Genomic DNA, 72089 nt, shown 5'->3' with positions numbered 1-72089 from the left:
TTTTTTTTCCACCCGGATCCGCGGATCCTCCGTGGATTTTGCCGATTTAAAAAAATAAATTATAATAATTTTGGGCCCTGGGGGTCCTTGTTTTTAGGGCTCAGGGAGGGGTATTGGGTCAGTACATTTTTAAGGGGACTGAGTTGTAGGGCTCAGGGTAGGGGACAGGATAGAGGCAGTTTTTAGATCGAGGGGGCAATTGGGCTGGGGTAAGGGGGAGGTAGGGATTTTAGGGTTAGGGTGTTTTTAGGGCTTAGGGCAGAGGGGCAGGAGTGCGATCTTTACCACATATGCCCATTTACCAAACATGCGTGGTAAAGGTGCAGTTGGGGTTTAGACCACGTGGCTAAGCTATGCGTTGTTGAGGCATGAGTTTTTCCATCACAGAACCACATTCAGAGAATTCTTCTTTCTTCTTTCAGAGGCCTAACGCGTTCCGGACTTCCCCAGTCCTTGCTCAAAAGCCAAGTGCATGATAGTTCAGCAGATTTATATTTTTTTGATTGATTGCAGGCAACTGTTCAGCAAGTTCTACCCTGAAGTGTGCCTCTTAAAGTGAGTATCACAACAAGTGCATGTAAGTATAAGTAGTCCTGCACATTTAATTTTATCCCAAGTGGTTTTGCTGTAGTGCGGTCACCAGGCTTTGTTTATTATCTGTTCTCAGTTATGCCAGCTCCCAGGAGCATAGTTTTCATAATGGAGGGGGAGCTTACTATTGCTCCGGGGACCACCACTTCCCCCGGGTTTATATCTTTATAAATTTGGGGCCTCTTGGACCACCACCTACCTGGGGCTTTCTGCACAAAGAAAGTTGTGGGGTGCACGGACCCCCTCCTGCAGCCCCGGGGGCTCCGTGGCTTCAATTAAAAAAAATTAGGGGGGCATGCCCCCATGCTCTACATCCCTGGGGCAAATACAATTAAAGCAGGGTCCCCCCTCATGGATCCATAGATGGCCTTGGGGACCACCAGCCCCAGGACCGGCACCTGCAATGTCCCAGGGTGCCCACACATGGGACACTGCAGTTTGCTATGGCTTGGCAGGAGCCATAACAAGCTCTGCTCCGCTTCACGCAAGCAAGAGCAGAACAATACTCTTGCGTGCAAAAAGCGGAGTATAATTGCTTTTGGACAGAGGGAGCTGCATGTTAGCAGCTTTCTCTGTCCAAAAGCAATGCCGGCTCCCGCAGGATGTGGGAAGCTGGCAGGGGCCATGGGGGCCTTCAGGCTCCCCTCACAGTCTCCAATGTTTAAAAAGTGGGTACCCTGGGTGGGACAAGGGCATCCAGTAGAGAGTCCAGGCCCCCCTCCCTTTTTAAAAAATAATAAAAAGGGGGGCAGCCCCAGGGAATTGGGTTCCAGAGGCCAAAATTAGCCAGGGAGGGGGTTGCTTGTCCCCCTTCCCAATATATTATAACAAAACAAAAAAAGTAAAGTCCGGGCCTCAGGGGATGGGGTCTCCAGGGCAGAAAATGGCCCAGGGAAGGGGGGCCATGCAGTCCCCCTCCCTTAAAAAAAGAAAGAACAGAAACCTATGACAAGTTGCTGGAGGCCACCCTCCCTTTACCTCCACTCTGCAAACTCACCTCCTTAATCACTGCCTTTGGGCATTAAGTCCCCTTGGATGCTGAGGGTCCTTGAGGTTCAGCAACCCCTTCTGTTACCTCCAGTAAGTCCCAAATGGCGGGATTGATAAGAGGATTTGGAGGCCACACCTCCATTCTCCACCACTCTATAAACGCGCCTCCTGGCGGGCTGCTGGTTGGGGAATTAATTCTACCTTACTCCTGATGGCCTTCGGACTAAAGTAGACTTCTTCCTGCAACCAGTAGTGCTCCAAGAGGTACGTTTGCAGAGTGGTAGAGAAATATGTCAGGTCATAAGCAGTGCATTGTGGGGGTGTAAGTTATAGTTAGCTTAGGTAACTGTAACTGCCAAATTTCACTGGATTTGTACTAGTGAAATCTGAGCCTAACTGTTACATGCCTAGAAACGTTGATTTTCCAGTGAGTTACTAAGGTTTTTTAAATTCTATTTGCTCTCTATAATGATCCTGAAACCTTTGGTTTTTAATTGAATTTAATTGAGTGGTGGAGAAAGGGTGCGGAACCTCCGACTAGCTCTCATGAATCCTGCTGTTTCAGACTTACTAGATGTAACAGGAGGGATTTGGGCCCCTAAAAACCCTCAACATCCAAGAGAACTACATCTCCCAACCAATAGTGTGCGAGGAAGCACATTTTCAGAGTGGTGGAGTAAGGGGGAGTGGCCACTGGAAAACTTTCAGCAATTCTGCTTTGTGGAACTTACTGGAGGTAGTAGGAGGGCTTGTTGGCCCTTAAGAACACACTAAATCCAAGGGGACTTCATCTCCGAGCCAGCAGTGCTGCCAGGAGGTGCATTCCCAGAGTGGTGGAGAAAGGGGAGTGGCCACCGAAGACCTCTCAGCAATTCAGCTTTGTGGGACTTTCTGGAGGCAACAAGAGGGCTTGTTGGCCCTTAAGGACACACTAGATCCAAAAGGACTTCAGCTCCCAACCAGCAGTGCTCCAGGAGGCACATTTTCAGAGTGGTGGAGAAAGGGTGAGTGGCCACCGAAGACCTCTCAGCAATTTTGCTCTGTGGGACTTACTGGAGGTAACAGAAGGGCTTGTTGGTCCCCAAGTACCCTCAGCATCCATGGGGACTTCATTTACCAACCAGCCGTGAGCCAGGAGGTGCATTTGCAGAGTGGTAGAGAAAGGGGGCATAACCTCCAAAGTCCCCTCAGCAATCATGCTCCATGGGACTTACTGGGGGTAACAGGAAGGCTTGTGGTAGAGAAAGAGGGCATGGCCTCTGGCAACTTGCCGGTCTTTTTATTGGGGAGAAGAGCCATGTGGCCACCCTCCCTGGGCTGATTTAGGCCCCCAGGGACACTTGTGGCCCAGCCTATTTAAAATAAAAATGCAACTTTAAAGGAGGGGTCCAATTTCAGCCCCGGGGACCCCATCCCCCAGGGTCCGGCCTGACTTGTGGGTACCCTGGTCCCACCCAGGGTACCCTCTCTGTTTGGGATCGCAAGAGGAGCTTCCAGGCCTGTGCTGTCCCTGCTGGCTCCCCGCCTCCTGCAGGAGCCGCCATTGCTTTGACACAGAGGAAGCAGCTAACATGCAGCTCCCTCTCCATCAAAGCAATTGAGCTCTGCTTTCAGTAAGCAAGAGCATCAATGCACTTGCTTGCTGAAAGCGAGCACAGTTTATTATGGCCTGGTGGGAGCAGTAACACTCCCTCCAAGTCATAGCAAACATCAATGTTCCGGGGTGGGTACCCCGGGAGATAGCAGGTGCCATCCCTGGGTGGGAGGTGATCTGCAGGGTCTTCTATGGGGTGAAATACGACCCCCTCCATTGGACAACACAGCCCTGGGTGCCCGGGGCTGCAGGGGTGCCTCACTGACCCCCGGTAATAACTTATTTTTAGCCCCAGGATGATTGATCCCTGGGACTGTGGGGGGGGGGGCAAGCTTCTCCTAGCATTGGTGTTGTATTTTGCCTCGGGGTTGCTCATTCCCCCCCACATAAGCTTCACATATTGCCCTGGGGAGGTATCACTCCACTCTATTTCTCGGCCCTGCTTGACAGATCACCCTGAAATTTTCAAAAAAGAAGCTGGAGTGAGAGTCAAACTAGTTTTGACATTCGCGAGAGGATTGGTCAAATGACGCCAAACTTTAACAAATAAAATCACACAAACAATTAAATCATCGATATAAAAGGCATACTACTTTAATCAACTAAATACTTCAAAAATGACAAAAGCTGGAAGACAAGGAAATTCTTTTGGACTAACTGACCATACCCTCAAAGAAGAAATAATTACATCTAACCAAGTAAGTAAAACTTATATTTAAACTAAACTTAATTGCATATAAACTTAAAAATGTAAAGTAGCAAATAATTAATAAAACACTCACCAACTTCTATCTCCTTACATCTACTTCCTAAAAAAACCACTATGGGCCTTATTATGACTTTAGCGATGTATCAGGCTAAACCGCCAAAGCCACAATTCGACTGCCCACCGGACTCCAACAGATCGGACGGTCCTGCGGCAACTGGCCTATGGCAGGGCAGTGCTACGGCTCATAAATGAGCCTTAGCAAGGCACCGCTACGGGAACGCCATTGCACATTTTTGCAGAGCATGGACTGCCAAGTCCATGCCCTGCAGTAACAGAGGGTGCATGCAGACAGGGGGCGCCCCATGTGCCTCCCTGCATGCATCCCCTGGGGCAAAGGCACCTTTGTTTCTTCACCCCCACATTTTTCATGGTGGGCTCAATGCCATGAAAACTGTAGTGGTGAGGAAACTCCTAATATGCTTGGCAGTGACTAAGGCACCACCAGCATATTAGCGGCCGAATACCACTGCAAGACCACAGAGGATTGTGGATACCTGGTGACAGCAGCTGGTCGATGGCGGTCAGACCTCCCAACTTATTATAGACACATGTATTACATCCACAACAAAGAAGGTGCATCAACAGGAAATGTAAATTGGAAATGTGCCAATGTTGTCATTCATCTAAGAGAACACAACCACACCCAAATGTGAAAGGAATAGAAGTAAGGGAGGTATTGAAGGATATAAGAGAGTTGTTAAAAATTGTGTTCCTGGTTGACTGGGGTGGAAGCAGAGTCATGATAAGTCACATAAACACCCTAAATTGACCTGTGCTCACCATCTGGTAGATTAGTACAGAGCAGTTTGATTTAACTTAAGAAGCATTGTACAAAGTATTTGTTCAACACTGCAACCAGTAAAACTGTGAAAACATCACTCAAAAGATTCCCCCACTTAAGAAAAATAAAGCTTAATTTAATGAACAAAACAAGACCCAAAACAACAAAAATCCAATACCTACAACCATAATTATGATTTTTTAAATAATAAACTGAAATATAGTGCCTAAAAGTATAAAACGCCAACCAGGAAATCTGGTCTCGCTAGACCGGGCCAAATCCTAAAGTTCAAGCTGACCGCAATGGAGCTCAGGTCAGATACAGTCCAAGATAAGTCCTGCTGAAGTGTTACCTTCTTAACAATTGTCCCAAGAGTCCTGTTCATGCAGCAGATACTCTACAGGAGGAGGGAGAACGTCACTAGTGGTGGTGAGCGGGGTGCGAAGCGCAGGCTGGGCATTGTGGGGGATGGGCTGCAACTTTGCAGTTGCAATTCATGCTGGTGAACGCTGCTTACTGTGCCAAAGAGTCAAACTTGTGGTGGCTCACGCAGACTTTTCAGGCAAGCAGCGCAGTTCTGGTGCAAAAGGGCCCATTCACAAAAAGCCCAAAAGCTTGATTTTAAGAGCTGCAGATCCACTTATGGGCTCAGGGACATGAGAGGCACCTCTTGGGGGTCAGGAACTTGTTGAAAATGGGTCCAAGAGATGTGGGGAGAGTGTTACATGCCTGAGGCTCAGATCATTAGTCCAACAGACTAGATCTTTGAGTCATTTGGGGTTCCAGGTTTCAAGATGGGTTCAAGGTCTAGTTCTCCCTCTCTAGGCAAGAGTGACATTCCTTCTGCAGAACAGCAGCCCTTCTCCTTGGCAGAGTATCCACAGGTCCAGAAGTGTACTGAATGGGTGGTGTCTTAAGTCCAGTTCTTGTGCCCATTGGTGCCTTTGTAGTGTGAGATACTTCAAAGATGGGCTGTTAAAGTACACAGAAGTCCTCCTTTTTTGCCCTGGCTCCAGACTTACTACAGGGGGGTATGCAGCCCTTGTTGTGTAAACAGGACACCGCCTATTCAGATGTAAGTGAGGCTGTGCCCAGCTCCTCCCTCCCATCCTGCCAGGATGGCCCATCAGTTCACATCTAAGTTCCCATTATATGTGGCTGTCTAGGGGGACTACACAAAGCCCATTTGCCACCCATCTCAGACAAGAGACAAGAGAGCAGAAACAGGCAGCAGGCGCTAAATTGCTAAAGTAAGAAAATGCCAACTTTCTAAAAGTAAAAACAACAGTTGATGGACCAAATGCAGAACAATGTCATACATTCACCCCAGTACATAGATCTGGGCCTAAATCACCATGCCATTCCAGTTTGCAAAAGAATGATGGATTTAACCCAGATCTCTTGACAGGGGGTGAATGTTTTGATTTGTTCTGCATTCCGTCCATCAATTGTGTGTCTTTAACTTTCTAAAAATGGCATTCTCGGAATTGCAATTTAAAATCTACCTTCACCATAAGTTGTGATTTTAAATTGCGATACCAGAGACACCAAACGTGGGGGTCAAATCAATTCCCACTTATAAAATGTAATACGGTAATCCCAATGTTATCCTATGGGAGAGATAGGCCTTGCAGTAGTGAAATGCGAAGTTAAGAGTTTTTCACTACTAGCATATGTAAAACTTAAATATTTATGTCCTACTTTTTAAATATACTGCACCCTGCCTTAAGGCCTACCTTACTGTAGACATATGTTTTAAAAAGGAAGGTTCGGGCCTGGCAAGAGGTTTAACTTACCAGATAATCATGGCAGTTTAAAAGTGCAAACACAGGCTATGCAATGGCAGGCCTGAGACATGTTTGAAAAGCTACTTAATTGGGTGGCAAAATCAGTGCAGCAGGCCCACTAGTAGCATTTAATTTACAGGCGCTGAGCACATGTTGTTCACATTACTAGGGACTTATAAGTAAATTAAATATGCCAATTGAGTTTATGCCAATCAAATCAGGTTTAGGGAGAGAGCACATGCACTTTAGCACTGATTAGCAGTGGTAAAGTGCTCAGTCTCAAAGCTAACAAAAAGGAATTCAGCTAAAAAGGGAGGAGGAAGGCAAACCTTTGGGGGGTGACCCTGCTGAAAGGGCAATTTCTAACAAAAGGCAAGGGCTAGCTCCCAGGAAACAACAACCAAAATCCTAAAAGTTAAACTTAACAAAGTCACCGAACACATCACAGGCCAACTACTATCTATACCTAATTTAAAATGTTTAATTGAATGAACTAAAAAAGCCATCAGCTATACACATACTGCCCTCCATAAGTACCAAGACACCAAAATATCTGACTTTTTAACAATGTTACGTAATGGGGAACATTTCCATTCATATAACAACGTAAAAATGAAACATTAATCTGAACATTCTCTACAGCAGCTACCTTGCTAAAAATAAAACACTGTCAAATCTTGATGATGTATGGGACCTTCAAAATGTGTTCAATCTGATAAAAGCAATATTAGTATTTTGATATACACCATACAAGGCGAATATAAAAATACAAAAATCGCTTTTATATATACCCTACTACCATATAAACAAGGCTTCAGTTAATATGAACTTTTAAACCACGTTAAACATAAACCAATGAACTACTACCCATAAAAAATAATCATAGACTTAGAACAAGCCTTTATTCAAACCACTTAAAAAATGTGTCCATACACAGCCAAAAAAGACTGTTACTATAATGTCATTCAAAGCATATGGAGACACCTCCGACAATCTCCAATAAGGGCCCAATTACAAGTTTCGGCGATGCTGGAGTGGACAGTACCCCACCAACGTGCCCACGCACCGCCGATACTAGCCGCTGCCCGCCTGCCAGATAACAACTTAAAACAGGTCTGGTGGCTGGTCAGCATGGTGGTCCTGCGGCAGTGCCTCTTTCAAAGGTGGTGTTCCTTTGAAAAAGGCATTGCAATGGGATCGCACAACAAGGTTCCTGCACAGCATAGATTCGGAAGTCCATGTTGTGTAGGAACTGGTGTGCATCCACACAGGGGGGTCACATGTTATGCCCCCCTGTGTGCATCCACATGTGGAGGAAGCACAGGGGGTCCCGTGGGGCCCCCTGTGCCTCCTCACCACCCCTGTGTACATGGAGGAGGAACCTGCATGATACCACCGGCGGAGAGAAAACTCGTAATATGCTTGTTGGGACCACAGCAGTCCCGCCAAGCATGTTGCAGCCTCTGACCACTGCAACACCAACAGGGATTGGCAGTTCCTTGACAGTGGTGGCAGTCTGACCACCCAACTCATAATAGATCAGTCGGTCTGCCACTGCGCCGGTGGCTGGACCTTCACCACCATGTCCCAGCAACTCATAATCAGGCCCTAAGTGTACAATATTCTACAAACTGCCAATTTGCCTTTGACATACATTTTTTTATATTACTAGCATATGTCCCTGTCACAGAGGTAGTTAACCACTAACATGTGCTAATAGAAGCCCTTTCAACCTACAAAATGAAGACAAAATCCCCCTAATGGATTATTTCGAAGACAATTGGGTTGGCAGACTGCAGCACTTTGGACACAGTTGCAAACACAATTTCCAAATACCAATGTGGAATGTGTATGTCAGCACCTTGGCACATGAAGCCAAAACAAACAACTCAGTGGAAAGATGGCATACTGCCTTTCAATTCACAGTAGGCAGAACCAACCCTACTCTGTATAAATTGATAGAAGCATTAAAAAAAATAGCAAAGCTACCAGCATCTATGAATGTAGCAAACTGTTATCCAAATTCTACCTAAAAAATTCAAACAAACCAAAATAATGTTTGACATGTTACAATTTACAGTCATACTCTTCATAAACAAAACAAGACTAGATTACTTGGAATTCATAGCCAAAAATATATTATAAAATAAATAGTAACCTACCAAAGTGCTGGAAAACTGTCACAAAATCTAGACCAACCTGACAAATCATTTTTATATAAATAATATACATACAACCAGTCTAAAAATTAAATAAAACTCAAATATCAAGTAATACTTAGATAATAAAATATTATCCAAACTATTTACACACATAGGGCCCGATTACGATGTCGGACGGACTGGAGTCTGTCCGACATAGTTTGGGAACTGGAACCGAACGACCTCCTGTCGTCGGTTCCAGCCCAGCAAGTAGGGTGCAACCGAACCCTGTCCAGTCGCAATCCTATACTTTACAATGGGAGGATGCATTCCAAATGGAATGCATGCTCTCATTAAAAAGAGCAGTGGTGCAGTTCATCCCTACACCCCATGACAGGCACGACATGACAAGGTGTCTGCCACCGGGTGCAAGGATCAATAGGGGGCTGCCATTTGGTGGCCTTGCACCCATGGGGGCCTTGCTGGGGGCCCTCAAAGTCAGATTCCCAAAGTATTTCTGTGTCAGAAAGGCCAGCACAGACAGGCTGCGGGAATCTGCCATCGTAATCCCTCGGCTGGAACGAGCCGGCTGAGGGATTACTGAAGGCTTTCTGAATGGCAGACTGGCTCTCTGAGCTCATCAGAAGCCATTCAGAAATCCGATTCAGATTCCCTTCCAACCGTCCCCATCAAAATGGGTCAGTCGGAAAGAAATCCGAATGGCTGATTACGATGCGGTCTGAATGGCTCTGACCGATACTCGGAGCCGTTTCAGCCTGCATCATAATCGGGCTCATAATGTGACCTGCACCAACCAAAAACCTCAAAGAACAAACGCAATCCATCACATGAAATAAATAAAACATATAAACCACACAATTCCGAATAAAAATCACATATTTACATGAACAATAAAATATAAAGTTTTCCACTAAAATGAAATGAAATAATAATACTTAGGGGTCTATTGCCACCGTAACGGAATGTGGGACCGTCCGCCAGGGGTGCAGGGGTCCCGCACCTGCAATTAGGATGCCACCATGGCAGTGGCATCCCCTATTCGCAGCATTGTGGTGGGCGGTGCTCACAGCACAGCCCGCCAAAATGCTAGGAATGCACGTTGTGCATTGGCATGCACAAGGTGACAGGCACCGCGCGGTGCCTGACACCTTGTCCATGCCAATGCAGGTGGGTACCATAGGTACCCCCCATGTGCACCCCCCAACCTCCTGGGGACCCGCAATGGGCCCCTAACACAGAAGACCGCATGCCTTTCCATGGCAGCATCGCCGGCATGAAAAGCCAATTGCCGCCATCATCATAATATGGATGGAGGTGTCTTGCAGAAACTGCCACCATATCATACCTGTTTTCCGCTCGGTCGACTGCCACGGGTGCAGGGATGAACACAGACTCCCATTCTTCTATCAGAGCTTGTGTTACGGCCAGTTTACAGCTGTAACAGGAGCTCCCATTGAGAAATGGAAGTATGCAACCGCACCATGGGCCTCATTAAGATGTCGGTCAGAAAGGCTCTGAATGGCATTTGGAATTTCCTAATCTGTGTCGGAACCCATGTTTCCAACCGACTCGGAAACCTTTCCGACCGACCTATTACGATAGATGGTAACCGTTCGGTCTTTCCAACTGGCATTTGGGGACTCCGAGTCGGTCGGAGCCGAATCATACAGGTTCATGGACAGCGTTTCTGACCGGCGTATTACAATGTCAGATTCTGACAGCATTTCTGAATCGGTCTGTCTGTCACAAAAAAGCTGTTGAAAACTGACTTTGGGGGACCGTAGCAGGCACCCCTTCACTCGGAGGGCTCTGGTTGGGGCCCTTGGGGGCACCCTTGGGACCCCTCTGTACAACCATACACAGTGTGGCAAGTACCACGGGGTGCCAGCCACAGGGTGCAAGGTTTTCTTCAACCATCCCTTTTTTCAATGAGAGCCTGTGTTGTCGGTCAGAACACAGGCTCTCATTGAAGTCAATAGGAGTCCGACCGAACAGTGTTCGGAACCATTGTAATCGGTAATCGGTTGGTCGGACTCCCCGAACCCAAGTCAGACGGAAACCATTCCGTCATCTTAATGAGGCCCCATGTGTGGACGCATTGTGATTAGGCGGTCGGGTCCTCCGACCGGAGACTGGAGATCCGTCGGTCCTGTTTCCGACCGACATCGAAATAAGCTCCTTAATCATCAATTTTTAAGTAACGTAACACAATTTCACATAACTTAACATTCATTAATAAAACAGAGCACAAAAACCCCAAACAAGAGACTAGGAAAAAACACTACTATTAATACAACTAATCTAAACCTCCCCTCAATAACCCCCTACCCTCAAAACCCTTTAAAAACCATTAAAAAAGAACTAACCTGTTCTGACAAACAGCATATCCTTACCAGGAGCTGGATCTGGAAACAATAGACTAAAAATAACACAAATAGATTACAAAAAAAACAGTAGCAGTGAAAAAACAAATGGCTGCTAAATTAAACTACAGCAAAGATTATCTTCCCATAGAAATGTATAGGAGATATATTAAGAATGTGGAATAAATGTATAAAAAAATTTAAAACATTCTTGAAAACAGAAAAATCAGAAAATATTGTAGAAAATGTTAAAGAATTATAGAGTATAGATTAAATAATAGTATAAAGTATTTACAATGACATAATATATATGCTGAAAAAAGTTAAAATGAAGCTGAACATATGCATATAAAACAATTAGGAAATGTTAAAAATGCAAAAAAATGGAAAGAAGTGGAAACTGTACAAAATACAATGTTATTTGAAAATGATTACCATTCTTTATTTATTAATTACATATCTTTTTATTTATTTATCTATATATATAAATGCTTATTTTGAAGTTGAAATATATATGTTTAAAAACGTAAAAATATACATTAAATACACTTTGAAAGCATACTTAACATGAGAAAAATGGAGTACATGTCTTTATTCTATAAAAATATGTAATTAATAATATTACTTATTACAAACATACCACTATTTTTTTTTAGTATATTTCTAAGCACCAGCAGTACTAATTAAATAACACAAGCTATTTCTACAACATACATACAACAAAGCATTTCAGGGAAAAATGATAAAATTAAATTGTTGGACACTAAACGGATGACATTTACTATTCCCACTCCAACATATACCAATTTGGGGAAGGGGTTGGACACTAAAAGGGTGTCATTTACTATTTCCACTCCAATCTAACTTATTTAGGGGAAGGTGTTAGGCAGTAAAGGTGTAATATATACTGTTCCCACTCCAATCTATACCAATTTGGGGAAGGTGTTGGACTCTAAAGAGCTGAAATTTACTATTCCCACTCCAATCTCACCCTACTGGCGGAAGGTGTTGGACGATCTCACTAGGATGGCCTCCAGACGGGTTCCAGGATGAGCAAATCTGATTCAGTGCCTATATTTCAGATCAAACTGTCCCCCATTGCGAACGACCAAGTACGATGCGAAGATCTCGTCAGCGTCGACTGAATCGTTTCTGACCCTGATCCTGTCAGTTCGACTCGTTCGCAGCCAAATTGTGTCACGCAATGGAGCCAGCTCCAGAATGAGCGAGTACGTTGCACGATTTGGACAGCCATAACGACTCGGTCTCAGCGAGACGAAACGGCTGTGGGAATCAGACTTCAGGGGGCTGTAGTGGTCCCCCCTTCTCCTGGGGCCCTCCGAATCTGTCCCATTGGGGTACCCATTGGCCCCCCCTTTCCATGCAGGCACTGTGTGGCGGGCAACATGGGGTAGCCGCCACAGGGTGTATGCTTTTCTCTACCCAACCCTTTTTGCTATGGGAGCCTTTGTGCACATTCAATATACAGGTTCCCAAAGAGCTCAATGGGAGGCTAAGCGAACGGAGTCCTTCACCATACGGTGCATCATACTAGGTCGCTCGGACTCACAGAGCACAATTCACTAGGAAAGACCTCCAGATCCGAGTCGTAAGGAGCGGTTTCATAGCGAGATCGTACTCTGGTCCTAAAGGGTGACATTCACTATCTCAACTCTAAACTAAGTCAATTTGAAGAAGGTGCTGGAGACAAAAGGGGTGAAAGTTACTATTTCCACTGCAATCTAAAACATTTTATACAAGATGCTACAAACTAAGCATTTCATATAGGGTGCTACAAGCTAAACATTTTATATACGCAATCAATACTTCATACTCCCCACAATGTTTATCTATGAAATACACTAAATTGTAATTGAAAAACATACTAACCAAAACTACAAACATATATATTCAGATTTAAACATTAACATATGAAGGAATGTTTTTACCACTATTAATAATTAATAAACATTTAAAAATATTTACTACCTTCCATTAACTTTAAACCATAAAAAACTAAAAATATAATCCAAAATTTACAATCATAAAATAAAAAATATATGAAACCGGTTTTTAAATGTGGAAATTTTTCAATATATTTTTACAAGGAAATAATCATTTAAAAAATGTGCTAAATGTAAAACTTTTATTCAAGAAAATGTCCAATTATTTTACTTTATTAAATTAAATGTTCATATATTTCTAATCTTCAAATTTATTTTGTACTTTAAATATTCATTGTAATATCTTATTTTTTTTAAATGTAATACAATTTTTTTATATTTTAATTCAATATAAATTATAATTTGCTACAATGATTAATGCAAAAAAATTAATATAAACATTTTCCAACATATATTTTTATATCATTAAAACAATTAACATAACATTTACATTAAAATATACACTTTTTAAAAATCTCCCCACCCTTATCCCCTACAAACCCGACATCCCACTGCAAAAAAAAATAAAAATACATAATTTGTATACATTAATACAACTAAAAGTGAAAATGTCCACCATGTCATAATTAAGACATTATGATAATAAAACACATATAAAAAATAATAAACATATAGAATGAAACACACTACAATAAATTACATACTAATTAACACTTACCAGCGATATTACACACAACAGTATTTTACAAATAGATATTTTTTACAATATTAAAAACAACAGTTAAAAAGATATTTTACCTTTGATATTCCTGCCGATGATATTATTGAACTTATATGCAAACAATGTCCACTGTGGGACTCGTTTCAAAACCATGAGCCACCCTCTACCTTCGTTTGTAAAAGCTCACACTGAATGGATTCACTCTTAAATTCCAAGTGGTATCTACACACTTTGGGTTTCTAATGTAAAAGGGAATTAAACTAATTTGTTTAAAACAAATATATGAGGACAATGGTTTCTGCGGTTATTTTTCTGTATTATTTGTCTGAACATATTTCTTTTCATATGCAGGTGACAGTATAATTAATAACATAAGTGCAGGCGACTCATTGCTCTAGTGTGAACAACATATACAATATATATATATATACACAAATGGCACAAAATAAAATGTTCACTGGTTCTGTGTACGGATGATAAAGAAATGTGGGTATCACATCACAGCATGTCAGCTAATCAATAGTCAGAGCAACCAAGAGAAATAAATGTCGACGTTTCGACCCCTGTTGAGTTTCGGGGTCTCATCAGGACAATTGTCATTTGACTCAGTCCCTGCAAAAATTGGGAGTAAGAAACCAAGCCCATAGTCAATATATTTCCACGAAATTCTTAGGGTGTTTCATTATGAGAAGTGGCCTCACTCTACTCCAACTTACCAAAATTGAGTGGCCACAAGCAAAAGTCCAATCCCAAGTCGTGATTCCAAACTCATCAACCAAAACTGGCAAAGAACAATCTGCCTATACGTGTATTCTGCAAAAGTCAAGCATACGATGCGTAAATCCTCAAACAAGTAACGTAATGTTCGCTGATCTAACTCTTGGCAAGCACGCTAACTGGTGGTGATATTCTTGACACAATATTTGAATCTTGATTTTTTTTCTGATATTTTGTCCAAACTCCAATTTTGGGGCCAACCAATACTGCAAAGTCTCACAGATGGCAAGGAAAGTGTCACTAATGGAGCTATATGATACAGCAAGCAGGACCTGTGGTGGTGTTATGATATGAATTTGAGTGAGGCAATTCTTGCCTTGGAAAAGACAATCCAGGACCTGAACAGCTCTGTCTTCCTTCCACTGACAAATGAAGTTATCATATGGAAAGGCAGCTTCAGACATTGTGCATAGACTGATATTTTTTTCAGATAATGTCATAAATGCAGATAATCTCCCAAAATGTAAAAGCGACAAATGTAGCATTTAAAGGTTTCATAGTCTACAATCTTTGAGGATGCAGGGACTTAATTTATACCTGGGTAGTCACATGTTGCTTTACAAATCGATTTCTTAATACCCAGATACAGCATACTTGATACTCAAAACATCTAAATCAGTACTTTGGATATTCATCATCAGTAAGTATGCTTAGCAAGTTTTTGTTACCATGTAGTTATTTATCCAAGAATGACTGTTGTGAGCCATTGTATAATATGATTAGTACTGGTAATAGGAGCTGAGCTTCTCCACAGCTTATTCAAGGTCTAATGCTATAGCGCGTGTTGGATATATGTAGATATTTCAGATGACGGTAATCCATCTGAGATAGTCTGTGAAGAAACATGTCGCTAATATATTGGAAAGAACCTCCATAACTTCAATGGCAGTCCAAGTGCAGAAGTATAAACTTACAAGCTGGTCAGATCACTATGAGAGGGGAATTCACAGTAAAGAGGATGTCTCTGCAAATGTGGGTAGACACCACTTCAACTGGTTAGATCTTCCTCAGCCCACCGGCACTGGGGAACTACTGGACAGGCAACCAGAAAACATTATGCTATCTCTGACACCGGTTATTACACGCATGCAGACGGACTCAGGCAGTTCTGCATCCACCCGTAGCAGACGCACACGTTTCCCGATGTGAGGCCTCTTCTGGCAGAAACACGGATTGTCATGTACTGCAGTGCTGTACTCCCATTACTTCGCAAATAGAGGGCGGAACGACAGAGCCTTTCGCCCGAGGCCTCCTCACATTTTCTGAACCATTGTGTTCTGAGTGAATAGTCAACTCTTCACATGCTGTAATCTATGCAGCTGCCAGTGTCACTGCCCCCCCTTCCCCTCCTTGGGTGCCCAGCTGGGTCCCATGTGAGTAAACACCTTTCCCCTTTCACCTTATCACTTCCCGGAGGTGCATTTTTTGTTTCACACTGACCGGTCTATCCTCCCCTTCAGATGTCCCTCCATTTATAGGTCCTGAAGAGACATTAGGGGTTGAAACGCCGTCAACACAAGCAAAGAGAACCATTTTCACCAGCTCCTAATATTTAATAAGTATGCTGTTGTAATCTTTTTATTTTCCCTACATGGTCGACTTTGCATATTTTGGAAACTGATTGTATATGTCACTACTGTTTTTTAGGTTTCATGTTCACTGGGGACACTTAATCACTGTTCTTTTTAATAGCTTGTAAAAGTGTATTCATACCTATATAAATATTTATTATTGTACATTAAGCTGTGTATGGTCATTTCTCCTTTAGACACCGTTGCAACCCATAGACATAGCGATTGCGCATATTAGTAGTACATCCTTTGTCAATATTTTTCTTACAGGAACCACTGTTTCTAGTTATAAATTACCTACCCTGGTTCCTAGTGAGTAGGGCCTCCCCTGTTTTTAGTTTTCGACTACTCCGACACCGGTGCATGGTTTTGCATGAGGTTTGTAGTCTGTTGTGTTGCAGATAGTATAAAGGAACTGAGACACCATACCACCTCGGTACCATGAGCCTGAGTACAACTAACTATAGTGTCTCACTTTCCCTCATATTCATAACCAGAGGAAAAAGTGAATTGACACCCCAGAACACAACACTCGCAACCGTCTCACAGATCACGGTGACAGGACACTCCCTTTTGCTAAAACACTCGTACTAATCCACAATAGCATATGAAAGAGACACAAAGGAAGTTGGAAATGCTTATTTAAACTATCATGCTCTAGAATGTTGTATATATGCCACAATCAGAAAACAACTGCCTAGCAAAAATACCATCAACATTGTCAATAAACCGTATATTAAGAAAAGCACTGTCATATTATAAGACAGAATAGCCTAACCCCTGTCCCCTTCTACAGAAGCAACCTGATAATACAGCAAAGATCTCTGGGTTTAGCATCGGACCCCATACCTTAGCATAAAACAAATGGACATTCTACATCTGAGATACAGCTGTGATCTTCTGTCAGGAAATAATTTGTCTCTGTCTGTTACATTACTGTGCATACCTATATGACAAGGTTCACATGTTTATAAACAACTGCTGCATTAATGTGTTGTGTCTAGGTGAGAGTGCCTGACCAGGACAAAATAACAAGTGACAATGTTGTTTGACCTTGTCTGCTGTTCAGACCAAATCCCAGGAAAGAACACAACAAGAAAGCAACTGCAGGTTCTGTGTAAATATGTTTCTGCAGTAATGTCTGCAAAGCTAATGTAGCCTGTTTCATGCACAGTTAGACTAAAATGGGGAAAACTGCAATAGGCCCTGTATAGAACACATGACAGTTTCTCCTGGTTGTGTGCTCCAGTAACCAGGAGAGTTGGTGTGTGATTCCTTACCTCTACATTTTGGGAATCTTTTTGAAGCTTTATTAAACCTTCACTCCCACAGCAGGGCTCAGAGACATGCCCTCCTGTCTCTTAAGCTCTACAAGAATACTCCTGTCACCAGGGTCTCTCAGCAGCAGCACCCTCAGGCTTTCAATACAGACCACACTGACTGCTAGCACTCATCTGCTCCCAAGGCCCCCTGGCCACTCGCAGTGCAAAGCACCTATGCGTCTTGCAGTAGTCTGGGGTGTCCCTGCTATGGCACCTTTAGCCAGTAATAATTCACAGGTGTTCCAGTGGAACTCTCATCTCCAGGGTCCCCAGAAATTCTACCCGCTACTGTCCCCTCTGAGGGGTCGGGAGTGCAGTGCTCTAGGAGCCACAGGTCCAATAGAGTCCTAGTGAACACATAGGTCCATCCTTCCTTATCTTCTGTAGTTTTCAGTGTGTTTCAGAGTTTTCCCTTTCAAAGGGGATTACAATTGTAGGCAGAGAGCTCTAGAAGGTGCTCATCATCCCTCCACCCCACATACATCCTGTGTTCATACGTTTGGGAATTCAAGCTTTTGTCAGTCACAGCTCTTCCAGAGCTATAACCTCCCCCCAACAGATACAGCAGTTTAGGCCCTTCAATTCAAAACTTCAGAAGGAAGCCCCTCCTGTGAGTGATGCCAGTAGTTTGGCTGCCTCACTCTACTTCTTGGAGAAATGACATGCACAAGCTTGCTAGTAAATGCTGATAATTAGCTTATGCAGGTTTTTCCCCACTATCTTTCCCTCTTGAGAGCAGGCTAATTCTTTCCATTTTGGCCTATTTTCTTGGGGACGCTTTGATCCAAGTTCTGACATTAGAGTAATACCTTGTTCCAGTATGGTACTTCAAAGCATGGGTCTCAATTAGTGGTGGCTCAGTAAATACTGCAACCACCAAAGTCCATGAATGAGTGAATATATGGCCACATTAATATTATATTAGCACAGAATGAAACCTTAACCTTTTCCCAGTGTTGAACCAATTCGAAGTTAATATGTTGGCTCAGTTTGCACCAACATTGTGAATACATAAAACCACCACAGACTCACACTATATTAAAAATAAATGATATCTCTTTTTGGAAAACCAGTTGAAATTCAAGTCCCGCAGAGGAAATAACAAATTAATTAAAGGTCCCATCTGAGACAGTCTACCCCTGTGTAGATACCTGGTTGAGTCATACAGTAGTTCAACTCACTCAGCCTACACATGGGTACATACAGATGTACACCCATGATCATGTGTATCTAGCATAGAGATTGGGGTCCAAAATCAAAAAAATCACCTCCACATACCAGCTGTCGAGAAGAACTTGGGTCTGATTACGAGTCTGGTGGTCCATGGGCCTCCAGACTCACGGTGGCGTTGGTCCGACACCCGGATTACAACTCTCTGTGGCCCACCGGCTGCACCGAGCAACGGCAGTTCCATAATGGTGGCGGGGCTGGGGGCAATGCAATATGCACAGAGGTACTAGTGCAGTGCAGCCGAGCATATTACAAATTCCTCCAAGGCCAGCTTTTTCATGTGGCTGAGCCTGCCATGAAGAGGCTAGCGGTGGGGGAACAAAGGAGGCCCAACTGGGCCCCCAGCCCTGGGGATGCTTTCAGGGGGCACAACCTGCGCCTCCCTGTCTGCTTGCATCCCTAGTTCCACCACGGCATGGACCTCACAGCCCATGCCGTGCTGGAACATTTTTGCTATTCCCATTGTGGTGCGTCTTTTCAGGGCACTGCCGTGGGAAAGGCAAAAAGACTGTTGCCTGCATGAGTTGAACTCGTAATGAGATGGGCGGTCTTTGCGCAGCTTTGGTGGCGCTGTGCTGGCAGAGAGCCAGCGCAGCATCACCAAAGTCGTAATCGGGCCCTATGTCTATTGGCTCCTGTGGCACCTGAGAGTTGTTTGGAACTTAATGGCACATTGAACTTTCCTTGACACATCTTTGATATTTTTGGAAGTCTGAAATCCTTATATGTTGTTGGAAATCTGATGTTCAAGTTGAACTAATTGAATGAAATTAGAAAACGAATAGACACTAGGTTGCATGTAATGCTCCTCTGTAGTTCAGATGCTTGATGCATCTGCTTTCTTGCAATGTAATCAACAAATTGTAAGAGGGTGGTGCTTACTTGTGCTTCTGATTCCAAAGCACATATCAGAATAATTTGGGGTTGGACAATAATTAAGAAGAGTACAAGACTTCATTTGTAAAGATTCTATGAAAGAACTGAAACAGGACGTCTCTCATTACCCTTGATGTAGTCTTTCATGGAATTCCAGTTACCCATGCATTATAGTAACTTAAGTGATTTTCAAAATTATTGATTTTTCAATGTATTGATTTGCAAGATTTAGTCCGAGCATCAATTGCTTTGCATTTTGTAAGTAATTCATCTTCTAGATCACCAGTGATCTCTGGCATCTCCGTCATCTATCCGAGAACTTGCCCAGATTACCATTCAGACTTAGAGGAAGTATTGCTGTGTCTTTAGTTGTATCAATAATCATTTTACTGCAAAGAAGCACCGAATTCCCAGAATGCTTCTAGGTCATATATGCTATTAGGAGAGGGAGCAGCACATTGAGGTGGGTCACTGAGGAGTGAGGAATACTAACGGCTAGGCCAGGTCCTTATCCCTGTCCCTCTATGCAACGCTTTGCAGGGGCAGGGCTGAGGATTACCATTAGATTTGCCTCTTATCAGATGATGAGTGATGGTAAATACCCTTGGGAGACTGGGCATAAGCCCTAAAACTGTTTTTTGAATACACTTCCAGATACTTGTGTATAGCAGCAGTCAGAATACTGCTTGGTAAAAAGAGCCAGATTACCAGCAGTGGAGAATTACTGTATTGAAAACTATTGCCATAAATGGAGGCAATGGGTTTATGCTGCAAGTTATTTGTTTTGTACTGGATTTAGGTGTGTTTAAGGACATTGGGGAGGCTCCCTTGTTCCTCTACATAATTATGTCCAAACCTTTAGGGACAATCAAATGCAGAAAGGGAGCTAGTGTTAATTGGATGCCTAAGATATCAGCCGAACTTCCTAATGCGGCTCCAGTGGAAGCTGAGGTCGCCCCCCACGCCACCACAGAGCCGCCAGCTGCCTCGTTGCTCCTGCCGCCACCGTCTCCTGCTCCCTCGTTCCCGCCGCTGCGACCCTGTGGCCCCGCCCCCCTGACACCCATTGCCCTCCCTGCTCCCGCCTCCCAGCTGCTCCTCCCTCCCTTTCTACCTCTTAAGGGGGCTGTGCAGTGACGCAGGAGTGACCTCTGACCCTGCTCGCAGGCAGGTCACCCCCCACGCCACCACACAGCCGCCAGCTGCCTCGTTGCTCCTGTCGCCACCATCTCCCACTCCCTCGTTCCCGCCGCTGCGTCCCTACGGCCCCGCCCACCTGACACCCATTGGCCACCCGCTCCCGCCTCCCAGCTGCTCCTCCCTCCCTTACTAGCTCTTATGGAGGCTGCACAGCGGCTGCGCCACTGGCGCGCCGAAGGTGCGCCAAAGGCAAGCCCGTCTGCGCCCATCCGCACCTGGACCGCGCCCAGCGCCAGAACCCCTGGACCCTGTGTACGCCACACCACCAGACTCCGCTACGACGCCAGCACCCTCCACGCACTCAACGCCGGCCGAAACCACACCTGCTTCCAAGCCACACCGAAAAGGACTCACGGACCTTTCACCTGCCACACCTACAGCCTCACTTGCGACAGAACCACCAAACCTCCAAGGACCGGACCCAAACACCTCCGCCGCATACTCCTCAACACCCGCTCCACACGCAAACACGCCGTCGAGCTTTGGGATCTGCTCGACACCTCTGCCCCAGACGTGGCCTTCCTGACCGACACCTGGTGGAACGACTCCTCGGCGCCCGACAGCCATCCCGGTCGGCTACAAGATCACCCGCAGGGATCGTGCCAACGGAATCGGAGGAGGAATACAAATCCACCCTCAAGGTCGCCATCCACGCAGATGACACCCTTAACACCGCCGAACACCTGCACTTCCGGATCCACACCGACCCCACCACCACCCTCAGAGGAACACTCATCTACAGACCACCCAGACCCCGAGCACAATTCAGCGACTCCATCGCCGACCTCGCCTGCACGCACGCACTCGCCTCCACAGACTACATCCTCCTCGGGGACCTGAATTTCCACCTCGAGAACAACAATGACGCCAACACCGCCACCCTGATCGACAACCTCGCCAACCTCGGCCTCAGACAACTCGTCACAGCACCCATCCATGCCGCTGGCAACACACTGGACCCCATCTTCTCCACAGGCACCCACGTTGCCTTCAACCACACCACCGAACTCCACAGGACCGACCACCGCTGCATCCACTTCAACAAGCCAACCATGCACCACCGCACCCAACAGCTGCCTTGCCGCTGTTGGAGCAAAGTCACCGAAGACCAACTGATCACCACCCTCGCCCAGAATCCACCCACCGACCCCACCAACCCAGACGCCGCAGCCCGCAACCTCAGACAGTGGATCGACGACTGCGCCAACACCCTCGCCCCGCTCAAGAAACCCTCCAACAACCATGCCAACAAGTGAGCCACCCGGTTCTCCGACGAGCTGCAGACCTCCAAACACGCCTGCCGGAAACTGGAGAAGATATGGCTCCACGCAAACCGTGCAGCCCACAAGGATGCCAACCGCAGACATCACCACCTCATCAGATTAGCCAAGAGAGCCTCCTTCAAAGACCGCCTGGATAACAATGCACACAACAGCAAAGAGCTCTTCAGCATTGTAAAGGAACTCTCCAACCCCAGCGCCAACGCCAATGACATACCGCCCTCACAAGAACTGTGCAACTCACTGGCCATCTTCTTCCACCACAAGATCGCTGACATCCATGACAGTCTCAACACCATGACCACCCCGACTACGCCAGATCCCTCCTCCCCTGTGGACACCACCAGCGCCAACTGCCTGACCTCCTGGTCCAACGTCAACGACGACGAAACACGCAAGGTCATGAACTACATCCACTCAGGATCTCCGTCAGACCCGTGCCCACACCACGTATTCAACAAAGCAGACCCTGCCATTGCACCCCAACTATGGAGGTCATCAACATCTCCTTCGAAACAGCGACTTTCCCGGAAAGCTGGAAAAACGCCGAAATCAGCGCCCTCCTCAAGAAGCCCAAGACGGACCCCAAGGACCTCAAGTACTTCTGGCCAATCTCCCTGCTACCGTTCCTGGCAAAGGTCATCGAGAAAAGCGTCAACATGCAACTGGCCCGCCACCTGGAAGACAACAACTTCTTGGACCCGTCCCAGTCCGGGTTCAGACGAAACCACAGCACTGAGACAGCCCTCATCGCCGCCACAGACGACATCAGGCGCCAACTAGACAATGGCGAAACATCAGCCCTCATCCTCCTGGACCTGTCAGCCGCCTTCGACACGGTCTGCCATCGCACTCTAAAGACACGCCTCCTAGAAGCCGGAATCCAAGAGAAGGCCCTTGACTGGACCACGTCCTTCTCCGGCAGAACCCAGAGCAACCGCCTCCCGCCCTTCCGATCCGAGGCCACCGACATCATCTGCGGCGTCCCCCAGGGCTCATCCCTCAGCCCGATGCTGTTCAACATCTACATGGACCCCTCGCACAAGTCGCCCACCAACACGACCTCAACATCATCTCCTACGCCGATGACACCCAGCTCATCCTCTCCCTCACCAAAGACCCGCACACCACCAAAACCAACCTCCACAAGGGAATGAAGGCCATCACCGACTGGATGCAGAACAGCCACCTGAAGCTAAACTCGTACAAGATGGAGGTACTCATCCTTGGGCCCACCCCCTCAGCCTGGGACGCCTCGTGGTGGCCGGCCATACTGGGAGCAGCACCGACACCCACCGACCATGCACGCAACCTAGGATTCATCCTCGACTCCTCCCTCTCCATGTCTAAACAGGTCAACGCCGTCTCCTCCTCCTGCTACAATATCCTCCGCATGCTCCGCCGGATCTACAAGTGGATCCTGACCGAAACAAGAAGAACGGTGACACAGGCCCTCGTCAGCAGCAGACTGGACTACGGCAACGCACTCTATGCAGGAATGCCAGCCAAACACCTACGATGACTACAACGCATCCAAAACGCCTCTGCCCGACTGATCGCTAACGTCCCCCGCTGCAGCCACATCACCCCCCACCTGAGAAACCTACACTGGCTACCCGTCAACAAGAGGATCACCTTCAAGCTCCTCACCCCTGCACACAAAGCACTCCGCAACACCGGACCAGCCTACCTGAACAGCAAACTCAACTTCTACACCCCGACTCGCCAGCTCCGCTCCGCCAGCCTCGCCCTCACCAATGTGCCCCGCATCCAACGAACAACCTCCGGTGGCAGATCCTTCTCCTACCTCGCTGCCAAGACCTGGAACACCCTCCCTACCCACCTATGACAGACCCAAGACCTGCTCGCCTTCAGAAGACTCCTCAAGACCTGGCTCTTCGAGCAGTAACGGCTCCCCCTCCCCTCAGCGCCTTGAGACCTTCACGGGTGAGTAGCGCACTATACAAGTACTCTGATTGATTGATTGATTGATTGATTGATTGAATTCAGAGGCTTCAGTGCATTCATTGAGGGCATTCTCTAGGCTACTCATCCAGTACCATATGTGGTTCACCGTCTTTGCTACCATACACCTGGACAACAGTTCACTATCCACTGCTGATGATTAAAGGAAAAACCAAAGTCCATCAATCTTACCCATTGGCCCTTCTCACTTGGTGGCACAGTCAATGCATCAGCATGTCCACAAACCAAAACGCCATTGCCCATAGGTGAAGGGGATCACCATTCTCCAAAGTGGTAGTGGATCATGGGGTAATAAAGTGATGTTGAAGTCCCAGTCAATCACAGAAGAGCAAAGGAGGCTGCACTCACTCCAAGACCACTCATGGCGTGCTCACCTCAGCCCAGTTCACATCATAGACACCAGTTACAACTACCCCGTGTTATGGCAGATGTATTTTGGATCATCTCTGCCACCTCAGCCCACCACACAAGAAACTACTCTGGTGCTGAGTGCATGGCCTCCTAACCGGTGGTTTCATGAAAAGTCCACAGTAGCTTACCACTGTGTCTCTGGGTGAGGAAGGAAATGATCTTTCAAAGCACAAAGACAGCACAGGCTAGGAGTACCCCACCGCTCCATCAGTTCACAATCCTCCCAGGATGCTGTTTGCCAGACTAGCTCTCACCATGCAAAGGTCTTTGGTTTTCTAGTTTCAAACGAAGAGGAGGCACCTATTTCCACTGTGGTCACGATTAATGTACACTGTTTTTAAATTGTGAAAGCTTTCACATATTCATATAAAAAAGATGCTGTGTCAGAAAAGCTGAGGAAATTCAACTTATATCTTCTTGCAATTGGTGCAAATCAAATTAGCACCATTTTGAGCCATGAGAAAGTGACATTATGGTGCCGATTCCGATCCGTTAAAAATAATTTGCGTACGACCCGTATCCGTATTTTTTTACGTACGAGTCGTACAAGTACCGTACAAATGCCCAAGTACGATTCGTCCGTGAAAAATAACTACGAATAGCGTTGGGAAAAGTCTACGAGAGTGCGTCTGAATGTTTTCACGTCTGAATATCGTCAGGAAAAGTGTACGAGAGTGAACCGGACTTTTTTACGTGCAAATCGTAAAACACAAGTCCGAGCGCGCAAGTACGATCCCAACCGTCCGTCTGAATACACAATCGCACGTAAAATGGCCCGTACGGAGCCAACGCAGTAGCACACATGTACACGGGTAAACTCATGCCCGTGTACAAGCCGTACAGCCCCCCCACCCCCAAATATGTCAGCACCGTACACCACCCTGTCCGCACTGCACCCCAGCCCCGCAACTGTACGTGCCGTACCCCCCATGTATGCGCCGTACGCCCCATGTATGCACCTTACCCCCCCTGTCCGCACTATACCCCAGCACCGCACCTGTATGCTCCGTACCCACCCATGTACGTGCCGTACCCCCCCCTGTAGGCGCATCACCCCGCATGTACGTGCCGTACCACCGCATGTACCTGCCATACCCCGGGGCCGCACGTGTTTGCACCGTACCCCCACCGCATGTATGCGCCTTACCCCCTCCCATGTACGCACCGTACCTCCGCATGTCCCCCCCCATTACCCAGGGCCGCACCTGTACGCACCGTACCCCCTCCGCATGTACGCGTCCTACCCCCATGTACGCGCCCCCCCATGTACGCGCCTTCCCCCATGTACGCGCCGTACCTCCGCATGTACGCACCATACCCCAGGGCCGCACGTGCACGCACCGAACCCCCACCGCATGTATGTGCCGCACTCCAACACCGTACCCCAGCACCCTCACCCAGCATCGCGTATGTACGGATCGTACCTACGCGAAAAAGACTCTTACAGAACAAGGACACTGTAAGACAGCACAGGAGGGTCAATTCAACTCGCACAACACCACAACACACGTCTACATGACAAAATACATCTCAATGACTGACCTGGCACATCCAAACAGGCAAACAGAGGCCCCAAATCACAATCACCTCTTATAACACACCCACCAAAATTCAAACACAGCCACACCCAAAGATGGACCAATAACAAGGGCCCACACACACAACCCATGAACCTTTGCAACAGACCCACTGCTGCCAGACCCCACTGAGAAACAACTCCACTGAGAAACAACTCCACATTACTCATACCTCCACTACACCTTCACTCACACACCTTCACACAACCTCCTCCACAAACATCCCCTCTTCACATTCACACACACACCGTCACATTCACACCCACACACCCACAACCATCCACACCCACACCCACACCCCACACCAGGCCCACAGACAAGAATCCAAAGTTCACAATGGCGGAGCTGGACCTCCTTGTCAACGAAGTCATCAGAGTCGAGCCACAGCTGTTTGGAACATTGGTCAGACAGACCAGCATAGCTGAAAAATCTGCCATGTGGCAGAGGATTGTCGATAAGGTGAATGCTGTTGCACCCATCCGAAGGACCAGGCATGAATGCCAAGCTAGGTGGTACGATCTGCGCAGGGCGGTCAAGAGGAAAATGAATGAAGAATATGCCCAGACTAACATCACTGGAGGTGGGCCGCCCCGCAGACCCGTACACTACCATCCCTGGGAGGAGAAGGTGATTGCCCTGCTACCGCCGGTGGGAGTACACGGAGTCGAAGGAGTCGCAGAGCCTGGTGAGTACACAAACAACTTACGTAACATGGGGGCAATGGGGTCCACACCACATATACACCAAATGCACGCGACTTCCCCCAAGCACTCACCGCACACAACCACACTCAAATACCACGCTCATGCCACTAACATCTCCATGTACCCTTCACAAATCAAGGCAAGGCCATGTCCAAAGCTACAACAACCACAAACACAAGACTGGATGTCCGGGAGGCTGGGAGGGTGGCCCCCACACAACACATTGTGAAAATGAGACGCAGACACCAATGCCCTCAGCCCATATGGCATAGGTACATACCCATGCACAATGCACAGGGACTAGCAAAGTACTGACAAGGTAGCTGACACTTGGCCCTGCTGTATGCAGCAGAAGGCCCTCCTGGGACCACTGTACACTCAAACACCAACTCCACAAGCACAGGTATCTAGCACAGGAACTCACACTCACTGTCATGCCAGCATGCACCATGAGGGGACATACACATCACCTGGGAGACCCAATGACAACTCACACTACACACAACAGCGGGCCCGGTCACAACCCCCCACCCCAACACAAGCACACACCCCGGGGCACGCAACGGATTTACACACTCCCACAATGGACATGTGACACAACAAGACCGATCCATAGCCAAATAGGCATCAGAGCCAACAATCTACAGGTCAAACACTCAGGAGAACATCCCAATCTGTCCCCCGCAACATACCCATCCCCAAGTGGACATTGAGAGGAATGCTAGGCACATCCAACTACCTGGAGGAACTGTGTCAACTTGAATATGTATGAAACATAGATGTCGCATGAAACACCATTAACATTGTCTCTCTCTCACACACAGGGCAACGTCGTCGATCTCCCCCCAACACTGGGGGGGAAGAATCACAGTCCCAGGCTCCGCGTGAAGACGATCCCACCAGCAGCGATGACTCTCACCACTCCGTGGATGACCCCGACCAACCTGGACCCTCTGGTGCCCAAGGCCCTGCAGCACCTGTGTCACGTACATCTGTGCCAACCACCACCCCCATTCCTGCCACATCCCAGGACACACCCAGGAGCCCTGCTCACACTGAACAACAGAGCCAGTCTGACCAGGAGGGACAAGGTTCTCCGGGCACCCAGGAGGAGGCAGGCAACCCTGCAAATGCCATCCCTCAGGGGTCACGTAGACCCGATTTGCCCACAAGGGCAGGCCAGGCTCAAGTGGGCAGCGGTGGTGGGAGTGGAGGCAGGCGGAGGCGCGAACCTGACCAGCCAGCTCAGGACACCGGTATGTCACACATACACAACATCCTGGACTCATACCGGTGTGACACCAGAGGCATCAACCAGGTCGTGTCAAGACTCTCCGAGATGCAGGGGACCCTCGATGAGATTAAGAACCTGCAGGTCGAGCATCATGCCAGTCATCAACAACACCAAGGACGGATGGAGGCAAGACTGGCTGAGCTCCTGGCGGTGCACAGGGACGTGAGCCAATCACTTCGTCAGATCACCCAAAGCATGGCCGACCCTCCCTGTGCCACCAGGCGTAGACCAGCACCAGACACAGGGAGGGAGGAGGAGGAGGAGGATTCATCTGACGGAGCGTCCCTAGCATCGTCAAGGCCTGCATCTGAGGGTCCCCGGAGGAAGGTGGGTCGTCCACGGAAAAGACTGTGAGAGTCAGCGGACCATCCCCATATCCCAGGTCACCTGGCCTGGCACCTGGCCCTCTGGCGCAACAGCAGCACCTCATCCAATGACATTCTCTGCCACATGGACTTGCTGGTCACAGTCTGACCAATGATGACCAACACTGTGGTCTGGACTCTGATGACTTCCAATGCCAAGGATACCATCTCCCCCTATGAAGTTTGGATTCTATTCCCCCTGTACAGCACCTAATTGCATCTACCAAACCACTTACCCCACCGCAAATAAATATTTCACTTTGGACATTCCTGTCATTTTGCATCATTCAACGACATATGTGTGTGGAAATGTCAAAACTATGCCTGAGTGTTGAACCAACTCAAGCCATCCATACCCTGGGATCAGAGTCTGGTACAGGACACACATGGGTCACAAGGTATCATTCAATGTAGGCATGGAGCACAACACTCACCTGTGATGGCCTCTGGCTGCTGAGGGGGTGCTTGCTAAACTGTGCGGAGAGACCTATTTGGGAGTTCATGATCAAGGCTTAGAGGTCATGGCTCATGTGGAGGTTCCCGGGGAGGGAGTCCCAGGTATGTGTGGCCAGGTGGGAGAACAATGTCCTGTATGCTGGAGTACGGTGGATGTGAAGAACGGTGGCCAGGGCAAGGTTGGATGCACGGAGATGGCCCAACGGGATCTAGGATGACAGACGTACAAGGTTGGTTGGGGTCGGGGTTGTGGACTGCCTCCTGAGTGTGGGTGGGGAGTGTGGAGGTCACCCTGCAGCAGACAGTGATCCATTGCAGCTATCCATGGTGGACGGTGAGGTGGCTGGGGCGCAGGGTGTTGAATCTGAGGTGTGCAGATGCCCCCTGGAAGTGGACCAGTGTCCTGGGAGTTTGGATGTACTTGTTCCGTAGAGGGCAGGGCAGTATTTGACACGGATGTTGTCATGGACCTGGGGGATGGTCTGTCTTTTCTTGGAGTGGATCTATCTGTGGATCATGTGCATAATGCCGAGGGTGTTGCAGCATGAGGTACAGATGCTGTGGACTAGCATGGCATATGTGAGCGAGCCAAACATGATGCACACCATCTTGTGTGTGTGGCCACTGGGTGCTTGTGCAGGGCTCTTGCGGGTGGGACACAGGCACTTGACCCAGCTGGAAGGGGACAATCCTCAGATGTTCACCTCAGTCCTGTACAAGTCCAGCCTCAGATGGCTCATGTGCAGCCATTCATCAATGGATCTCATGCATGCTTGAATGATGGAACTGCCAATGTCTGTGTCTTTGTTGAGGGTGAGGAGCACCTGGCTCTCAATGGCATACGAGCTGATGATGAGGTGCTGTGCGCATGTGATGGTGGAGAGGGGGGTCCTGGACACTCTGTAGATTGACATGCTGAGAGATGATACCTGTGCCATGTCCCAGACGATGACACCATACTACATGCTGAAGCCTTCAGTCCCACTCCCATGCCCTTGCTGGGCTACAGAGCCTGTGGGGAGTATTAGGGACGTGACCTGGTTGGTGTGACAGGGCCTGATAGGCGGGGCAGCGCAGTGTAGGCAGTTGGAGTTGCACACTCAGCATGCAAAGGTGTGGTGTGTGTGCCCAGGGTATGTCTGACAGCAGGCGTTAGACGTGCGGATGGACATAGCTCGGAGTGTGGCTGATACATCAGACTGTAGTGTGATGTGGGTTATGCAAGGACAGGATGGTGGTGCAATGTGCACCTTGCAGGTGCTGATGGTCCAGCCTTTGGCACCGCGTGGCAGCAACAGTGGCATAGACAAGCTGAGGACAGCCAAATGAATGGGTGGAGGGAGGAAGTGAGGAGCATCTTGGAGGCGTGTGTGTTGCCAAATCTGGATATTCTGTGGGCCCTTGCTGCAGGGGCCGCAGCAGCAGGCGGCATCTCCTTGCAAAATGACAGAATTTGAACACATAGACTAGGATGTCAGAAGGACAACTGCAACAGGCGCGTGTGTAAAGTAAGGAGTGTCCAGTGTCACATGGCACACCCAGAGACAATGCATGCACAATCACCAAAGAAGCATGACACCGGATCAGGAAACTGAAGGCCGACATGCGCACAGGAGACACACCCTCAGCAGCTGTTGATGGCCCATTGTGTGGACCAACATGCCAAAAAACATACACGACCATGTACTTCATGCCCAATAGGGAGCCTAACCCATGAGCAACTGCATGCATGTTGCTAAACTACACATGGACTCCTATGCATAATCTTCCACAACTATGCCAGATATACCGCATGTAAAGTGCCAAGAGACCTGCATTGACAGAGATGAGGCACCTTTGAGTGTGACGAACTCCTTTATTACTCATTTGGCTGACCATGTGTGACCTACACTGGACACCCCCTTCAACACACAGATGTGTAAATCCTACTGAGCTGGCACACAAGTGAAGGGGTTGAGCCTAACACCCCTTGCTGCACATGGAGAGTCTACAATTCCCCATTGAGCCTCATATGGGGATGTCCCACACTATGTCCACCATTAGCATCCTGTATGTTCCTGAGGGACGTTATACACACATTGATGCCTTCATCAGAATCCACAAATCATTTCAGATGACTGTCAGGAAGGGTGACCATCAAATCATGGGAGCCATGCAACACGTCATGTGGCCCATGGTGAGTCGACATGTATGCATGGTAACACAACATGCACAGGAGCAGTCCCCACATATCACAAACACGTACCACTCACAAAATGCCTTGCTGCACTCCTTACCCCAAATGACTTTTCACCATGTCTGTGCATGTAACTCTGATTCAGCACACGTTGCAATACTCATAAGGAATAGCAGGAGGGCAATGATGACATGAGCAGACGACAGCCGCAAGAACCTGGGGAGGACAGACACACAACAAGTCAGCGAAGAGCTAGTAATCCTCAGACATGTACATGTACTCTACAGGAATGATGTTGTCACCATGCCCTTAATACATTTAGTGTCCCAGCTAATATGTGTGGAATGACATCATCACTTGAATGACACATCAGAACACACCTCCAAGTCACTTAGCACACAGTCAGCTTGACACACACATTGCAACACATGCCACACAAGGCTCAAAGCGTGAACACTCAGACACAGGGACTCACCATCATGAGAAGAAGTTGCGGATAAGCTGACTCCAGATGTCCTCATCCTCATCCTCATCCTCATCCTCACTTGCCCCGTGCCCGAGCCCTTCATCCTCCACGGGTGAATGATCCTGCTCATCCGGATCAAGGATGAGTGGCAAGGCCTTCTCCACTGCCATGTTGTGCAGCATGTAGCACACAATGAAGATTTTGCAGACCTTCACCGGGGCATATGGGAGGGCACCGCCGGTCTTGTGGAGGCACCAGAATCTGCTCTTCAGGAGTCCAAACGTCCTCTCAATCACACGCCTCGTCTGCCCATGGGTGTCGTTGTACCGGTGTTCTGCGGCTGTTCTGGGGTTGCGGAGAGGCGTCATCAGCCATGGCATGTTGGGATAGCCAGAGTCCCCTACATGGAAACATCATGTGAAGAAGTGGGTCAGGAGATGCCGTAAGATACAAAGATAGCGCTGAACACAGGAATAACAGAGTATACCCACCAACAAGACATGCTCGTTCCGCGTGCTGCTGCAGCATCATTTCTGGCACCCTGCTACGCCTCATGATGTATGCATCGTGTGCGGACCCTGGAAAACGGAAACAGACATGGGAAATCAGCATGTTAGCAAGACACACCACAAGGGCATTAATGGAGTGGTAATGTTTTCTGTTTCTATAGGCTACCTCCTGTGCCTGTGGTGGTACCAAAGCCACATTTGTCCCATCAATGGCCCCAATTACATGAGGCATCCCTCCCAGGGCATAGAACTCACCCTTGACACCTGTCAACTGCTCACAAGTGGGAAAATGGATGAATTCATCCAGGTGCACCAACATGGCTTCTATAACATCATGCAGGACACGGCTGAACATTGTCTGGGACATGCCACCGACATCAGCTATGGTCAATTGAAACATGCCGGTGGCAAAAAAATGTAGGGCTGCCATCACCTTCACCTTGGGGGTCAGAGCTGTAGGATACCTGTGTTGTGGTTGGAGGTGTGGTGCAAGCCGGCGGGTCAAGTCCTCTATCAACTCTTGTGAGAAGCGGTATCTGCGTATGCAGTCATGTTCACGCATGGCATCCAGATCTGGCATTCGTCTGGGGAGAGGCGGTGCCCTGCAGAGATTTGGAAGGAATAACGAAGAGTAAGTACATTACCACACCAATGTCACTGAGGTGAGCACATGTTCAACAGCTAATACACATCTGCTTAATACAGAGTCTGTGCTGTGCAATACATCCTGGACACGTGGGCCAGCCAGGTGATACTCCTACGAAGAAATATGAAGCAAATGGATAGTTGGGGAAAGCCACAGCTGCACTACCCTACTATACACGACAGTGTCAATGATAGATATAGTTCAGATTGCCCACTTCTGAGGTCCACTATCCACGGGCCATATACGTTTGAACACCAAATTCCTTTAACAGAGAGGCAAAACAATGACGGAGTAACAATAATGATGGTACATAACGTATTTCAAAAACAAGTATACATAAAGAAAGAATAAGTTCTTTTAATTTGTTGTAGGTTGAACAAGTAGCAGAGAAACAGCCAACGCGTTTCGCCCAACAGCGGGCTTCCTCAGGGCTGTAAAGAACAACATACATTTTTCAGAAAAATTATATTGATAAAATTACATTCAATACAATATTGCATTTAATATAGTGTAACCAACAAAAAGTAAATGTTGGTCATATTGCGCAAAAACCATTGATATTTAGTGATAGCTAAATAATTCAAGTCATCCTCTACCATAAATAATGGTCGAGAAATGTAGGTGCCAACAAATTATAAATGAAGTAAAATACAATAAATCGTTAAAGAGAAGAAAAAAAAAAAACTAGATGGGAAGAAGGAAAGTGCCCATGAATGAAGAGAGGACATAAAAACCATCCACACTATTGGGTAAAGTCCATATACCAATAGAAAAGTTGATACGAAGTATATGTAGAACACCAAAAAACACAGAAAAAGCCCAAAGAGTGAACAACGTAGAAACCACGTGTGCATGAACCCAAGAAACCAAAAAAACCAAAAGACTAATGAAGTGCTCAAGAAACGCAACGAGTGAGACCTATGAATTCTCAAACAGGCTTACCACATCTGAGTATTAATTCCGTGATTGATTAACCAATAAGTTTAAAAGGTATATCAGTAAAACACAAGTGGACAAACATCCACATACAAATCTCACCAAGGATTGGAGTGTAGTCCGATCCAGTCCAGAACCTAACATTTATCCCGACATCAACTTAGGATCACTGTGTCAGAAAACATAATCGTATATGTAACAATACAATCACTGCAGCTAATTATTAGATGCCAAAAAACTGCTATTTACTGTATTAATAGTAACTCAATAGTAGTACAATAGTACCTTTGTTTTTGAACAATAAAGTCTCATCAAGTGTCCCAATTAATAGAAATCAATCCAATGGAAAATTCATCAATGGATCACAATCAATAGAAGAATATTTTTCTCCAAACAGTCAGAAGTAGCCAAAACCATTCACTTCGATTGGTGAATTCTTATCTGAGCACTAAAAAGAAATGAATGATAAAGAATTTAGCTTAATGTTTCATATTTAATTTATTTCGAGCCATACGCATTAAATAAACCTTCGCGCCAAATAAATATTGACGTTTTATAAAACTCATCCTGATCAGGATATATAATCAAAAGGACTTAAAATTAGGCCTTCACGAAAAGTCACATATATAATGTATTAAACACCGTGTCAAAGTTATCGGTGTCTAACGGGTTTATGCAGGCCAATATTTTAAAAGATTGTAAACATACGACATTCAGGTGATGTCAGCCAGGCTGAGTAAAATTTTTTAGTAACAACTGTTCGCATAGCCCACCTATAGAGGTGAATCTGAAGACGCGCGTTCCGATGTTAAAAAGTGCTCGCATCGTTAAAGTTACAGATGTTCGATTAAACCACCTATTAAGGTGAGTCGTGAGACACGAGTTCTAATGTTAGCAGGTACTAGCAACACTTACTCAATATTCTTTATCCAAACGACTCCATATCACTCCGAGTTCTAGGATCACGGAACCGCGAATGCTCTTCAAACGTAGGTCGGAAACGCGTCAGGTACCACGTGTCCTTAAAGTAGTCTTCCTGATTGGATAAGCATATTTACTTCCTCAAACCGTAACAAGGTTTTTTATTGCTCCAATGATAACTGATGCATACGTAGGTGGCAATGCGCCATAATTCCTCATTTTAAAAAACTCCTATTTTTATTTATTTGACTTATTTCATAGATGACAGTAATTTAGGTATCTTCGAAGTGTGAACCGGAAATAAAACAATGGCCACATAACCCAAGACAAATTAGTCTATAGATACAATCGAGCTCACTACCCTGTACTCGGAAGTTATTTAATGTTATAAACAACCAAAAAACAAATAGAAAGTCAACAATAAGTTTCTTCGCGATACAAATTCAAAAAGTTTCAACAAAACTTTATCAAATTTGACAACTCCATCCCAGGCACAAAAAACCAAAGCGTATACATACAACGCTACACAATCATGTTCTAATTTTCAGCATTTTTATCACAACGTAGTGACAATGTGAACACGAACATAAAAGCCTCAAAGAAACCTCCAACATACAGCGAAACAAAAATTTCCTAATTGAAATTTAATACGGGCACCCATGGGAAACTGTTCTTGTTTTCATCATTCCCATTTCCCATGGCGACAGTACGAATGCAGTCCGCAAACTCCAAGAAATCGTCAACGATACAGCAAATCAAGAATCCAGGCCACAGATACTCTGAGTGATGAAACCACCATTCATACAGCATTTAGCCAGAGGTTCATCATTCGAAAGAGTAGAAAACAAGGACAAGACACTAGGAAGAGAGACAGACCCAGAAACAAAAAAGATGAAGAGCATATAAACAATCATCTATGCTGGGTTTTAATATCCACTTAGGTCCAACATTGCTCAATATATAGTCAATACCAACATCCTGACCAAGTATATGAGAATCTGATTATAATCAATATAAATATTTCAGCATGGACGAAAACCAGAGAATACCCATAATGTCAAAACAGACAGTTGTGATACCAAACAGATGACAATATCATATCCAACTAACATAATCTGAACTGCTCAACACAAAGACAACAATCTATATTTAGAGAGTATGTCAGTGATGTTGTTAGATAACACAGTTTGATGGTGGGTTCACAATGATGTATTCAATATGGTAGAGTCTAACATGCCACTTACAACAAATAATGCATCTCATTGTCAGAATTCAGCCCTAATGTAACAGATCTCAATTTACAAATCCATAGTACCTCGAGTTGTCTGAGTCGTAACTCCCTGTTTCCCCCGCGTCTATCAGCGGGAACTTGATCAATTGCATGAAACTTGAATTTTGATTTGGGCAATTCAGATGTACAGACATGGGCACCTAGTGCATTAGAACCATCATTATTAGAGCATGCTCTCCTATGTTCTTGGATTCGTACACGTAATTGTCTGACTGTACTGCCTACGTATATTTTAGGGCAGTTGCAAACAATTACATAGATTACATATGTTGACTGACAATTCAAAAAATGATTAATCTCATACTTGTATTGATTATTATATGAAAACCATGTTGTTTTGTTCATACCCAACTGGCACATATTGCAATTTCCACAGACAAAAAAACCTTTTGGTCGTTTGAGCCACATTTCAGAATTGCTATGTCTGATGGCTGTGTAACTCGGGCAAAGGGCTTCTCTTAAAGTACCTGACCTTTTAAAAGTCATTGAAGGTTTGTTGTGTACAAGTGATCCTACCCCAGGTGTACCCAACAAGATTTTCCAATGTCTGAGTAGGATTTTGTACACATCCTGGTTTAGTTGTGAGTGCGTGGTAATGAATGCCAAATGCTCACGTTTAGTAGTGTTGACTTTGATTTTGGGTTTCAAGAGATCAGCCCTCTTTACACATTTAGCTTTCTCCAAGGCTGAATTGAGGACTGATTCTTTATAGCCCCTCTTTTTTAATCGCTGTAAAGTCGCCTGGGCCTGTATTTCAAAATGTCTGTCATTGCTACAATTGCGACGTACTCGTACCAATTCTCCATAAGGAATTGCACATTTGGTACTTGAGGAGTGCGCACTTCGAAAATGTAACGTGCTGTTGACAGCTGTGTCCTTTCTGAATAGTGTGGTATGTAATTTATTCATGTCAACATATACCTCTAGATCCAAAAACTGGATGGTCGTCCTAGATTTCTTCATGGTCAAGCGTATATTAAACGGATTATCATTGAGATAGTCAATGAACTGAAGGAGGTGCATTTCCGGGCCCGTCCAAATTAGAAAGATGTCATCTATATATCGTCCCCAGAAATGCACATCTCTAGTCCAATCCCTTGCATGATGTGACCATACATAGATTTTTTCGAACCATCCCATGAATAAATTTGCATACGATGGCACGAATTTAGAGCCCATCGCTGTGCCCTGTAGCTGATGGTACCAATCTGAATTAAACAAAAATAAATTATTGCTAAGGATGATGTCAACCATTTCCAGGATCATGCCATTATGTTCAAGAAAACTTGCACTTCTCAGAGACAAAAATAGGTCGATCGCCATTCTTCCAAATTATTTTTTGATACATGTATAAAGGGATTCAACATCCATAGTCACCAACCACATGTTGTCATCCTATTGTACATCTTCTCTTTTGTTCAAAAAATCTTTTGTATCTTGGATATAAGATGGTAGGTTAGTCACAAAAGGTTTAAGGAATAGGTCTACAAATTCTGAAAGATGTTCAGTCAGAGATCCATTCCCCGAAATTATTGGCCGTCCAGGTGGAAATTTTTCTTTTTTATGGATTTTGGGTAAAAGATAAAGGCAAGCTGACCTAGGGTACAGAATTTTGAGATATGAATATTCTGCATCCGACAGAAGTCCTATCTACTTCCAATGAGATAGGCGAATATTGATTGTTCTCATAGCTTCCGGGCAAGGGTTGCCGCTGACCTTTTCTGTAGCATTCCTCATTGCTGAGTTGTCTTATTGCTTCACCATCATAGTCTACTCTATTCATTACAATGACATTTCCACCCTTGTCAGCCTCTCGGATGACAAGGGAGGAGTCGTTCTTTAAACTATGTAGTGCTCTTTGTTCATCCATAGATAAATTGTGAGTGCTTTTTCGGCCATTGCCTTTCATTAGCTTATCTTCTAGTCTATACAAATCTTCAGTGACTAGTTTATTAAAAACATCAATGCTGGTAACATGAGGCCCTTGCGGCACAAACTTACTTTTTGGGCGAAGAGAGCTGTCTAGTATAAGATCTTGTTCAATATCTAGTTCATACACAATACCCTCCAAAGGGACTTCCATTTCCCCATCTAATGATCGTAATAACGAGACCTGTTTAAGATGTTCCACCAATAAGGATGACCTCTCACTTGTATTGGAAACATTAGAAGAACCCAGAAATTGATTGAGAAAGAAATGGCATTTCAATTTTGCACGTCTGGAAAATTTAAACAAATCAGCATGTATATCAGAAAATACACCTTTGTATGATGCACAGAAGCCAAGCCCTTTATTCAACAAGGACAGTTCAACATTATTCAACATACGATCAGACAGATTGATCACAAGATTTTCAGTATCACATGTCTGTTCATTGGATTTTGAGCATGAGTCATATGTTAATTGTTGAGTTTCCTTCGTTGATTCCTGGTGAGTACACCTGGATCTTTGTCTGTTTTTTCTATAACCCCCCGTCTTGTCGGTTTGGAGGCTTTTTTAATTGTTGTTTGTTCCCAATGCGATACCGTAACACTTCCTCTAAAAAAGTAGAGGAAGAGGTGGCAGTGTTGGCATTGGATTCAGTTGTGTTATTACCAGAAGTACCGGCTTCCTCAATAGAGGAGGCATTAGAACTACTCATTTGTCTTGATACACTGCCTATACTTTGGGTATCTGTATCCTTGGCTCTGGGGATTTGAATATTATCAAACTTTTGTGCAAAGGTATAGATGCGTCCCTGAGAATAGTCTCTGTCATCACGTGCTATTTTGTTAAGTTTTCTTTGTTTAATAAATCGTTGGTGGTTGGAGATTTGTTCTTTGAGTATCGCATAATTTTTATCAGTTGCATCCTTCAAATTTAATGCTTTTATTTCTGTCTCTAGTTCATTTATTTCTTCTCTCAATTTAACACACTTTCTATCTGAGTGCTCTATCAAAACCCTCATCATGACAAAAGATGAATTTTGTAAATTCTCTTCCCAATTTTTTAACAAGTCTGGATCGAGATCATCAAAAGTGGGGAACGTCAAGATACGTAATCCACGAGGTATTTTTTTGTTATCAAGATATCTTTTAAGTGTAATGCCGTCCCACCACTTAGATAATTCAGCCTTCTTTAGCCGCTCCAATTTGAGGAACTTAGCTTTAAGTCCCTCGCCTGTAGTATTTGTTAAAGTCATTTTATGACTTGATTTATCTGAAGAGAACAAATCTTTTGCAAGTTCCTCTCTTCCATCATCAAAGTTCATCCTTTGTTAACATGCAAATGGGTGTGCCAGCAACCCTTTATTAAGAAATATGAAGCAAATGGATAGTTGGGGAAATCCACAGCTGCACTACCCTACTATACACAACAGTGTCAATGATAGATATAGTTCAGATTGCCCACCTCTGAGGTCCACTATCCACGGGCCATATACGTTTGAACACCAAATTCCTTTAACAGAGAGGCAAAACAATGACGGAGTAACAATAATGATGGTACATAACGTATTTCAAAAACAAGTATACATAAAGAAAGAATAAGTTCTTTTAATTTGTTGTAGGTTGAACAAGCAGCAGAGAAACAGCCAACGCGTTTCACCCAACAGCGGGCTTCCTCAGGGCTGTAATGAACAACATACATTTTTCAGAAAATTATATTGATAAAATTACCTTCAATACAATATTGCATTTAATATAGTGTAACCAACAAAAAGTAAATGTTGGTCATATTGCGCAAAAACCATTGATTTTTAGTGATAGCTAAATAATTCAAGTCATCCTCTACCATGAAGTAAAATACAATAAATCGTTAAAGAGAAGAAAAAAAAACTAGATGGGAAGAAGGAAAGTGCCCATGAATGAAGAGAGGACATAAAAACCATCCACACTATTGGGTAAAGTCCATATACCAATAGAAAAGTTGATACGAAGTATATGTAGGACAACAAAACACAGAAAAAGCCCAAAGAGTGAACAACGTAGAAACCACGTGTGCATGAACCCAAGAAACCAAAGAAACCAAAAGACCAATGAAGTGCTCAAGAAATGCAACGAGTGAGACCTATGAATTCTCAAACAGGCTTACCACATCTGAGTATTAATTCCGTGATACTCCTACGAAGAGCCAGCCACAATAGTTGCATGGCAATGTTGACGTGACATGCCATTAAAATAGCTGTGGGCCAGTGTAAGTGACAAGCCAGACACATTACATGAGTGACAGACATCCACATATCAGCATTTGAAGGATGTCATCTCATACAGACAGCTGGCGGGAGTCTAGACGCACAGGTCACATGTCATCTGGAAATGGACAGATAACACACATTTCCATTAAGGGGTCCATGTCAAAAACTGATGACAGAGACATTGAGAGAAGGCAGATATTGCCTCATGTCAGGAAGTCATCTTCGAACCATCATGACACATGTAACGTGTGAGTCCACATGTGGCATGGTGTGCGTATATGTGTGTCATGCACATATGCACACAGACACATGTTGGATACTGCAACAGCAGATGGAGTTGACGGAACACCAACGGAAAGCTCATGGGAACACATGACACACACATGACATAGTCACATCATGGCACGCTGGGAGTCACATGTCAGGTGTAATTATCCATGTACCTGGCATCAGGGGACAGTTGCGGGTGTTGCTGACTGTGCCATACCGGTGATGCAGTGCTTGACACGTGTGTCCTACATGCACACATGTGCAAAGTGTGAAGGGGAAGTGTGCCACGTAGTGCCCCATCACACATGACATGTGTAAACAGCTCATCACACAGCTATTGTGCCACAACATGCGGAGACATGTGCCACATCACTGCCTGACACACCTAGGCTCTGCACATGAAGGACTGCACTGACAATGACTTGATGTACAGCCTTGTGCGAGTCTGACACCTCCATTCCTTTCGTGTGCGCCTCCTATCACGGGCCATACACGTGTGAGTACGTGCCTATCACTATTGTTGGGGGTACCATAGGGCCTAGTGATACGGTAAGTACTCACGCGAGTACAGGCCGTACACGCGTGAGTACGTGCCTATCACTATTGTTGGGGGTACCGTAGGTCCGAGTGATACGGCATGTACTCACGCGTGTACGGGCCGTAAACGCGTGAGTACGTGCCTATCACTATTGTTGGGGGTACCATAGGGCCTAGTGATATGGTACGTACTCACGCGTGTACGGGCCGTACACGCGTGAGTACGTGCCTATCACTATTGTTGGGGGTACCATAGGGCCTAGTGATACGGCACGTACTCACTCGTGTACGGGCCGTACACGCGTGAGTACGTGCCTATCACTATTGTTGGGGGTACCGTAGGTCAGAGTGATACGGCACGTACTCACGCGTGTACGGGCCATAAAGGCGTGAGTACGTGTCTATCACTATTGTTGGGGGTACCATAGGGCCTAGTGATACGGCACGTACTCACGCGTGTACGGGCCGAAAATGTTAAAAATTATCGCAAACATACGGAAATATCGCGAAGATGCGGAAGTTTTTTTCCCGCATGTTCGCGAGATTTTCTGCATGGTTGCGGCTCGCCAACTTACCCATGTGGTTGCTCGCTGGCGCGGCCATCTTGATTTCAGTTGTCTTGCGGTGCATGATCGCGAGAAGAAAGACGTGATCGCACGACGCATGACGTCACTGCGGGCGCGAACTGTCGCGAGACAGCGCAAATGGCTAAAAACAATACAACATCTCATGGAGAACGCGACCGTATCAAGAAAACTTGTCGGCGAACGCAGGGATTCAGGTAAGGCGATCGCGCACGCGCGAGAATGTATTATTTTACAGCGCGAGCAAGAACCAAACTATCGGTAAGCTGCGGAATGCGGAAATTTTGACATTTTCGCACTTTCCGCGGAACGCGAAAATGTCAAATTATCTCAATTTCCGCGAACGGAACGAAATTTTCGCCCAGGCCTAGCCAGAACCCATGAGAGGGCACTTGCCTGCACAACATGTCAGTCGATACCACTGCTGCTTTATTGTCTCCCTCTGGCACCATGTCAAGGACTGTGGAGAGGGCCCGGCCTTTCACCCAGGAGGAGAACGAGGCCCTGCTGGATGTGATCCTCCCACGGTACCCCATGCTGTATGGTCGACCAGGGGAGCAGGTGAGTGCTGACTCCACTACCTTTGCCTGTGCACCTTCATTGTGTCTGTCACTTCTGGCATTGTGGCCAGGTGTGACAGACATGCAATGTTGGTTGGAGTGGGTCCCGGGGGGGGTGGCTTATGTCTCTCATGCAGGGCTTGATGTAGTTCATGTGTGCACTCCTCACTTGCATTGTGCTTACTGTGACATTCACTGCATAGTGCATGGCACCTTCAGCCAGCCTAATCCTCTTGGGCATTCTTGTTCTATTGTCCTGCGGTGATTCAGTGGTCACCCCGGTGTGACAGGTGACTGCACCCACAGAGGTGTGTAAGAGTTGAGTGGAGCTGTGGTGAGAGTGGTGAGAGTATCCAAATGATGTGTACGCCCCCTGGACATTGATGTGTGTGAATGTTTCTTGTCATGTGGGTGAGTGTCTATGTGGAGTGTTGCACCACAGCTGCATGGAGGAGGCAACTGCTCAATCCATCTGATGTGTGAAGTAAGCCGTGCTGTGTGTCTGACTTGCTGAGCTAGCCCCACACCTGTGACCCCCCCCTGGCAAGTGGCACATGTGCAGAGTGAGGTTTGCATCCGCTGTTGCCAATGGCAGGTGATTGATGTGTGCCTGTGTATGTCTGTGTACTCTGCTGAGGTTTCATCAGTGGCCTGGGGCATGTGACTGCTTTGCAGTGCTGTCCATCAGCCTTGTGTTGCTTGGGATGCACAGTGTGTGCCATGATCAGGGATTGTTTCGCACCCCTCATGCCACCTGTGTACTTACTATGCCATGTAGTGCATTTGTGCGTCCACAGTGGAAAAAGTCCCTATGACTAAGGTGCTATTACTTGCCAGCATACTATGCCCTGTGCAACAAATCTAAGATGTTCTAATGTGTGTCTCTGTGACATGGTGCAGGTGTAGTGATGTTGTCCCACTTTGTCATCCACAGAGGTATCCCCCTACCACAAGGGGAAGATCTGGAAGGATGCCGTCAAGGCCGTGCAATCGGTGGAGGGTCGCAGTCGGCGCCTGCCACAAGTGAGGAAGAGATGGCAGGACATCCGGTGCTGGACCCGGAGGATCGCCCGGGTCATGCTGAAGGAGGAGTCTCCCCGCAAGCATGGCGGGCGCCGGCGCCTGACCCACCAGATGCAGCATGTCCTGGCGGTGGTCTTCCCTGACCTGGATAGGCAGATACAGGAGTTACAGCAGCAGGAAGGGGGTAGGTACATGTGTGTTTGTTGTGTGTCGCCAGCTTTTGTAGCTGCTCAGTCGCCTGGATACACTGCCAGGCTATATATGTGCAGTGCATATCCTGTTCCCCCAAGTCAACCTGTGCTGTTCTTCCTCCCTTCCCCTCCTTGACATGTGTTACCTGGTCTGTGTGTTATCACTATTGCACATGGTCATCTAGGCTGCCAGTTTATCAAGGTGCACACTGCTTTCAGCATCATGTGTGGGGGTGCTCTGCCTGTGCCCTGTCCTGTTCAGTCATTTGGGGGTGCATCATTATTGGCACTGATGCTGAGTCCCAACATAGGAGTGTGAGGGTTCAAATGAACAGACTTGCTGCATGCATTACCAATGTTGTGGCCTCAGACATGATGTGCATAAGTGAGATATATGCATAGTGCCGGGACGGTTGCTCCTGTAACAGTCAGCTCATTCCAGGACCATGGAGCAGTGTGCACACTACAGTTCCCTGACACAGCCTGCCCTCCTACTCATGTGTGTGATCCAACACTGTGCACATTCACTGTGGATTCATCATGGCTCTGCCTCTGTGGCATTGTTCCCTGGCCTAGGTAGTAGTTTTCACATGTGTGATACATTTGCCCACTGGACAGGGATACACCAGTTTGCTTGTGCATACTCACACTGGGCAGTGCCTGTGTGCCTATTCACAACAATCTGTTGATGTTTGTTTGTGACCAATATGTTTTGGCAGCCCTACAAGGTGATGTCGTGTTAATGAAGCTAGTTTTCAAGCACAGTTATTGTAACCCTGAATAAGAGGTTTCGCTTCTTGATCGGTATCAGTCACATTGACTCAGGTATAGGTGGGTGTGTGCGGGAGGGGCGTACATGTTCAACCCTGATGTTTCATTGCCAGTTCTGACTTGTGTGTGATGATTCGCAGTACAGAAAGTCATCGTGCAGTGCCCCCGTGATGTTGGCCAGTGCTTAATGTTGGTGCTTCATTGCCTGTGTCAGTTTTTGACAATCATGTATCCTGCTTGTACATTTTTGGCACCTGTGTGTGGTTCAGATGCTACACAGTTGTGACTTTGTGTGCTGACATCTGTGGGTACATTCTGGCTTGCTATGAGGGGAATCCCACAGTACAGCTAGGCTTATTTGCTAAGCAATTGCAGGCCCATTAGCTTATGCATTGTCCTGGGTGTGGACATGTGTGCCACTCCAGATGACAGTCAGTAGGTCATATGTGTAGCCAACTGTGTGATCAGGTGACGGATAGCCATGTGACAAATGACATTATTCAAGTTGTTACTCAGAGAAAAGGTCCATTGGCGCTCACTACACCTGTCAACATGTCTCAATGTTTCATATGCTTGACCTTGTTGTTTGGTTGTGAAGGACAATGATGTGCCTGCATGACAGATGTCTCCCAAGGAAGTGCACAAGACACCACCTTTACACTTTCCAGGGAAACGCTGGCACATTTTAAAGTAAGGCACAGTTTGAACAAAACTTGTTTGGAGTTCCTACATATACATGTTCCCACAGTGTGCTAGCATTTGGGTTAGTTGCTGATACCAACTTACGAGTGTCAAGTCATCCAAACCACCCTGGTGCCATGCATATGTACTAACTGATACGCCATTTCTGCCTAACAGTGGTTGATTTGAATGAGTCTGGCAGCTCAGACAATGACTGTGTACATGTAGTTTGGTGTGCATCTCCTTGTGTGACTTCTGCTATACAGACACATGTGTGTTGTGTTCACAGAGTGCCACATTCACACATGCTAGACATGTCCATTGTGTAAAGGGTTGTGATTCTCCAGGAGTCACAAAGTATTTCTTTGGGGTGTCAAAAGTACTCACAGGTCTCTGAGTGTGGGGACACGTTCTGCATTGGCATGTGGTATTTGGCCTTGGGTGCGACAATACTGTTTGTTTCACAGTGAACAAGAGGTGGCATGACTTAATAGTCTTGCTGTGCTCAACTGATCCCAGACATTAGCTTCTCATGATCTTGTGATTTCAAGTTATTTGCTGTTATGTCCTAATTTTCATTGTTTCCAAGTGGCATGGTGGGTCAACCAACTGGGGAGTGCAGGGCTTACATATGTGGGGAGTATCCTAGATATTACTCATGATGCCTTTCCTGATATGCACTGTTGCCTATTTTGTTTGGACTCATGTGTCAGATGTATACAGGTGACTGATTTTTTCCTGTCTCTTCACCTTGCCCACAGCATCATCGGAGGACACCGAGGGAGACACCGGCATGGACGTGGAGGAGGGATCGAGCAGTGATGCCACCACTGCTGAGGAGTCGGTGGAATCTAGTGGCACGGAGGGTGAGGGGAGTGAGGCAGAGGACCTGCCCAGTACCAACACTGACTACGAGGCAGACGGGTCCGAGGCTGAGCTCCCAGAGGGGGCGGAGGCTGCTCCCACAGCTGAAAGCAGCAGTACATCTCTCGCCGTCCCCTCCATTCCCATCACCGCCCTCCCACTTGCTCACCGCCCTTCTGTCCGTGCTAGGCCACACTGTGTCCCCTTCGTGCCAGGCACCGCACCCCCTGCCCCCCCTGCTGCCCTGATTGCTGAGTCTGTGGACATTCAGCGGCAGTTGCAATTTGGGCAGACATCGATCCTGACTGTCCTCCATGGCCACACCAGACTGCTGACCCAGATGGTGTCGTACATGGAGGACATTTCATCAGCGATGTCTGACCAACGGATGTTGCTGAGGTCCCTGGACTCGTCACTGATGGCAGTAGCGAGTCACCTGCAGCGCTGCGTCCCACCCTACCCCTGCCCCATCCACAAGTCCCACACCCATGCCTGTCCCAAGCACACCAAGACATCCACACACACACACCCCACCAGACAGAAGCAGCACACCACCACGTAAGGGCAAGCACACACCTCCTGACACGCACACTCAGGGGGAAGCAGGCACACCCACTGGGTCTGGGGCACACAGGCAGGCACGCAGCCACAGTCCTCGTCCACATGACTCACTCCCCAGTCCCTCCGATGTCACTCCCCTTGGCTCCTCTGCCCCAGATTCGGAGAAGGAGGCCTACTTTGCTGGGCTGGGCCTCAGCCCCACTAGTTCACCTGGATGCAAATGGTCAAGGCACTCCACGGGTAGGGGAGTTAAGTCCCCCACCCTCTCCCCCAGTAGCGCTGCAACCCATCCCTCCGACCCCCCCCTCCTTGGGGCCTGTAGTTTCTCCGGGTGCAGGGGAGACGCTTGAAGAACTGGCAGAAGTGTGCAGTGCCGAGCTCGCCTCCACCTTTGGCGCTGCCCCACCCCCTGTGGTGGAGTCGTCCGTCCCTGCACCCACCACACCTACCCTTCCCCCTCCTGTCCCTGCGGTGCCTGGTCCTTCCCCACATGATGCCCCCCCCAGTCGACGACACAGTCTTGTGATGTGCAGGCAAGCTAGGGGAGACGCATGTAAGGGTGGGCGTAGTGGGCGTAGTGGGGCTACGTGAAGCAGCACGTAGTGTGCCCAAATCTACGCACACTACGCGCTTCGCGTAGCCCCACTACGTGCCACCCACCTCCCGCCCGCCCTTCTTTTAAATAATATAAGCAATGAAAAATAAATTAAAGTAAGTCGACTTACCCGTAAGTGCGGCGTCTCCGGGGCTCCCTCTTTCTGTTTCTGATTTCTTCTGGCAAATGCGCATGCGCGGACGCCCGCGCATGCGCATTTCTCGCGAGAAATGTGCATGCGCGGGTGTCCGCGCATGCGCATTTGCCAGAAGAAATCAGAAACAGAAAGAGGGAGCCCCGGAGACGCCGCGCTTACGGGTAAGTCGACTTACTTTAATTTATTTTTCATTGCTTATATTATTTAAAAGAAGGGCGGGCGGGAGGTGGGTGGCGGGTGGCAAGCAGCTACGCTTCGCCCTCGGCGTGTGCGTAGCGCTGCCCTGCTTCGCCTACTTCGGAAAGTGCGAAGCAGGCAGCGCTACGTACACTACGTGGGCGAAGCGTAGTGCTACGCCCGGGGTTAGACGCATGGCCATGTGTCCCCCCCAAGGACTGATGATATGGACTTTTGGACTGGCCATTGGCCTTTGTGAATAGTCTCGTTTGCACATTATTATTTTCATGCTGAATAAAGTATTTTCTTTTTCGTTTGAAAAGTCTTGCATTTCAGGTATTGATGTTGATGCTGATGCTACAGGAGTTGGGGTTGTGGGCATGTGTTATGTTTAAGGGAAATGTTGTAGTCTGCTGCTCATGGGGTGGAACCTGGTATCTGCGTGCCATCACAAGGTCTCTGCAAAGATTATTTGTCATGTATGCTCTTTGTGTTTGGAGACATTGTCCCAAGGAGTGTTTCTTCCTCTGTGGCACCTGACATCTCCCCTGCAGAGAGTTGCACAATTGTTGTGTTGCCCTGTGTCTACATGTCCTTTGTTGGTGATGGATCCCTTCAACTGTGGCCATGCCTGCTCAGCAATGTGTCCGGCTGCATCGTCTGTGCCATCCTTGGTACTCACTGTACTTGTGTATAGAGTATTTTGCCATGCCTTCATGGATAATTTGTCCCTTTTCCGCACAATGCATGTGTGTAATCCCAGCCTAGTACACATATGGTACTTGTTCTGCTGGGTATGTGAACACCTGACTGACAATTGTGGGCATTGTATCTGTGGGAACTCCACCCTATTCCTTCCATGACAGACAACATCTTGGTGGCTAGCCCAGCACCTGAACATTCCTATCAGTCCTGGGATGTGCGTGACAGTGTGTGTTCTCTTTGTCTCTCTTAGTTTATTAGGCAGTGACATGACTATACAGTCTTGTGGCATGATCTCAGTGTGTGTATTGTGCTGCATCTGCCAGGGGTGGGTATGCATGTGTTATTTGTCCTCACACCCACATGTGGTGTGTCATGCAGTGGGGGAAAGACATCCATCCTTCTGGGAGTGGGTCACTGCTGTCAGTGATGTGTTGTTATGACACTATCATCATTGTCCTAAGTTAGGGATACATACATTCACCCATTGAGCTGTGGTCATCTGATGATGATGTACACCCCCCCATGTCTCTGTCCACTGCTGGGAGTCCTCTGCACCCACCCCTCATATGTCTGGGCACTGCTGGGAGTGATAGGCAACCACCCCTCATATGTCTGGGCACTGCTGGGGGTCCTCTGCACCCACCCCTCATATGTCTGGGCACTGCTGGGAGTCCTCTGCACCCACCCCTCATATGTCTGGGCACTGCTGGGAGTGATAGGCACCCACCCCTCATATGTCTGGGCACTGCTGGGAGTGATAGGCACCCACCCCTCATATGTCTGGGAGTGATGGGCACCCACCCCTCATATGTCTGGGCACTGCTGGGAGTGATAGGCACCCACCCCTCATATGTCTGGGCACTGCTGGGGGTCCTCTGCACCCACCCCTCACATGTCTGGGCACTGCTGGGAGTGATAGGCACCCACCCCTCATATGTCGGGGCACTGCTGGGAGTGATAGGCACCCACCCCTCATATGTCTGGGCACTGCTGGGAGTGATAGGCACCCACCCCTCATATGTAGTGATGGGCACCCACCCCTCATATGTCTGGGCACTGCTGGGAGTGATGGGCACCCACCCCTCATATGTCTGGGCACTGCTGGGAGTGATAGGCACCCATCCCCCATATGTCTGGGCACTGCTGGGGGTCCTCTGCACCCACCCCTCATATGTCTGGGCACTGCTGGGAGTGATAGGCACACACCCCTCATATGTCTGGGCACTGCTGGGGGTCATCTGCACCCACCCCTCATATGTCTGGGCACTACTGGGAAGGATTGGCATCCACCCCTCATATGTCTGGGCACTGCTGGGAGTGATGGGCACCCACCCCTCATATGTCTGGGCACTGCTGGGGGTCCTCTGCACCCACCCCTCATATGTCTGGGCACTGCTGGGAGTGATGGGCACCCACCCCTCATATGTCTGGGCACTGCTGGGAGTCCTCTGCAACCACCCACCCACCCACTTGCGCCCTTGCTGTGGTACACTGCTGTCCTGGGCATACACAACCCCCAATTTACAGCTGATGTGCTGCACCAAGCCGTACACCTACATCCGTGGCGTGTGCACGCCTTGTATCCATCATGTAATGGGGCTGTAGGGGTAGGCGTGGTACGGCCCGTACCCACACTCTGGGGGCGTGGGTATGGTCCGTACACGCGTACACCTACATCACCACTACAATGGTGGTACGGCCCGTACCCACGCTCTGAGGGGCGTGGGTATGGTCCGTACCACCATTGTAGTGGTGATGTAGGGGTACGCGTGTACGGACTGTACCCACGCCCCCAGAGCGTGGGTACAGTGCGTACCACCATTGTAGTGGTGATGTAGGGGTACGCGTGTACGGACCGTACCCACGCTCTTGGGGCGTGGGTACGGTCCGTAGACGCGTACCCCTACATCACCACTACAATGGTGGTACGGCTCGTACCCACGCTCTGAGGGGCGTGGGTACGGTCCGTACCACCATTGTAGTGGTGATGTAGGGGTACGTGTGTACGGACCGTACCCACGCTCTGAGGGGCGTGGGTACGGTCTGTACCACCATTGTAGTGGTGATGTAGGGGTACGCGTGTACGGACCGTACCCACACTCTGGGGGCGTGGGTACATCCCGTACCACCATTGTGGAGGTGACGGGTACGCGTCCACGTCCACTTCCGTTGTGGCGGGACGTGGGATTGGTGGCCACGCCCCCGAAGTGACCAGACCATGGAGGTAATTAATGTGCAGGATGTATTAGTATTTTGTGGGGTGTGGGTTATGTTTCCTCCCCCTTGCAACCCCCCCTTGCCCCTGGGGGTTGTTCTGACCTTCTGCGGCGTCTGCGTCGGTTTCTGAACACGAGGTCATAGGCTATGAGGGCCAGGATGACACATAGGTTGGGGTCCATCGCTGTCCGTCGCGTACCGGTGGTCCTTGTTCGCGTCGTCCTCAATTTCCCGGCAGTTTTTACGACTCGTACTGAAATGGTATTTCTGTGCGATTTGTACTTGCGAGTTTGTAAGGTGTTTTTCCCGGGTACGAGTCGAACGGAGAAAACGCTCCGTACGACCATTTGTACCCGGGTTTCACCGGATCGGAATCGGCACCTATGTCGGAAAACATCTGCTAACTCTTTCTATTCTTATCATCATAAGTGCTGAACTGATTAACAATGAAGAGAAAGATAAAAAATGGATATGGTGAATAAAATCAGTACGTTCTGAATCATATATTTTTTTCTACAATGCTCATTATAGAAATAAAAAGTAAGGGTCTGATTTAGGTCTTGGCAGATGGGTTCCTCTGTCAACTGTGACGGAGATCCCTTCCACTGAAATAACCTGTCTGCCAAGATCTAAATCAGGCCCTAAATCTTGAACTTTGGGGAAAAAAGTGTCTCCTCTTCTTTTCAAATTAGAAATGTGACCATTAGTTTACCAGTGAAAAATTAGTGAGTACTTGTTAGTTAGGACTGTCAAACTTAAGGTTGTCTTCCCCTAAACCTTTTTGCCCTACTCCTCCATTTTTGCTTATCTCATTTTTGTTGGCCTTGGGTCTTTTTGCTAACCAGTGCTAAAGTGTGTGTGTTCACTCCCTAAAACATGGTAACATAGGCTTACACTCAATGGTCATATTTAATTTACTTACACATCCTTAGTGAAGTGGTAAAGCCTGTACCCAGACCCTTTAAATTAAATGCTATTAGTGGGCCTGCTGCACTTATTATGCCACCCACTGAAGTAGCTTTATGAACATGTCTTAGGCCTGCCATTGCATGGGGAATGGGAGCAGTGTGACTTTTGATCCATTTTCCTGCCCGCACTGATGCATGTAGGCAAACATATCAAAATATTGCTCTCATCGAGAGGGAGCAGCATTAGTAGCTGCTCCCACCGCATTGGAGCAATGCCAGCTTCCGCTGCATGATGTGAGCCAGCTGGGGCAGTGGAAACTTGGGGCTCCTTCCACAGCCCCCAATGATTATATGATGGGTGCCCTGGGTGGGCACCAGCACACCCACCGTTTACAGTGTAGTCCCTGGTGCATTGGGTACCCGGGGTCTAAAAAGGATTGGGAGAGGGACAAGTGGTGCTTCTCCCCTTTAACTTGAATAACCAGCCCTGGAGGAATGGGGCCACAGGGCCTAACAGGGCTCAGGGAGGGGGCCACATGCCCCACTCCTCTTTAATTTTAAAAAGGGCCCCTGGGGAATGGGGTCTCTAGGGCCTAATAAGGCTTGGGAAGTAGGGCCACATGACCCCCTCCCATTCATTTAAAAAATGGCCCTAGGTGATGCGGGTACCCAAGGTTGAAGAAGGCTCAGGGATATGGGACACATGGCCCCACTCCTCTTCAATTAAAATAAGCATCCCCTGAGGAGAGGGAGTCCCCAGCGCCTAACATGGGTCATTTTCAGAAAAGGGCCCTGTGGAATGGGATCCCACGTCCTAACAAGGCTTCCCTTTCATTTAAAAAGGATGTGGGGGATGGGGTCCCTAGGGCCTATGAAGGCTCAGGGAAGGGGGCCATGCAGGCCTCCCTCCCCTTTAATTTAAGTAGTGGTCTTGGGGGATGGGGTCCCCAGAGCCTTAAAAGGCTCGGGAGGGGGCATATGAACTCCTCCCCTTTAAAAAATATAAGGTCCTGTGGCCAAAGGCTGTGCACAGCGGGGGGTTGGCTTTTCATATGGTAAAAACATATTACTTTACATTAGAAAACCATATAAATTCACTACAAAACCCAAAGGATAAAGCAACATTATAGTAGGATGTGATAAAAAGATCTGTCTATAGTAAACAAAACAAAAAACTTGTAAATTCACTCAAAAAAACTAACTTCAAAGGAACTTCATAGTTCGGTGAATATGCCAGTGACAATATTAACGTTGTGATTAAAAAAAAATACAGCAATTCAACAGTTGTAGTTATCAGTGCTAAATATAATTTGCGCCCCCGCCATCCACTGCTTATGACCTCACATATTAGATCACTCATGACATGTTTTATAACATCATTTATGACACCACTCATGGCATCTCAAATGACTTTGTTAATGAAATCACTGATGACATCATCCAATGAGTGTATTACTTTGATTTGTAGTTTACATAGTGGTGAGTAGCTACCATAGTACTTCTCTACCTAATTTTTTTACAGACTGTGTCCAGCTAATGGGTGTAAATATTTACAAAATGAGCGAAAAGAAAAGTTGCCATCTTGGAATTAGGAAACTAACTTCAATCCGAAATTTGGACAATTAAAGCTGAAGCTGTTGCTGCTTTCTAACAAAAACAGCATATGTTTTAAAAATGAAAAAGTCCCCCTAATTCATCGCTTATATTATAGCCAGCGGTGACGGAATATAAGAAAAAAAAAAGTCTTACAGTTCGATGTCCTGACAAGAACCCTCAAATCTACTAGGGTTTGAAACGTGTTGATAATTATCAAATCACCATGGAGTCCTCCTTCAAAAAAAGTATTTTTGAGGGCTTAAAAGGATCCCTTTAGTAATTGAGGGACTTGTTTGGGTCCCCTTCTCTTTTCAAGGCAATAAGTAATATGGTATGATTAAACCCCTGGTGCATAGATTTTCAAAGAGAGCCCAGATTATTAGTTCAATCAATTGAGGCTTGTTGGCACTGTTAAATGTTAGAACTGGGGCATATTGATGTATTCTTCAGTTTTTATTGTTTATATTATTGTTTGCATTTCACTTTGTGTTAGAATGTGTTTTAGGTCAAAAATGTCCACTATTTGTTGATGTGATTGTCTTTGATGTTTGAATGTTTATGGCAGTATCCACAAAAAAAAGGTCGAAACAAATGTTTTGATTATTAATTAAAAAAACAAAACCGTGATCAAGCTGATTAAGTTTTGGGACCACATAATCACAAATAATTTCTTGTCAAGAAGGGATTTCAGTACTGGCATTTTCTTTGTTGTTTCACAATTATTCAGTGGCCTAGCCTTCCTGACAAACAATTGGCCCAAACCCCCTTCAGTTTCCTAACTTTTAGAAAGTTAGCATTTTCTTACTTTAACCATTTGATGTCTGCTGCCTGTCTCTGTTCACATGTCTGAGGTGTGTAACAGTTGGGCTTTGTGTGTTTCCCCTAGACAGCGACACACAATGGGAGCTTAGGTGTGACTTGATGGGCAATCCTGGAAGGATGGGAGGTAGGAGCTGGACTCAGCCTCACTTACACCAAAATTGCCTGGGTTCCTGTTCCCACAAAAATGGCTTCATACACCCTTGTAGTGAGCTTGGAGCCAGGGCAGGAAGGGAGGACCTCTGTTCCCTTCAAAGGCATGTCTTTGAAGTCTCCCGTAGTTCAAAGTCACAACTGAGTATAAATACTGAACATCTGTATTGCTAGAGGCACTCTTGTGGTCTGACACCCTGTGATGACCTTTGACTACCATTATTTTAATTGACTTTGGTGTGTTATTTTGTCCTAGCCTGAATGTACGACGGTCCTGCATATCCTGTTTCTCTTAAAAGTTTCTTTATTGTAATCTTGCAGTCTTTCAGTGGGAGCTTTCATAGAGTAGGACAGCCTTGCTAAGAACGGAACGTGTGGAATGTGCATTTGAAAGTGTGAGAGGGAGAGAGAGGTGTGGAATGTACCTTTTGGTCGCGAAGTGCAGTGTTGTGGGCAGTGTTGCACACATGTGCTTGGTGAGATAAAGTATGTGATGCTATAGGACATTGAGAGATGATGTATGTGAATCTATAAGCAGTTGTGCACAATTGTGCATTGTGTTGTACATTGATGGGAATTATGAAGTTCTTACTATTGGCTTTGACATGGCCTCATGTCATCCTTTTTCCTGACTCTGCCTTGCTTGAGCTTTTTCTGCATGCACAGCAGCGCTTGCAAGTTGTTTGGGTTAATCACATTCAAGGATTGTTTTTGTGAGAGATTGTTTAATGTACCCAGAAGGCTTTGTGAGCTTTGTCAAGATAAAGGCTGGAACATGCGAGATTTGGAGAAGGGAACGTGGGAACTCCTTCCTGCCATGGGAATGCTTGCTTGGAACCTGGCCAGTTCTGCTAAGATTCCTCTGGCGCGGGGGGTGGGTCTCCCGAACCTTCTAGTGTGTTTTGAGAGTATAAAGCTGAGGGTTGTTGACTTAGAAACCAGGAGTTTGGAATCCGAACGGGGACAGACGCGTCTACCTCGCAGCGTGGAACCCTGGTTGCTGAGGCTCTCAATCTCCAGTTAGGAGTGGGCTGAGATGCAGTGTTTGCACCAGGTGAAGTATTGAATTTTGGTTATTGCCATTGTGATGTTTGGCCAGTGGCTCTGATCATTTAATGTGTTTTCTTTGTGATGTGTGAGTGAGTCAAGGTGCACCTCTAAAGTACTCATTTGGTGTATTCAGTCTATATACCTTTCTGATCTCTTGCAGGACGTCCAGCATACTATATTTTCTTCAGTTTTATCTCATATTATTTGCTGCTTGTTTATTCATGGTAGTGTGTTATTATTGCTTGCATATAAACATATATATATATATCTTTGTGTATTTGAATCTTGTGCATTTTAACCCTGGGCGTAGTTCGCGTAGCCGGGCTTCGCGAAGCTTCGCGAAGATGTTCTTGCACTACGCGACCTTCGCGTAGCTTCGCGAACTTGCGTAGTTGCTTGGTGCGCCCGTTCGCGATGGCTTTTTCTTGTTCGGGAGCGCGGTGAGCGTGTTCGGGGAGCTGTTTGCATGCTCGGGGGATATATCTCGCGATCTTACCCATGCGGTCGCCAACGGGCGCGGCCATCTTGTTTTTCATTTGTCCCACCCGCTCGCGATGCCTTATTTCCTGTTCCGGGTCGCGGATAGCATGTTCGCGATGTGCATTGACGTGTGCGGGAGCGCATTTTACTTGTTCGCGATGAATGGTACATGTTCGCGAGAAATATCGCGCGAACTTACCCACGCGGTCGCGAATGGGCGCGGCCATCTTGTTTTTCACTCTATGCTATGGTTCTGGGCCTACTTTTGTATCCTCCCTTTATCTTTGCAATCCTTTGTCTTTAAAGCATTTTTTCTGACTTTTTTTAGTTATTATCTATCTCTCTCTTTGCCTAAGTTTATATTTTACATTTTATTTCTACTTTTACTGTGTTTTTGTTACTTTTATAAAGTTCTTTCTATCTTCTTCCCCTAACTTTTTTTCCCCTTCTAACTTTTCTTTTCCGCCTCCCACCCACCCCAGAACCATGGCCAAGGGCACACCGAGTGCCAAGGGCAAGGGACCTGCAGGAGCAGAGAAGGTCCGCCTGCCTTGCGGCAGAATGCGTCCTGCAGGGGTGCAGGCCCGGCAACTGTTTGGGGAGGAGGAGGTGACGGCCCTTGTTTTCTTCATCCAGCGCCTCCTCCCCTTGACCTTGGCAGCAGGCGGCAGGCCTGGCTCCGGGTACGCTACCCAGGAGCGGCACCGTCGGTGGGCGAAAGTGCGCCGTGCCGTGTTCCGGTGCTCTGGGATCCGGCGCACCCACAACCAGCTAGCTCACCGGTGGTCCGACATCCAGGACCGGGAGCAGGACCTGTTGGACCTGCTAGGTGTCGAGGTCGTCGGGCTTGGTGAGTAAATGATTGTGTATATTAAATTTGATGAACAACAAGATTACTGCTGCGTGCCAAGCGTTGCTGGTAAATTACGTTCCAAAAAGCAAAATGTTCTTTGATTTAAGGACCCAGGTGCACGGTGGTACACTTACTTGTTTGCAACTTAGTTTGCGCTAGCTTGTGCTGATGCTGATTATGTAAGAGTTTATTTTACAGAACTGAAGTTAGGTAATGCGATTTGCTAGAGAGACTCTAGTCCTTCCATTGTCCTACAGTGAAATAGTGGTGGATGGATATTGGATACTAGGTTTAGTTTGTTAGTAGTAGTTAATAATTGTTTTATGCGGTCTGCGTGACACCTCCTCTGTCACTGAGTGCTGCTTACCCCAGTCCTCCGTCGAACCTTTTGTACTTTGTTTAGTGAGTGATAGGCTTAGCAATGCATGGTCAGTCAGTAGCAGAACTAGATCAGAATCATGCAACATACCCACAATTTGTTGTATGTATGTATGCACTAATGTATGCATGTGTCCTCCATCTCATCTATGCATTTGATGGCTGAAAAAAGTGGAAATGCAGACTTAGTGAACAATTGGCCCATCTGGAATAGGTGGTGTAGGTCAGGTGGTACTTACTAGGCTTTGTTAGTATTTGTAATCAGAATGATTATGGAACACTGGAGTGTTCATAAATAAGTAGACGATCCGTAAATGCAGGAAGCAGCAAGTAGTCGACCCATCTGATTAGATAGGTCAATTTTATTGCAATTGTTGTTTCCTAAAATGTTGTTTGACTTATTTTTCCAAATGATTTATTATTATTTGTTTCACAGCACTCCTTAATGTTTGTCTCTTTCTTTATTATATTTTACATGATCATCAGCACCACCCAGGGGCAAGAAGACGGGGTCGGAGTCGGCGGGGGAACCACAGGACCGCTCCTCTACCGAGGCTCCTGCTGCTGGCCCCAGTAAGTCCTCCAGTGGTTATATTGACATTTATATTTCCCTAAATTTTACTGCATCTTTTTTTTCCGAACTATAAATTATGGTTCCACTTTCTAAATCTATTTTTTACAAAAGCTTACTTCTTTGACCTTGACTATCTGTTTCCAAATTCTGTTTATCCCTACCTCTAACTAAGTTGCTTCTAACTGCCTCTGCTATGACTCTCTGTACTACTACTACTACTACTACTATTACTATTATTACTCTGTGTGTAGCGAAGCTTGCACAGTTGCCCACTCTTTATAGAAGGTTTTCTTTGGAATAATAAAACTCTGATTGACCAATAGCTCTAGCCACTGTGTCCTGTCCTTTGGGTTGTCCTCTTCAAGTCTTCTCAATGTTGAGGCTTTGACAATTACCACAAACAAAATGGCCAACCAGATATTGGACTAGTATTTTTGATCGGATAGTACATGATACTACTATTGTCTAGTGATTCTGCATAGCCACATACAGAACTATGCACAACAAAATAGGATGTTGCTGATGGGAGGTTGGACCTTACTGATCACACCTCAGTCCGAAGAACCCAGGATCCCCTGACCGACTAGCTATAGTGTCTCACATTAGGGTCCCACTCCCGACCCCCCCCCACGAAGAAGATACACAATGTTGATGATGACTGAGACAGACAACCCAGAACATAATAACACCATTTTGCTCACTCACTTGTGTAAGTCCACCCCACCACACCAAATACCACATAGAGTCTATGTGTAAGTTCAAAAGGTTTATTTGAAACAAGTATCAAACTCTGTACATCGTTAATATGAAATTTAATTTACTACAGCCATAGTCAATAAGCCAGCAAAAAGCCTAGCATTAAAACAGTAAACATTTACAAGTGCATGACAACAAGAACAAGAGCCAAGATCTTTTGAATTCTGGAAGACCCCTCACCGTAGAACGTAGAAATACTGGTTGGTTACATCATCTTGCATCCAATATGCTCTGTAAATCTCTGGTTTGTAGAAGGGAATCTTCCGCCTATTATATATGAAAAAAATGCTGCGAGTTAGCCGTTAGATAGTATACTGTTGAATGCTAGCATTTTGCAGTCATGGCAAAAAGTGTCACATGTATGTGATGGCTAAGCAATATAAACGAAACAACTCAATAAGTTTTTTTTTTTCGACCTCTTCACTTGTACGCAACAGTCAAGTGGCCTCAAAGGCATCTACTGCACATGTCAATAAGCTGGCAGGTATAATTAAATATGCACCAAAAGAGTAGTAGTCGACATGATGACTCTAAAAGGGTTACACATGGCTCATGCTAACTTTCAAAAGAGTAGAGTAGGACTAGATGACCCTAGGAAGTGGAACCATATCACTACTAGTGTCTATCTACTGACTGTAATTACTGTCTAATGCTGATGTATGTTGAATTAACTTTTTTTCAATGTTCCAAGTGAACACTTAAAATAGGGGGAGGTTTCCAGGCATCTAAAAAATTTGTGATGTTTTTTCCTAGGCACACTACCATCCACCAGTGCCGTCTGGGCCAGCGATGCGGCCATTCTGGAGGGGGCAGGCGAACTGGCGGCACCTGCAGGAGAGACAGGGGGGGATCCAGCAGCAGTGGCCGGCGGCGGTAAGTTATATTCATTACTTCTTGACATTACAGCTAGATGGAAGTGTGTTCACTATTTCACTGTACTGTGCGACTTACAACGGTTGAAGAAGACACCCTTTACTTAGCATTAGCAGCGTGAGTAGAGTAACCAATGGCCTCTTCTATTTGACTCCAAAATCAGCTGTGAATGTTTTATGGAGAAGACAAACTCAGATCAGATGACCTTGATGGATGTGTTGAACAAAGAGGGAAAGAACTAAGGGTGGAAGGACGGGCGAGATAAAGAATATGACTGACTGGCAAAGAAGGATATGTTGTTGGAAGCATGCATAGGTGGCTGATAGTAATCAGATCAGATGCATGGGTTGTTGAAGGATGGGTGGAAGGTGAAAGAATGCCTGCCTGGGTGGGCGAAACAGTATGGGTGGATAGTGCTAGATAGCAAAAATCAGCGTTGTTTGGTTCAAATTCAAAGCCAAGGCAAGCAAGGAAGGAGCGGAAGCATGGGTGGTTGTTGGTGAAACCAACTAAGTATGAGAGATATAAAAAAGAAGGATAAACATTTACTTTAATGGATGTATGCCTGGATGTACTATCATCAAGAGACAGTATAGGTGGAAAGTGTCACTGGAGATTCTTACTTTGAAGAAAATGTAAAAGAAACTGCGCGACAGTAGCAAAGCCTAGGGGAATATAGGTAGTATTATCAGAATACAGTACACTTGCAGTAGTTTGCAAGCACGTCATATATATTTATATATATCTATAATATCAAGCGGAAACCCCTTCCTCCCACTCTGGGGACTACTCCCTACCTATTATTATTAATGTATTTTCGATTGGGGCAGCCAGCCTGCAAAGGGTGGCCTGTTGTTTATGGTTATTGGTTACACAATGAATGAAAGCAAAGTACCCTCTGCAGTAGCGGTTGGTGTTGGGAGTGTTGGCGGGCGGTGACATGGGGAGGGGACGGGTGGGTGGCACTGGCGAGTAAACTGTGTATTACGGCCAAATACAGGTCATCAACATAAAAATAAATAACATTATTTTCAAGGTACGCACTGCACCGCCGAATGCGATGCAGTGCGTGCAACATTTTTTTTTTTTATGTATTGTTTAATTACCTGTGATTGTCCTTAATCCATAGTTTACTATCCCCAGCCTGCACCTTCCCACGTCACCGACTCACCGCCCGGCAGCACTCCCACCACCGACCGCTACCGACCTGATGTCGTATCGTATTAGCATCTATTATATGAATATAAGCAATGATCATTGGATCCCATAAATAATCAGCCTTTTTGTAGTACCCATGGCAGGGTGTAAGTGAAATTGTGCATGCCATTTGCCCTCATGTAACAGAGTATGACCAGTGCCAACGGCCGTAAGGCGTCATACAAAAATATGAGCTTCCCCACCTGCAGACAGTAGTAGTAAATAAAACTAACGTGAGTCTGTCTGCATCATGTGGCTCATATCTGTTTCTCTTGGGTGCAAGCTTAGCTGACGGAGCTCGCATGCCGGCTACAACAAGTTTATGTAATTGGACTAAACTACAGATAAGAACAACACGACTGGTGTACCGGAGTACATAGTACGATTATATTTATAATGTCGGAAACTTTCCCAAATGTTAGAGTCCAAGGAAGTAGGATTAGAGATACTTACCACCAAATCACAAATGTTATGAACTGTGCTTGCTAGTGATACTGTGAGTGTGACACTATGTGTTGAATGATTTTAGTGTTTCTGTTTTGCTAAGAGTATTGGCTACAACATGTTCTTTTTCTTTCTTGATATAGATACTCCTTCCACAGTCACACCCACTAAACCGTCAAGGAAGGAGTTGGCCGCTAGGGCCCGGCGCCGGAAACTGGAGGCCATCTGCGAACATTATCGCCGGCTGGTGGCTCAGGCGGAGGAGGAGGAGGAGGCGGCTGCAGCTGCAGCCTCCTCCAATGCCCCGGGCCCCAGTCAGGCCCTGCCTCCACTTTCACGGCGCCGTGGTCCGGCATCCGTCCGCCACCGCGCCTCTATTTCCAGCACTGCTGCCCCCCACCCTGCATGTAATTGTAGGGCATTTCGCCGCCAGCTGCTCCGCCGGATGGCTTGCTTAGAGGAGAACATGGAGGAGCGGGTAAAGATCCTGGTGGACAAACACCTTAAGGCCCGCCGACAATAGTGGACCTCGTTGTTTGCCCCTTTTTTAATTCCTTTTGTTGGTGGGTGGGTTTTTGGGCGTTGGGGATTCTTTCGGACATTGGGACTCTTCAACTTTCGTTTTTTTGGACATTGGTTGGGGTTAGGGAGGGGGGTGGGTTAGGTCAGAGTGGGATAGTTTATTTTTGTTAGGGGATATTAAAAGTTATTCTATTTACTTATACGATGTTAATGTTTTGTGGTGGGTTACAGTTTTCAGAATTCAATCTAAGTTACATGGTTTTTTACTTTGTTTCCATACTGCTGCATGCCCACAGCCAGTGGTTGATTTAAAAGATCTGCCGATTTTGTAACACACAAACCGATAGATGCAGTACCCCTCCATGAGTTATTTTTAATTGTCATAATAGTACTGTCAGTCTCTCTTCCTAGTCCATATCTCCGGCCAAACTTATCTTACCTGTGATTGATGATGAAGTTCGGCACACTGATGGCTGCATGGTTGGTTTCCCAATTTGACGGAGAAGATGCCATGATTGTGGTGGTAGTAGTAGACACTGGCAATAGCATTTGAAAAAATAAAGAGAAAGTCAGTTGACTGAGAGACTGTGGGAGGAGTAGTAGAACAGAACACAAAGTACACTACAGCATGGGTGGGCAAGCAGAAGAAGATCCTTGCCCTGCCTTAGTTGAAATTCAATTAGTGTTGCTTTCACCACATCTGCCCCAGCAAGCGTGTGATCAATTGGTGTACATTTAATGTAGTCATCACATCACACCTCAATGTAAATCACACAGCCCGGGGGAAGAGGGTTAGGGATTGATGAATGGATGGGAGGTGGGGTTTTGGGAAAGGTTTAGGAAAGAAAAACAGACAGTATGCATGGACACAACAAAAGTAAAACACAATCTTGTAAGACAACCATGATCCATTATCAAATAAATCAAAGTATGAAGTGAGAAAAAGCAAATGCATGCATGCTGAGGAAGATAACTTGATGGTTAATGATAATGAGTTGTACTTACTATAAATACTATTACCCAATGACACAGTACAGTCAGGGAAGAAATTGAAATTTGCCTTGCCTGTCTGCCGCCCTCAGAGCTCAGACCGAACCCAATTACATGCTGTACCAGGCATACTTTTATTTTTCAAGCTAGCTAAGCAAATTAATAAATAGTTGTAGGGATCAATTACCAAACAAACCACAACACACAGTCATAATGATTGGAGAGAAAAAAGCAATCAAATAAATAACCTCTTCTGTGCCCATGACGAGATAGTCTCGTCATGGAGCACGGTCGCGCTGTGCCCATGACAAGACTATCTCGACATGAAACCCGCCCACTAAGGAAATGCCCGGCACAGGAGGGGGAAAGGGCGTGGCACCGAAGGGGTTAAAGACGAATGATGATACTAAAGTTACTGTATTATCCTGGTCCAAATGTGGAGTTGCATCATTCTCGTCATTCCTCTTGGTCCTCCCTTCCAAGGACACTCCGCACATCAATCTTGGGTACCGTTCCACTGCCTGCCTGATGCGGATTGGTAAGGTAAGTGTGAGTCGTTTCTCCCACTATAGCACAGGTTAAAGGCCGTCCTGTAAGTGTAGATGGAAAAACAAACGGGGTATTGAAAAATTACTGCATTTAAAACAATAAACTCAATTACAGTGGAGTGCAAGACGAGAAGACAACACTCTGGAGAGAACACTTTCAGACTGAGGCAGCTTGGATAGGCTACATATTGTCTACTCTACAGCATTAAGGTACAACAACAACGGGACAGGATTCAGGAGCCAGCACAGCCACAGAACAGGAGAACCGCGGCACAGGCCAGGCACCCTACCGATAAACTAGTATAGTTCTACTTCATCATGCACAATTATTCGTAGTCAGCCAGCATCCAATGCAATGCATGCCACCATCATTCACAATAATCACTCATTACCTGTCTTGGTGTTCTCTTTGGCTGTCTGATATGATGCCTGCCTAGCCTTCTGGCAGTCAGTGATGAGTTTCTTTCGGCTTGGAAACAAAATGGAATATAGCTGGAGTCACGTTTCACTTCTTATGGAGGGACTGTTAGAGGCAACATGTATTGTACTATTCTCCATCTCCATCCAATGTCTGACTTGCTTGAAATGTACTTAGGGAGAGTAAGGAAGATGGAGCAGGACCCTGAGGAGTGGAGTGGACAGTTATGCACAGACGTGCAACTCCAATAGGGAAATAAAAAGAGGAGATTGTTGATGGATTTGTTGTGAAGATTTTGAACCAGAAAAACAGATACACAGTCACACACAAATAAAGGAAGGGAGAACAATTTGAAAGCCTAGTTGTCAGGGAGGCGGAGCTCGTCCTCAAACTCTGGTGTTTCGGACAGAAGTACGTCTAACAACCCACTACTTATGTCACCGAAGTCGCTCTCCTCTTCCTGCTGTGATTCACGTATTTTGTACTCCGGTGGTATAAAGTGTTGATTCATTTTGATCATAGTTAACCTCTCAACGCTTTTGGGCGAGAGACTGGTCCTTTTGACAGTAACAATTGCATCAGCAGCACTGAAAACACGCTCTGAAGAGACACTTGCAACAGGGCAAGCCACATACTTTATCGCCAGCCTGCTGAGCACTGGCCATTGGCTTCTTTTCCCATACCAAAACACCAATGGGCTTTGCTCCATGAAGACCACTTTTGTGTCATCTAGATAGGCCTGAACCATCTGCTCAATGTTCAGGGGTGCTCCGATTTCCTGGGCCTCTTTTGCCTTTGCATCAGTCATGGACGTACAATACCCTTTCCGTAGAAACCAATCACCTGCCGTTTTTTTAAATATGCCTGATGATGATCCTGTTGGTGCTGTTGATGTTATTGCTGGCAGTGTTGTTGACTGCTGGAAGGCAAACGCACTGCTCTTGGCCTCTGAAGTAGAACTTGACTCTGGGTACCCTGCAGTACTTTTTCTGCCCTGGCGGGGCGGGCCTCTAATTAAGATCCTTTCGTTTTCAAAGTCAGTGGCTTCCTCAGCTATCAAAGTTTTGTACTGGGCAACATCCACTTTTGAAAAAGGAATTACTTCATTACTGCGCAGCAATAATTTGTAACGTGGATCCAAAATTGAGGCAGTAATGTAATGTGGATGTGACACAATGTTATTTTGAATGACTAAGGTGTCTGCCAAATAATATGCGTCTACTTTGTCATCCACACCTGCGTACATTTCTAACACCTCCTTCAGCTCTTGCTCTAGCATGTAAAACAATGGGATAGCTTGGCCCATAGTACAGCCCTCCCTGCTCACTTCACGTGTGAAGACCTCAAAAGGAAGTAGCATCTCTGTCAGGCATTTGACGAGGTCCCATTGGGCCATCTCAACTCTCATGCCTTTCACAGTAGGATCCCCTGACCTTTTCATGACATACGCATTAAGTGGTATGTACTGCTCAAACAGACGCTCAAGCATGTAATACGTTGAGTTCCAACGTGTTGGCACCTCCTGGATGAGTGCTTTGACTGGCATTTTATGCTCACGTTGAATGACCCTCAGCTGCTTCCGGGCTTTAAAAGAATGGTTGAAATGTGTGCATATTCTTCTGCAGGTGGTCAGTAAGCTGCTGACTTTGCTTTCATTTTTCAGAAAGTCCTGAACAACAATGTTAATGCAGTGTGCCTAACATGGCACCCTGAAATAGCCACCATCTTTCATGGCCCTAACTACATTACTGCCATTGTCCGTGGCAACAAAACCAATAGTAAGCCCTCTTGGTCACAGCCACTCAAACACCTTGCTGTTAAATTCATCCAAAATGTTTGCAGCAGTATGAGATTTCTCCATAGCAAACATGGCTACAGTTGCATGTTTGCGAGTGTCTTTAAAAATCTCAGCGGTGTCAACAACACCGTCAGATATCTTATCTTTAACACCCGAAAAAGAGACCCAGTGTGCAGTGATGCACATGTAATCAGTGGATTGGCAACTGGTCCACATGTCTGTTGTCAGGTGTATACTCTGAACAGCACTCTGTTTTAAGGCTTTTCCAAGCAATTCCAGCACATCGAGATGTAGTGCTGGAACAGCAACTCTTGCGAAGTAGTAGCGGCTGGGAACTTTCCATTTTGGGCAGATGGTGGTCACAAATTCAAGAAAACTCACCCCTTCAACAAAAGAAAAAGGGAGAAGGTCCAGTGCTAACATTTTAGCCAGCTTTGCATTGTACAAACGTGCTATTGGGTGGTTGCGTTCGTACTGCCCCTCCGGCCTACTAAACATGCTAAGAATGGTAGGCTGCATGGTATTCCTGTGGTCAACGTCACACTTTTTGGTCCAGCAGTACTCCTTGGTGTCTCAGGCTGACTCTTACTCTTGTGCCAATGAGATGTGGCTGAGGATGTGCGCGTTACCACTGCAGTGCTGGGGACAGGGCTACTTTGTGCATCACTACCACAGAGAATGTCTCCCTCTTCTTCCTGTTCCACCGTGAGCGGACTTTCTACTCGTTTATGCCCAACACTAATGGTTCCAGTTTTGATGAGACGAAGGTGCTCCTCCCACTGGATTGCGTGGTGTTTTTTCAGATGGGTCATTTGGCCTCCGGTGCCATAGTTTGTACCAAGCTTACCACGACTAACAGAGGTATGACAAACGGAGCATATAGCAATGTTCTCCTCCTTTCCGCTAACTGTAAAGAAGTCCCACACTGGGGAGCTTAACTTTTGTCTCCTGCTGGAGGTGCCACTCCCACTTCCAATGCCGGATGAACTGGAGGGTGTGTGTTGCATTTGACTCTGTGCAGTACCACTACCTACTTCTGCTGAGGTGGTGCTTGTGCTGGATGTAGGATGCTGCCAGCCCTTTGCTAATGTAAATATGGAAGCTGGAGGTCATGGTGGTGTTACCTGTGTTGGAGGTATGCGTGCTACATCCCTCGCAGCAATTTTGGATAGTGTAAAAATGTTGGTCTCCATCTCCTCAGGCCCGGGAGTGATGTTTGTGATGACTGGCTCATCATCATCATCATCATCCTGCTCTTCTACATCAACATCCATAAGTGTAAGGCTTTCTGGAAGCTTCCTTTTCCCATGCCTGCTCTTGTGATGTGTTTCCCTCTCAGACTCAGTCTTTGGCTTCCAAGTGGCATCTAGATCATCAGAAGGGGGGCTTGGTGAAGAACTTGATTGACTAACCCTCCTTTTCCTTGCTGGGGATTTGGAAGCCAATGGAACTTCTAAAGGAGTGGCTTCCTCTTCTTCCTCTGCATGAGGCTCAATTTCCTGAACTGCCCCTACTTCGGGAGGAACAACAGCTTCTATTGCGGGCGGTGGCTGCGGCTGTTGACCACTTATCTGCTGTGTTCCCCCCTGCGTTGATTGCGTACTACTTTGAGATAGCGATAAGTTTAGTTCAGGCTCAGCATCACTGCTTTCCACCATAAGGCAGGCTACCTCTTCCAGACTCATCTGCTTGGGCCTGGGTTGGTGGGTTGGGCCCACTGATGTGGAGGTGCTGCCCCCAGCTTGGCCCTCCGACACCGCTGCTGCAGGCGTCATTTTTGGTGTACCAAAAAAGGTTTTGGGAGGCACACCAGACTTAAGTGACACTTCCTTCTTCTTCTGTTCCTTCTTCTCCATGGCAACTTTCTTGGTACCGGAGGACCTGCTACCTGCTTTCTTTGGGGCATCTTCAACAGATGTCAAAACAGCACTCAGTTGCACAAGTTGCAGAGATGCCCGGTCAGGTGACTCACACGTCACGTTGTGTACAGCAGCAGGACTTCGGTCTGGCACCACAACGGTGGATGATGATGTCACACCTCCTCTGTCTTTTGTACACCTAAAAGCAAAAAAGCCAGAAGAACATCAGTCAAAAGATCCATAATATATATAACTTATTAGTGTCTGGTGGGTGGTCACAATTAATACATTTTATGAAGTCAGTGAACAACAACAGTATAGCCAGCCATTAAGAGACTGACAAGGCCATGGATCCTGTTGTATTTGTACTGTGTACACTCAGGAAGAAGAATAGCAAAGAACAAAAACATAAATATAGTCTAGCCTGTTTGCCCTGAATAAAAATGTGTGCATCTTATGGGATGGATGCAGCATCAGGGAGCAACAACAACGAACATATACACAAAAACTAAAGTCATTTATTTACAACACCCAAAAAGTGAAACCTACACCCGTAAAAAAGTAAAGGCCACATTTTACAATTCAATCCAAAGCCATACATGATGTTGAAATTTAACGCACAACACAAAAACAGTTGTTTAAATTCCATGCACCCGTGATGATTGATGAGTAGTACTCCTGGGCCTACTGTACGACTAGGCCACAAGCTTGGAGGCCTATGCAAAAAGCACAATGCCTGCCTTCCTAAAATGGCCGACACACACATGCTCAGGCCAACCACCACAATAATAATCACAAAAGTGATTACAAAGGACAGGAACAGGAAGTTGGAGTGCCTGTGGAACTTACTCACTCTCATAAAAAATATTTTAAAAAAAATATAAGCTTCTCCGTGCTCCAAAACTACAGCTGAATGACAACCTGAGGAGTTTTTTTAGCAAAATGCACAAAATCAGCGTTTTCGAGATTGATTTATGTTGCTCGCGAGATATTGTTTGCCAGATTGCAAATGCTGCGTGTTCGGGATCGCGAACTGTACAAAAATGCTTTATCGCGTGCGCGAACACGCATATTGAGAGCGCGAACATGCCGAAAACTGTAAGTCCGCGTTGTCGCGCTGTGCAGAGTTACCGAAAGTACGCGAGCTGAATCCCTAGGGTTACCTACTGGCTGAAAAGCCCTATTTATTTAACACACACCCAAAAACTGCTATCCCACCCCAATAAAAAACTTTTGCAATAAAACCCAAAGCCATACACGGTGTGAAAAAATAATTCAACACACACAACACAAACTGTAAATTTAAATAACGCACCAAAGATTTGAGGCCGACTACCTCGGGGCCTACTGGCAGACGACGAGGCCACAATCTAGGAACAGTCAATGTAAGCCTATGGCAAAAGCACAATGCCTGCCTTCACAAAATGGCCGCCACACACATGGCCAGGAGGACACAACAACAACAAGCATAAGACAAGGGGAACAAAGAAAAGAAATGCAGGCCTTTATGGAAAAAGAAGCACACACTACTAAACTACCACCACGAAATTGCCACAAGCCACATGGGCACTCACAGTTACAACAGGCCATGGAAAACAATGAACTGAAGCAGGCCTATAATATATGACCGGACAAAGGAGGCCTGCTAATGCTAAACAACACAGCTTTAATACAAAAATGAAAATCAACAGGGCTACGAAAGGATTGGAAAGAAGTTACACATCAACCACACACATCCAACAAAAGGTATTTCACACACACACACCAACAGTGAAATACACCACAGCCACATTTAGCATTTCAAATAATCCTATGCCATCCATGCCCTACATGATGTTGAAAATTCTACAGACACCACGAAACATGGACCCATGGGTACTCTACTGGCTGAAATTGCAGAGAAAAACAACTAGGCCACTATTGAAAGCACAGGCCACCCTCCACAACAATAATTTTAAAAAACAATGAAAAACCCAGAAAAATGTAGGTAATACAAGCCCCAATGAAACAAACACACCAATTCTCCAACTTACTTGTAGTAAATTAAATCTCAAATCAAAAAGTCCTCAAATAAATCCAATCCAATGGTATGATGCAGCAGACAGACACAAAAAGTGATCCTTCCAGCTCCAAATCCAAATGAAAGTGAACAGCACATGCACAAAGCACTGGGAGGAGCCTGCTGGACAGGAACAGGAAGTTGTAGACTCCGGGCCACTTCCTTCCTCTTGAAAAAAAGAGTTAAAAAAATTAAAGGACTCCTCCTTACAAAAAAGACTACAGCAATATCACAATCTGAGGAGTTTTTCTGAGCAAAATGATCATTTTAGAGAAGGTTTTATGAAGATCGCGAGATATTCTTCGCCAGATTGTAGTTTTTGCATGTTCGGGATCGCGATCTTACCAAGACAGCCGCCGGAAGTCAGATTGTGCGCCCGAATGATGTGCTCGCGTTCGCACACTCTCGTGGGCTTGGGCAGCCATATTACAAATCTCGTGGCGCTCGCGAACGGACAGAAAAGCAAGTTGGCGATCGCAGAATCACGGTAAGACGTTACCGCGCGCGCGAGAATGAATATTGAGCGCGCGAGGGAGCAAAACTACTACGCTACGCGCGAGATCGCGTAGCAATCTGCAACTTCGCGCTCTACGCGAATCGCGAAGTTGCCTAAACTTCGCAAGCTCCGCGAACGGAGCGTAGTTCAACGCCCAGGCTTAGTGCATTTGGCATCTGGGAAAGCCTTTCTGTTAGAGAGCATTGTGTAAAATAAAACCCAAAGCCTTACTCAAAAAGAGAGAGTCCTTGCATTTTGTAAAATAAAACCCTTTTCTAAAGGTGTTGTTTGTTTTGTGTTAAAGTCTTTTGCTTCGCTGAGTGTTGAGCCATCGTGTGGGAGCTGTATTATCTGAGAGACGAAAGCAAGACAACATCTTACACCACCACTTCAGTACACTTCTGGACCTGTGAATGCTCTGCCAGGAAAAAGGACTGCTGTGCTGCTGAAGGACTACCACTGTGCTGGACTGCTGCTGCTGTGCTGCCAGCTGATCCTCTGCCTGGGGGAGAAGGACTGTATCTGCATCACTTAAAGCCAACGTGACTCCAAGGGCTAACTGGCTGGCCTCCTGATCTGAAGTCTCAGGGACATAAAAGACTTCCAATCACCTGCTTCTGCACCTCGACTCTGCCGTCTGTGAGTCTGCCCTGCCAAGTGGCACCACCCTATGATTGGACTCCTGGAAGTGGGCCTGAGATGCTTCTTCCAGTGGAACCTATGCAACCGCTGTCAAACTGTCAAACTGACACATTGCTGCCACTGTGTAGATCGGAACTGATGCATCGCCTCTGCTGCGTGGATCAGAACTGATGCATCACCTCAGCTGCGTGGAATGGCACCAATGCATTGCCTTCAGAACCACCACTGTGCAACGCGCTTCCTAATGCAAGGCCCTTGCATCTACATTGGCAACAGACTCGATGATGACAATAAAGTCTCTGCATCCTAGCTCATCGGAGCTGAAGCACTGCCGCTGCTGTGCGGCTAAGGACCAGTGCATCATCACCGCTGTGCGGATCATAGCCAACACGTCACCTCGACTGTATCGCGCATCCTCGAAGTCAACACACCCAGGACTAAGGTACTTTTGTTCAGCGGGGCTCACTGGGTCCCCATATCCAGTCCATGCTCTATCACAGTCGGCCTGAACCTTCAACTTTGTCCCAATTCAGCTTGACCAGATACCCCAAATGGTGGTTTTTGCTTGTTGGCACTATTTTCACCTAAAAACTTTGAAATTCAATATCTTGATTTCTATCAATTGGACTTTTGTAGTTGTGGTCTTGTTTTAAAAAAATAAAATTTTAGCTTTTATTCTGACCTGGTGTGGAATCTTTTTGTGGGGTGTTTTCACTGTTTTACTGTTTGATGTTGCACAAATGCTTTACATATTGCCTCTAAATTAAGCCTGACTGCTCTGTGCCAAACTACCAGAGGGTGAGCAAAGGTTAAATTAAGGTTGCATGACACTTACCCTGGTTAGGATTGTGGCTGCTGTTTGACTAAGGTTCACACCCCAGTCAGCCAACAACCCGATTTTTAACAAGAAGTATCCATTTTAATAGTAAATGTTAGAGGCACTAGAGGGAGTGGGCCTTAAAAGTGGCAGGCTTATTCCTAAATGGGAATGTATGAGCGAGAGTAACAGAGTTTAGGGAGGGGTATAGGGAGGAACATCACCCACCCACACAAGAGATATCTAATTGCATTATCTGGGGGTGGAGACATGTAACTTACACTTTACTTTTGTAGTACGTTTACATTTGGGGCCGGATTAAAAAATGTAAGCTTGCACTTTTGTTAAGTTTCTGATTGCTTGCTTTTTATAAAGGGATTTATGAGTAGTAAGTTTACGAGTGCGGAGTCTCTGCACAAAAAAGATAGGACTGTTCTTTCTTTTTATGAGCGGGGACTCCACACGCATACAGAGACTACTCATAAATACCTTTGCGAATAGCAAACAGTTGTAAAATTACACAAAAGTTTAAATTTGCCTTTATGAGTCAGGTCTTTGGAGTTTGTGTCCACTGAAAGTAGTGAACTTATGACACAGTGTACACTTACGCAAAAGTGTAACTTACCTATGTAAATCAGCCCCCTTATTTTGGGTGCAAATTACTAACTATCTATAGGACAAGTACGTGTTTGTGGAACTTTGATGCCATCAATATTCAGGATTATTCTTCTTAGTTAGAATTATGTGAGCACGTACACAGCTGAATTTTTGTACAGGCACTTGCCAACTGATTGTAACAAGATAATTCTCCTGTGGCTCTTTTGATCCTGCGATGGTTGTACATGGTTTGCAAAGCATGAAGGTAAGATTCATACCATAACGAAAAGTTGCCACCAGACTATAACTTACAAAAGATATGCTCTCCTTTCTGCATATTGCTCAGCATCCCGGGCAGAGGGCAAACAAAACGTATTAGTCTGACACTGAGAGGCAGATTTATTAAAATGACATGCAACGCAATGCTGCAAGTAGCATTCCGTGCTGCATTGCGTTACAGGAAGAGGGCAGAAATGCTTTATATTTAAAATTATATGGCGCATTCCTTTCCTGCCCTTGCGCTGGTGCACTATGTGAATCCTAGGGTTAATGACCACATCCTTGCACCATCGTGCAAGGGTGCCTGTGTTGCAGGCAGGATTGTTTTTGTGCAGGAAGGGGCAGCTTTCTGCACAAAAACAATCTTTGGAGGCGTTCCCTCTTTCTATGTGTGCAGAATGTAGCACACGTAGAAATAGGAAAAAGAAGATAAATAAAGATATTTCTCCTCGTGCCTCCTCTGGGAAGCTGTACCATTGTGAAGCATTACCAGGTCTACCACACTTGGTAAATCTGGGAATCTACCAAATTCCATGAGTGGATGTGTGAGAATACCCACATTTCACCCATGAAATGCCTCACTGGGATGGAGTACCGATTTAATAAGTCATGCAGAGCCACGCAAGGTGGCCATGTGGGGCTTGGTAAATCTCATTCTAGATTTTGCGACGCACTGCGTTCCCTTGTATGGCGCGAGGGGACACCAAGCCTTTGACAAATATGGCCTGAATCTCTTTGGAGTTCTGTGCTTTGTTGACCCTAGCTGCAGAAATCCTCATTCTAGTAAAACCTGGGATACTTAGACTACAACCATGCTGATGTTTCTGGATCCCTCCTGCTGCGTAAATATCCTTCCAGGCCATTGTGTGTGCCTGCCTAGCTCATAGTAATTTAATGATCTGCACAGCTATGTCATGCATTAAATAACACTTCTTCTCCATCTCTCCTCCCCCTCTCTCGGCCCGTCACTCTGATTTAAACTCTAGCGCTCTTGCTTTGATTTCATGTCACCTTAATGCTGAGAGATGGATTTGTGCAACACCAAAGTAAAGTAAAAGGAAAGGGATATTCAGCATAAAATGACAATAAGTCAAAGCTGCTGTTCAGTTTCATGTCATTTCTCTTTATTTTTCCTTGTGACAAGTAAAAGTCCGGGTACAGCTTTGGAAGATAGATGAACTTTTGTACTTTATGAGGGTTGTTTCAGGTGAGTCTAATTGTTATAATATCTTGACGCGTTTTTGAAAAATTGATTGGAC

The sequence above is a fragment of the Triturus cristatus genome, chromosome 1_2 (genome assembly GCF_964204655.1).
Source record: "Triturus cristatus chromosome 1_2, aTriCri1.1, whole genome shotgun sequence".
Taxonomy (NCBI): Eukaryota; Metazoa; Chordata; class Amphibia; order Caudata; family Salamandridae; genus Triturus; species Triturus cristatus.
This window is presented reverse-complemented; position numbering follows the sequence as displayed.